General features: G+C 36.0%; 1 protein-coding gene across 2 annotated transcripts; it reads left to right on the plus strand.

Annotated features, from left to right (window-relative positions):
* Positions 1 to 16,553: 16,553 nt before the first annotated feature.
* Positions 16,554 to 33,536, plus strand: Osi6 (DUF1676 domain-containing protein Osi6). 2 transcript variants are annotated; one of them, XM_081734469.1, is made up of 3 exons: positions 16,554 to 17,271; positions 26,693 to 27,061; positions 31,382 to 33,536. In XM_081734469.1, exons 1-2 carry the CDS (start codon positions 16,815 to 16,817, stop codon positions 27,049 to 27,051), a joined length of 816 nt encoding a protein of 271 aa, XP_081590595.1. In that variant the 5' UTR covers positions 16,554 to 16,814; the 3' UTR covers positions 27,052 to 27,061; positions 31,382 to 33,536. The 2 variants fall into 2 exon arrangements, with proteins under 2 accessions (XP_081590595.1, XP_081590594.1); XM_081734468.1 differs by having other exon boundaries at positions 16,565 to 17,271; positions 26,693 to 27,047.
* Positions 33,537 to 72,089: the final 38,553 nt, after the last annotated feature.

Raw genomic sequence — 72,089 nt, forward strand, 5'->3', positions numbered from 1 at the left:
AACATACTATGTATATGTATGAAATATACGAAGGACTGTTAGATGTCAAACATCCTGCAATGACATGATGTAATATCTAAGCGGGAAAATTGAAAAATGAACCTTCTGTTTGTACTTACTCTTTAGAAGATCGGAATCAATTATTCGTAAATTTCGATCTGCTATCATTATAACATAATTTATGAACAAATGTTTTTCTTAAAAAAAAAAAGTATAGTTTGTTGTCACAAATGCAGTGTCCATACGTATCACGACGCCGTGACATCAAATTTTGCTCTGAGTAACGACACCTCGTTCTCTACATATTTTGTAAGGAACGTCTTCAAAAAGTTGTTTGTTCTCGTTTAGTAATTTACTTTTTTTTTCTTTCATTCATTTATTCATTATTTTATATTATTTTTCTTTCTTAAATATCCAAGTAGAAATTATGTTTCTCTGTACTTGGTTTTTGAGCATTGGATATGATTTACCCGCAGTGTTCGAAGTGGAAAGAAAGCAGAAGCGGTATGTTTTATTACGATTTTGACTCGACATACCGGCTATTTAAATGTTGAAATGCAGTGAGGGTATGTTGCCTAACAATCGCATTTCTATTTACACAACGACTCAAAACCATGGGAGGGGGGCGCGGTGGCTCAGTGGTAGAGCGTTCACCTCTGGTGCTTGGGGTCCCGGGTTCGATCCCTGCCCCCGCCAAGTGAACTTTGTGGTGGACAAACACCGTGCTCGTGGGTTTTCTCGGGGTTCTCCCGTTTCCTCCCACTTTCTTCATTCCACCATTTTCACTCATCTCTCATCATCACCGTCTCCTTTAGCCTAAACGGCATAACCGTGGGACGTAAAACTCAAAGATTTCATTTCATTTCATTTCATTTTCAAAACCATGGGAGAACTTTTCCGTGGTTACGAGGGGGAAGCATTGAGAGCCTTTATCCTCTACCAAGACTTTCTGGAGAAATAAAAAAAAAAATATCCCCTTATGTTGTATTATAGAGAATTATTCACGAAAATGCTCGAAAACCGAGTTTTCACCTTAACAATTTCCTGCGAGAAAACTCCCGGATCTCCATTCGACTGAGGGGTATTCCAAATCCGCGGAAGATCCGCCCCACAGCAGACAATCCCTAAATCCGCCCATGCTCGAAACACGACATTTGTATGCATTAAGGTAAGAAGAGACACGCATACATAAGAAAGAAACAATTCAATAAGGGACAACAAAATATAAACTAGATGAAATTCTTTGAAAGCGCCTCATTTTGAAAAAGATAGGAAAAGAGTAGCAAAAATATCGGTGTTGTCAACTTAGAAATTATTTATACGTAAGAAATGAGAAATCTTTTTACGTGAAAAGCTATTCGTTAATTACTGTATATAAATGGATTTATGGAATCTACTCTCCAGTGACGGTATGTTATGGCGGTATGCCTTCATTACTGAAAAACCAGAGGCAGTATGACATGCCACCGCATACCGTCTCAATTCGACCACTGATTTACCCACTTCATTAACTACTTTCGCACTACCATGAATATTCCCCAAACAAAGAAAATAGCCTACTTCGTACAAAACCTTCAAATTTGACGATGAATTTTAATGCCGATTTCGCTTTCATAAACTACTTATGTCTACCTTCCACCCGTAGAGAATTTTTTGACTTGAAGTTGATATACCACCAGCAGCGGCTAATGTTAGTATTGCAGGGTTGCGCAACGACTAAAGCATTTCAAGAAAAAAATATTATTATCAATAGTAGTAAAGAACAGAAAAAATACTTTTAAATACTTGCATATATATATATTTTTTACTTTTGTAACTGTTCGTTCCGTTAATCCGTTTTAAAAAGCGAAAAATAATCCGTCACAGACTCTCTAATTTATATTGTGTTGCAGCGAGCATACAACGACCAGATTCCTTCAGCGCGGCAATTGGAGCACATGTTAAGTCTTCTTTCCCCTATGTCAGAAGTTAAAGGGACTGGTCGTTGCAGTGTTTCTGCAACACAGCACGGTTTCCAGTGAACGAGAAGGTTTTTCACGCTAAATAAGATTTCTGAATTTTCTTTCACTAGTAATTAACAAATGGCATTTGTTTTTATGCATTCATATTTTTAAATTACGGGACCATACTGAAGCAAATCAATATAATGACAATTGAAAATGTGATTGCAGAATTACAAAATAAGAAAAAAATATCTAGTAGAGGAGAAAACAAATGAAAGTAGACCCCCATTTACAAGTTAATTCTTAGCTTATATTGATAATGAAGGCTTCTTCTACAGTAATTTGTGAATCAAATATTAATAAGTCAGTATGTAGAACCGCTCCCCCCCTTCTGTGGATAGTATTTTAATATAAACATATTTCTTTTATAAAATAAGTATATTTTATACTCTTGATAATTTCCACATAAAGCTGTATGATGGGGAACGCCACATTCAATTTGGGAGTAGTAAGCAATGCTCAGGGGCGTAGCCACGAGGGGGGTCCACCAGGTCCGGACCTCCCAAAAATTTCGAAACTTGACTAACATTTGTAGACTTTCTTAACGAACTATACTTGTTTAACAGAGAAATGATTGACGTAGGCTAAATATTTTATTTTATGCCTCATCATGTACTCTTTCTTTTCTTATAAAAATAATCGTTCTATCATTTTTTCTAAAATTATAGATGACAGTAAGTAAGAATTACTTGTCGTCTTTTTGGGTGCAGTATAAGACAGGTTCCATATTATGTAGACGTATTGGACCTTCCTCAAATACTTTGGACCCTCCCAGTTAACATTTCTGGGTGTAGAACTGGCAGTGCTGTTTGTTTTGATGTTCTTTGATTTTTGGCTTCTGTTACATGCTGATCCTTCATCTTGCGGGTTTCGAAGTTTCCTTTCCAGAACATATCACATTGGTAAGCATTGTTTTGCCTCATATGGAAGTATATTGTGTTCATCGTGCAAACCAAGACGGATGATTTGGAATGTAGTTTTTTTCTTTTACGCACATGTGTGTGTGTGTCGATGTATGAATATGTGACATTCGGAACTCATATACCAGTACCTATTTTGTATCAGCTGTTTTCGTTTTTAATTATTAGGTTTAATTTTATTGCGTGTGCTTTACTTCTGTAAATAACCTACAAATTCTGAATGAATTGTATACCATGGCTTCTGTAAATAACTTACAAAAAACATTGACCAGCTTTCAACTGAGGAAAAATTTGCGATTAAGGGTTAGACAAAACAAGCAAAGGGCAATTCAGGAGAGTGTTCGAAAAAAAAATCCAGTTTAAATTTATAGGATATCTTATGGCAGTAGTATTGTTTGCACCAGATACATTTCCTCAATTTATTTTAAATTTACCTGGATATACAGTAGAGCGTCGATTATCCGAAGTAATTGGGAGACATGGGTGTTCGGAAAACTTTATTGTTCGGATAATCGAACTGTACATGTTTATTTGCCAAAAAGAAGTACAGTACAGTAAATTTATTCATAAAAAGAAGTGTGCTGATTGTTGAAACACAGCGTCTGGCGGCTTGGCCGGTCAGCAGCGCCTTATGAAATCCCCATTAGAAGCAATGTTCCGCCAGCGGTGGCTCAGTGCGGCGACTACTGTGGGAAACTTGGTTTGGGAGTGAGGGGGATGATGGACGGTAGGGTGGGAGAGTAACAGGTGCGAGCGAGTACACAGTTTGGTTAAGCGGTCGTTCGGTTGACCGACGTTCGGATAATCGACGCTCTACTGTACTGTGAATAAAGTGTGTTCAATGTACATTTTTTAAAACACTAATCTCTGCTACGAACTCTCTTCAGTCAACGCTGAAGAGGAATTCGGATCACTGTCAGGGACTGAGTTTGCTAGAATGAATCGTTTGCAACAATCTAGAAAAAATATTTAGTGAATCTACAAAGTTTCTGAAATTATTATTAACTGTACCTATGGCGTCAGCAAAAGACGAAAAGAAAAGTTTTTTTTTACATGAGAAAGAATCAACACTTTCAAGGAATTGAATGTCCCAAAAAAGGTTATCACCATTGGTTATGCTTTTCATCGAAAAAGAACTGACAATAAGAATACCAGAGTTCAACCACCATGTATTAGACAGATTTGCTCCAATCAAAGAGAGGAGAATGAACTTACTAATTAATTAAGGTGATTAATCGGATAAAATGTTCTACATTTTTTATTTTTAAAAAACAGAATTTTATTTAATTTAACATGGCACATAGCATTTGCATCTAAAGTTATGCTGATTAGTCGATGAGTCAACTTTATATTTTCTGTCTCTTATCGTTCGTACTGCAACACCCGAAACCACAATCCACCGGCCGCCACTGTATACCACATATGTATGTATATGAAAATCATTTTTTATTTTTTTTAGAAAGGGGAGTATATATGGGATTTTTTTTCTTCTTTTCAAAAAACTAACGTCACAAAAATTCTCCTCTTCAAAAAAATTAACGCCAAAAAATATCATAACTGTTCTTCCACACAGGTTGGCACCACTAACAAAACTTTGTCAATCAGAAAATATTTATACAACCGAAGTACAATCATTTGTACGTGCATAGTAAGTTGGTCTAAATATAACATTTTCACCTAAGTTCTGTCAGTAAGAAGGCTTTGTTGAAAACGAAAATGAAATTGTTTTGTGATGTTAAAACAATTATAATCCACATATTGATTTCTGGAATTTCAGTACAATTACACGAGTTTAACTTATACTGTTATGTCTCATAGGATGAGTGTATAAGGAGTAAAACGTTTATAGTCATGCAGCGCTAGCACCTATTGAGCAAAATCGTTCCGATATCAAAGATGATATTTAATTATTCAATTTGCAATACTGTACGGTATTGTGGCATACTGCTATTGAATCAGATAAACAGAAGACTACTTGTGCTAGCGCACACTCATTACATTTGCTATTGCACCACCGTAATAATTTTGTCTCTCTGCATTTGAAACAATCTAAAAGCATTACGTGTCTAGTTGTCACAATCAACGTAATCTGAATCTATTTCCTGTCCTCAGAGCTTCCTCGTTGCTAAGCGATTAACGTACGAGCTTGAGATGAACGAGACACGGGTTCGAATCCCATAGGGAGCTCATGTGGTTCGGATTCCACGTTAAGCTGCAGGTCCAAGTCTCATATAGCCTCACTGCTCAAAGTGACGCTAATCTAAAAAATCAACTCAAATCGAGAATCTTCCCTGTTCTCGCACGATTTCATTTGCTGTCACTTTTTGTTCGATTACACATTCACTCAATGGTGTCACAGTTCGTAGCTCATACCCCTTTCAGTAATTTTAGGACGGTGTGCATTTCCCTCAATCAACCTATAATATTGCACAGAAATGAGATTTTGAGAAAATTTGATTTTTTTCTGAAAACCTAAGATTTGATACTATACGAACCGTGGCGTATCAAACCCATGGCCGAGAGGGCGTACATCCGCAGTATTTTGAGTGATAAACATAATTTAAGCTATTATATATATTTAAAAGTTTATAGTGAATTCAAGATATTCGTACCTATCATAGACTGAGAGACTGAGAGACTTATTAACATGAAACTGATACAGAAGTATAGACCCCTACGATTACAAAGCTTTTCATTATGAGACTAACAAGACGACAGTCTCACGTTGTGATTAACTTGTAAACTTTAATTTTTGGATTGTTTAAAAATAAGATATATTCATTGGTATATCACACCAAATTGAACAAAATGACACACTTGAGGCTAAAATCCCATGCGTAACTTTCGAGGATAGGAAGAAAAACTATTTTGCTTAGCGCTAAAAAAGGGACGTTGTTCTTTACTAATAATAGTAATCGATTATCTTCTTTCTCTGCTGCCGTCACAGATTGGTTATTTATGAATGTAATGTTAGCATGTAGCAGATTCAATCTATTGCTTATTCATTTTCAACATGGTGACTGACACAAATGCTCCTAATCGTAACGCAATCCTAGTAGTAACGCAGATATTACTTGTAAAAAAAAAAAAAATGAAAATATTTAATTTAACGTCCCACAATTATGCGCGTTAGGCTATGGAAGACGATCATTAAAGCAAAAGAATGATGATGGAATAATTGGTAGAATGAAAGTGGGAGGAAACGGGAGTACTCCGAGAAATCCGGGCATGATGTTGTCCACCAAAAACTTACTTGGCCGCAAGGACTCCCCGCACCAGAGCTAAACGCTCTACCACTGAGTCACCGTGCCCCCTTACTTGTAATATATATATATATATATATATATATATATATATATATATATATATATATATATATATACAGGGGTAGACAAAAAATCTAAAAACACATCATACAGGACACGCAACTCTGGCCCTCCACTGTACAACACATGCTGCGGTTGCCGATCGTTTTTGTTTTCAATGTGTCATGTGGACCTTCCTCTTCCGTCAGCAATAACCAGTTCACTTGTGAGTGTCGTGATGTGAAAGTGGTGCTGTAAAATGGGCGATCTGACAGACTTCCAAAGAGGCATGATCGTTGGTGCCCTTCTGGTTGGAGCTTCAGTGGCAACAGTGGCGTACATTGTGAGGGTATCAAAATGCACTGTGTCCAATGTCACGAGGACATAGTATACACAATTCAGGGGGAAACGACATCTGCAAAACACAACAATGGTCGAAAGACAATCCTGTCAGATAGGGAACGGAGGGCATTAAAACGGATTGTAGCAGCTAAAAGGAAGACCACTGCAATGAAAATTACGTCTGAACTCAACTCCGGTCTACAGAACCCGGTGTCATCGAAAAGAGTGCGATGGGATAAAATGAGAATTCATGACAGGGCCGCTATCGCCAAACCCCTGGTCACAGCAGTAAATGCGAAGAGGCGTATCCAGTGGTACAAGGACCACAAGGCGTGGACTCATGAGCAATGGAAACAAGTAATGTGGTCCGATGAATCGATTTTCACCTTGTTTTCAACAACCGGTCGTGTTTACGTATGGAGAACACCGTCGCAAGCCTATGATACAGACTGTCTGCTCCCAACTGTAAAGCATTGGGGGTGGTTCTGTTACAGTATGGGCAGTGATATCGTGGTTTTCTGCAGGTCCCATCATAGCCCTGCATAAAATGATGAATGCTAAGACGTATGAGGCCATTTTGGGGTACCAGGTTCTACCCATGTCCCAAATATTGTTCCCTGATGGTGATGGCATCTACCAAGATGATTTGGCACCCTATCATACTGCAAAAACGGTGAAACCATGGTTTGAGGAGCATGACCAGGAGCTATCACACCTCCCCTGGGATAACAATCACCAGATCTGAACATCATTGATTTTGATTTTTTTTTTTTTATTTATTGACATATAACACAACAGGCACAGGCCTAATTACAGTGTTACATAGTATATCGTTATACAGATTATATAGGTTAATAAAGCTATTGGTCATAATTACATTTGTCTTACAAAATTAATAGACTTCTTAAAACTACTTACATCCATTGCCAGTACATCCAGGTTGAAATTTTCTTTAACAAACGTGTTGTAGGTTGCACTAACTCTCCATATAGGAGATCTGCTTAAAACGTTTGTTTTCGCTGTCATACAAAAAAATGTATTTTTCGAAGCAGTGCGCAATTTAATAGATGGTACTTGGATACATATTTTTTCGTTAAGATCAGGACAGTCTATTTTGCCATGAAAGAGTTTGTGTAAAAACAATAAATCAATATTTCTTCTCCTGAGTTCTAATGTTTCAAAATTAAAATTTTCAACAAGGTTAATGTAGTTTTCAAATTTTTGATAGAATTTTGTTTTCTTAAGGGTAAGAAGCCTTAAAAACTTATTTTGAGTACGCTCAATCAAAAAATGAAATGAAATCTTTAAGTTTTACGTCCCACGGTTATGCCGGTTAGGCTAAAGGAGACGGTGATGATGAGAGATGAGTGAAATGGTGGAATGAAGAAAGTGGGAGGAAACGGGAGTACCCCGAGAAAACCCACGAGCACGATGTTTGTCCACCACAAAGTTCACTTGGCGGGGGCTGGGATCGAACCCGGGACCCCAAGCACCAGAGGTGAACGCTCTACCACTGAGCCACCGCGCCCCCCTACGCTCAATCAAGAATGAGTATTTCTGTATATTGGGGTTCCATATATTACTACAATATTCTAATTTTGACCTGACGTATGCATAATACAGCACAATTAAAGTTTGATCATTTTGAAAATCTTTACTGACTCGATAAATATATCCAAGATTTTTGTAGGCTTCTTTGCAAATAGTTTCAATATGTTGAATAAAGGATAATTTTGAGTCAAAAATAACTCCCAAATCCCTTATAAAATCAAGCTTTTTCAGTTTTTCACCTAATATTGAATAATTATATTGAATATATTTTTATTTTCTAGTGAATGTTAAATAACTGCATTTACGAACATTTAACTTAAATTTATTGTTTTTACACCAAATTTCAAGATTTTGTAAGTCACTCTGAAGTTCTAAACAGTCCTGAATTGTTTCAATTCTGTTCAATGTTCAATATTTTAAGGTCATCAGCAGCGTGACCCATTGTGGTCTGAGTTAGAAAGGCGTGTTCGGTCCCATTACCCTCCACCAGCATCCCTTAAGGAACTGGAGCATGTTTTGGAGGAACAATAGTACAAAACTCCACACGCCACGATTCAGGAGCTGTATACGCCCATTCCACGTCGGATCCAAGCTGTTTTGGACACAAAAGAAGGCCCCACACTATACTAGGTATGATTTTCACACCTTTTTAAACGTTTTAGAATTGTTTGTCCTCCCATATATATATATATATATGCACGGACGGAGTAACTACTCTTCTCGCTCCTCGCTGCGAGCGGCTATACTTAAGCATAACTTCTATCTTACGAATCAGGCCTAGGGAGCACAATACTATCAGCTAATAATTACACTCGTGCTCATAAATTAAGGATAATGCGGATACATGGTGAAACAACGCTCTGGTGGGCGGTTTTCGGTTGGAAATCACCTCGGGGTATGACTATGCGGTGCATTTGCCCATTCGGTGCAGTGCATGCGGTGTGGTCGTCGCACGGTGGCGCTGGCAACAGTTCAAATACGCAGAGGTGTGTTGGCGAAAGTCAAAGTACGGTGCAGCATGTAAGTGCTCAGATGTTGTCAGACGTACTAATGATGCCTGTGTGTTGAAAATGGCTCAAAGAACACATATTGATGACGTTATGAGGGTTAGAATAATAGGGCGGCTGGAGGCTGGTCAAACACAGCAGGTCGTAGCAAGGACCCTCCGTGTACCACAAAGTGTGATCTCAAGATTATGACAACGATTCCAGCAGACAGGAAACGTGTCCAGGTGCTAGAGTACGGGACGTCCACAGTTTACAACACCACAAGGAGACCAATATCTCACCATCAGTGCCCGCAGACGGCCACGGAGTACAGCAGGTAGCCTTGCTCGGGACCTTGCCACAGCACTGGAACAGTTGTCTTCCGACACACAGTCTACAGACGACTGAACAGACATGGTTTATTCGCCCGGAGACCTGCAAGGTGCATTTCACTGACCCCTGTTCACAGGAGAACCCGTAAAGCCTGGTGTCAAGAACACAGTACATGCTCAATGGAACAGTGGTCCCAGGTTATATTCACGGACTAGTCCAGGTATAGTCTGAACAGTTATTCTCGACAGGTTCTCATCTGGCGTGAACCAGGAACCAGATACCAACCCCATAATGCCCTATAAAGGGACCTGTATGGAGGTAGTGGTTTGATGGTGTGGGGTGGGATTGTGATTGGTTCACGTACACCCCTGCATGTCTTTGACAGAGGAATTGTAACAGGTCAGGTGTATTGGTACGTCATTTTGCATCAGTATGTTCGCCTTTTCAGGGGTGCAGTGGGTCCCACCTTCCTCCTGATGGATGATAACGCACGGCCCCACTGAACTGCTATTGTGGAGGAGTGCTGTGAAAGAGAAGATATCAGGCGAATGGAGTGGCCTGCATGTTCTCCAGATCTAAACTCCATCGAGCATGTCTGGGATGCTCTCGGTCGACGTATCGCTGTACGTTTTCAAACCCCTAGGACACTTCAGGAACTCCGACAGGCACTGGTGCAAGAATGGGAGGATATACCCCAGCAGCTGCTCCACCACCTGATCCAGAGTATGTCAACCCGTTGTGCGGCCTGTGTACGTGTGCATGATGATCATATCCCATATTAATGTCGGGGTACATGCGCAGGAAACAGTGGCGTTGTGTAGCACATGTGTTTCTCAACTTATCACCAATACCGTAGATACCGTGGATATCACTAATACCGTGGTACCGATATGTTTCGTTTGTTCGTATGTTGTGTTCACTAGGTGCCTATGCTATTAGCGCCAGTTTTGTGTAGTGCCACGTTGTGTAGTACCACAATCTGCGATTATCCTTAATTTTTGAGCATGAGTGTAGTTACAATATTTATACCAGAAATAATTGAGGAGTTCTATGTAATAGGGGCTCATACCAGTATAGGCCCTTTTTTAGGGAGATTACATTTTTAAATTCGTTGTTATTAATTCTATAAACCTGCAAAATTTCATTGCGATATCGTAAGTCTCGTTGCCACAGTGAAGGATTAGAGGTCATAGTGAGACGAAAATGAGTATCTGCTGCAGTTATATTGGTAGGGTAGTAGTTTCAACAGCGTTGAACACGTCGCAGTGTGCTAGCATGAGTTCACATGAGTTCTAATATAGTACCGAAGAATCAGAAGAGACAGCCAGAAAGCGATCGTAAGGAAAGGAAACGAAAGGAACTCTGGGTTAGAGCTATGCAACAAGTAATGGCAAAGATTTTCAAAAAAGCAATTTGCATTAGTGGACAGGTGCTGTGAAGGTAAATTTTGCAAGAACTTAAATGCTGGGGAACAAGAAGAGTTGTTTGCTTAATTTCACGGAAGTGGTTCAGAGGGACAACAAAATGCCCTACTCTCAGGCCTACTACAGATTAGAAGTACTCAGCCAAAGAAGGAGATGTACTGAGTTTGTTCCGTTTCCTGGACCTAGATGATGTTGCTCGGTACGAGGAAGTCTTCCGTCAAGCCCAACCGTAAACCAAGAAGCAGAAAGCGGGGTTGCAAAAGATGATTTTCATGAGTATATGTTTTACTAGCTCTACATAATGCATAGACTGTTTCCAGCGTCCAGGACTGTTACATGCTACATAATACATGGTCTACTTTAATGTGTTATTATTACTCATACAGTGTTCTGTTTACTTTATACTGTGTTCTTTACTTTGCAGTCACGCTTCTTAATTCATTTTCACAAAGTGTATCACACAACTCCTGCGATAGGTATACGCGAGAATCCTGCAAAGTTGTTCTCATTAAAAAGGTTTACATTGGCCCTTTTTAATGAGAACGACTTTGCAAACCTTAGGGTCTATGTAAACCTTTTTAAAAACCTTCATATTTATGTTATATTGAAACAAACAGTTAGTATTTTGTAGAAGAAAAAGAATAAATCTGTTTCTCTTGTAGGGCGCACATGCACAAACGTTAAATAAAAAATATATCTATGTTTGAAATGTTTACACGCAATTTCCCCAAAACATGGTTTCCCGTTATGGACCCTTATTACATAGAACTCATCAATTACACTTCAATAATATCGACAATGATTGATAAACAATTTAGTTAAATAAACTCTGGTAAATACAGTAACTGAATCACGTAAAACTTATATTTATGAATGAATCTATGCCGGTGATTGAAGTCGTCAGTACTATACACTCTCTCACATTCCACTGTGAAGTGCAGAATGAAAACTCTGTCCATTTGCATACGAATATGTAAAGTAGACTATTTACATACGAATATTTAAATTTATATTTCATTTGTTTACCAATATTTAAATATGGTATATCCCGACCACCGAACGATGGCCGGTTTTGAAACTAAAATATAAATATCAGTGTTACCAACTGATTAACTTGTAATCAATCTATCACAGTACTTATTGTCCTGCTTGTAATAAACCATTTTTCACGCATGTCTTCAAGTTAAGATGAATACAGTTCAAAAGTTTCGGAAGTTTCTTCCAGAACATTTTTAGTCACTGCAAAAAGTATACAATCCTTGGTAATTATTTGGTAATAACTTGCGGATAAATTGACCGCTGTTGCTCATACAAGAAATCAGATTCTCTCTTTGGTTGGTCGGTTGGTGACATCTTTTAAGTAACGTTAATTGGACCAATATGTATTTAGAACCTTCAATTGATTTTAAAATTACGTTTTTGTTAAATTCATTGATTTACGCAGCTGAGACTGCATTTCCCTTAAAGCCATTAAAAGACAAATCGACGATGCCTAAACCTAACAAAGTTAAAAGCATAGAACTAGATCGAGTTAAAGATCTATGTAACACGTATTATGATTTCTACATAAGCACTGGCGATAAGTCATTTAAAGAACTTCATATAAAATATAAAAAGCAATTTAGGAAGTTATTGAAAGAGACCAGGATAAAAAATAATGACTCACTAATAAATAATGCTGGAAACAAAAGTAAGGCCATGTGGAATATTGTAAGAAGGGAATGCAATTTGACTAGGAAAAATTAAAATGAACCTACTTCAATTACCGCTACAGATTTGAATGATTTTTTCATTAATAAAATAAATGAAATAGTAAAGAAGATTAAGGCAAAAACTCCTAGTAGAAATTTTTATAATTATCTGAATTCTATTCCTCAACCATCTTGTACTTTTAGCTTCAAATTAGTAACTGTTAAGGACGTTGAAAAAGCAATTTTGAAGATGAAAAATAGTAGTACCTGTGATGTATATGGTCTTAATTCTATTATACTTAAAAGTGACATACATTTTATTGCTGAACCCTTAACACACATTGTCAACAGTTGCATATTAGAGTCGATATTTCCTGATATGTTAAAATATGTTAAAGTAATTCCAGTACACAAAAAGGGCAATAATTCAGAATGTGACAACTATAGACCTATATCCATAATCCCTGTAGTAGCCAAGCTTGTTGAAATATTACTCAATGATCAAATAGTTAAATATTTTGAGAGTAATTCATTGTTTAGTAGCTCCCAATTTGGGTATAGAGAAGGATTAGGTACAATTAAAGCAACAACTTCTTTAGTTAAAGATCTTTTAGACAGTTTAGAAAGTAAATACTTTACTAAAGTTAGATTTTATGACTTGTCAAAAGCGTTCGACACGGTATCTCATAAGATTATTTTAAGTAAATTAAAATATATAAGGTTTAACGCATCATATTCTTTCTTTCTTTCTTTTCTGTATCCATATTTGTAAATATTATGTATCCAATTTTTTCCTTTTGTAAATATTGTATATGCATTTTAATCTGTAACTTTAAGATCTGACGATTGTAATGCTTTAGATGTCCTCTGAAGTTTCTGCAATAAAGACGATATGAATATGAATAATATGAATATGAATATTTCCGAAGTTATGGACGAGAGGACGTGTAAGGTGTGTGTTACCTCAATCTTCAAAGATAGCAGTGATTAAATAATTGATCGGAAATCACGCGATCGTTTGTTACACTAATTCATGAAGAAGATGGTTGCTAATGTTATATACGTAAGTTCCACATTATAAAATAAATAATAATGATAGTTAAAAAAACTAGTTACCCACTTCTTTTGCAACCGTATATAGCTCATTTTAATTCCAGACTTCAAATAAAGATCACAGCTGGTTAAAAACGATTTGCTTCTGATTGGATTCTACCTCTGAATAACAATACAGGGCTTTTCAGAGAGGCAAGAGGATGCAGATTTTGTTAAGCAAGACCGCACATCTGATACGTCTAAGCTATAGACAACTTGTGCTTCCATTTCAATCTCAGTCCTTTCAATTAAATCGACAAATACCATTAGAAAGATGTTCAACGCTATTATGCCTGTAAAGACAGATACGAAGAAATCATTAAGCTTCCAAATTTGAAAATTACTCTGTGAGGCTGAAATGAGAAGAAAATTTGTGTCAACCGATAAACATACATTTCAAAACATACACTAAATCATCGTAAAGTGTTTTAAGCCTTAACCTTACCTTAATTTATACTTACAAAATATTCCGCAATTCTCTAAACCAACGCTCTGTAATCTTTGCCTTATGGTGACATCCTATTAGTACACACAAGTTTACAGTTTACACGTCACCAGGCACACACCTATAGAAATTTTTGTTAGGGGGATCCAAAGTCGAAAGATTGGAGAGGTCCGGGCAAGATGTATTCATCGTGAGTGCGCTTCTGACGCAGATAAATTTATTAAAATATATCAATATATTAAAATACTAGGTTTATATGTTTGTGGTCAAGAAAAGTTTATATTTTTGTGGCCAATCCTTTCGACAGTGAGTTCTCGGGAATCATAGGCTCTAGAAAGATGTCGTTTTCACTGATCGATTACAAATATTGTGAATATTGTTCAGTTCTAATGGAATGCTTAAAAAAAGTGACCGTTATTTCCATATTACATTTTTTAGGAATCACTGGAAGTGTTGAAATTTTAAAACAGTAAAGCATCATATTATATGAGTTATACATTTCAACACCACACATTTGTATATGGGGTTAGTATATCTCTCTGGCGTTTTTTTCATGGCCAAATGATAATGAGAAACAAAGGATAACCATTTCTCCAGTCTAAGATGAATCTTTATTGTTTGCAATGTTTTACCCTATGAACACCATATATCACTGACATTATGATTAATTGTGTGTGTAATGTATTTGCTTATTACATACTGCAAGCAACAAGAAAGAAAACACTGATCATACATGAGTTAGAAACACCAACCTGAAGTACGCTCAAATCTTACAAACGGTGCGAAATATTGAAAAAGTAATCGACAAAAAATCTTCCCTTTATGATACCCTTTGTCGAGATTTATCAAGACGTCTTTCACTTGTGTCTGTAAAGGGACATGTACAGATGTTGGGAGGAATATCAAGGAGATTCATGCTCATATGTGAATGAGGTGCTGTATAGAGAGCGCAGGTTCAGCTAGTATTAATTGAAAAGTTAGTAAGTGGACCCAGTGGAATCCTTTGTGGATGCACCCTTGTACGACACCCTTACAGCATATGAAGCCCATTTTTAAATACTTCTCGGTATTCAGTCTGAATTTAGTATTCCTACCACATTGATGTTGTTAATGTGGCCCGCAATATTTAACGAGTCAAAGTCTAAAAAGGAAAGGGGCCGCGGTGGCTCAGCGATACAGCGTTCACCTCTGGTGCTTGAAGTCCCGGGTTTGATCCCAGCCCCGCCAAGTGAACTTTGTGGTGGACAAACACAGTGTGTGTTTGTTTCCTCGCGGTTCTCCCTCTTTCTTCATTTTATTCATTACTCATCATCACCGTCTCCTTTAGCCTAACCGGCATAACCGTGGGACGTAAAACTCAAAAATTTAATTTCCTTTTTTTTTCTAAAAAGGAAAATTACGAGATTATAATTTTTAAAAGCATACCTCTAAGAAAAAGAATGTGAGCTCAACGCTACCTATAAAATAACTCCACTCTCCCTTAATTTGAGGAAAGTTATGGGTTCTAGAAGTAATAAGGACACATTACAGTGCCTAGAATGGTAATAACTCAAACAGTAGTAAAAAAGATAAATAAATGCGTCCTTGAAAACATCTCATAAATTACAGAGGTAGCGAAGCAGAAACAATAATAATATTTAAGTACTTTTTTTTAACTCTTTCAAAAAGTAAATATAAGTTGTCAACACTGTATTTGTAAGTTGCTAGTAAATGACATGATGATGATGACGCAACCAAAAAAACACGCGGATTAAAAAAGTTGGTCAGATTTTTAAAATGTTAAATTTATTTTCTTTTTGTTTAAATTTTTATCATAACATGGATACTTTTGCTAGAGCATAGTTGTGGTAGGTTAAATAACCAGGTACGATATTCTTCAAACAGGACAACGGTGTCTTGTCTTCCTAAACGGCTACAGGTGAGGCAAGGGTCAGCGTTACAAGGTCAGTAACACGATCATGGAAGAAGACACACACACACACACATGCATACAAACTGAGAAATCCTGCCAATTCGATGATGATCAGGTACTTAGACAAAACACGTGTGTTTCAGGAAAGAAAGAAAAAAAAGTATTTAAAAAAACAAAACAACACTGGTCGTCTTGTCCCTGCAGCTAAAACAAGTGTCCTCATTCTCCACAAGAAGTGAAGGAAATACTCGGGGAAGAGGCGTGCAGAAGAGGAAAAGACACAGAGGCCATTAGAATACAAGGAGTTAAAAAAAGCTTTATCTCTCTTTCTACATATTCCCCTCCCCCTCCTCAGCATATTCAGCATACTACACTCACTCACCGGCTTTTGGAATATTACACCTACCTTCCCCGAACGCTTATTTTGCCGTTTCGAACGTAAGAGAGCTCCTTTTCGTCCTCCACCTCTTCCCGCGTTTTCGGAGCAGAAGTATCACTGAGCGAGTTTTCTAGGTGGGTTTCACCAAAGATAGTAGTTATCCGGATCTTTCGAAGTAGGCAGACTGGATCATGAGCTTATAAGCGCGTAGCCCCCTCCAAACTACTTCAGTCGGTGTTCTAACACGCCGTCGGTAAGACACCGATAATTTTTTTTTACTTATAAATCTGGGGGAAAAAAGGGTTCAAAAAGGGAGTAATTAAATACGAGTGCTTTTTTATCTTTTTTGCACAAAAAGAACAAAAAAAAAGTTAATTAATAAGTGATAATTGAAAAGAACAAAAACAAGAACAATTTTTTAATCAACAACAATGGCTACTAAATACATGTTATTAGTTTTTGTAATTGCTGTTTCTTCATCAAGAACTTTAGCTTCAGAAACCAAAGACAATGTGAATTCATATAAACAATGTTTCGAGAAGGACTCGATTTCGTGTGTTCAAGGTTTAGTTTATCGGCAAATCAGGGACTTTTTCAATAGAGATTCTGTTGAACTGTTTGGTGGATTTTCGTTGGTTCGCGACAAGGAGTTGGAAACAGGAAGAGCTGCATCTTTAGATTTGTCCGACGCGGAAGTGGAAAATGGTTTGCCAAAAGATGTTGAGAAGCGAGAGATGGCTGTGGAATCCTATGCGTTGGACAAAGTTACGCAGTTTTTGCAAGGCAGAAGTATTAATTTCAATTTTCCTATCACTGGTGTATCGACGGCGGCCAGAGCTTTGGTAGATAATCTTCCGAAAGAGCTTACGTCTACATTGATCGAAGAAGGTAAGACGGTACCGGAAATATATATAATAGTGTGACTAAGTGATGTGTTGAGTGTCTCTGCTAATTTTCTGTTTATAATCCATTGATTTTTTTCTGTTTTCTTTGAAATCTATTAAGATTTTAGTATTTTCGTCAGTGGCGGATCTAGAAGGTGAAAACTGGGGGGCACAACCTAGACTATGATAGGTATACCATGAATTTATTATAAACTTTTAAAAATATACAAATAATAGCTTAAATTACTTTTATCACTCACAAAACTGGGGGAGCCTAGGCTCCCGTCCCCAGGCATGATTCGCCACTGATTTTCGTTTTCAAGGGTAATTCATTGTCCTTTATTTTCTGGAATGAATTTGCATTATGGCCTATATAAATTTAATACCACTTATATTTAATGTGATTATTCAATACGATATTTAAATTACATATTACGAAATTTAATTTTCATGAAGGGACATTGGAAACGTAAATTTAAAAGAATAAAACAGTAAAAGCAGATTATTTCAAAAGAAAACAGTAAAAATCATTCTCCACCTAAATAATCAGGCTAAAAAAAGTAAAATAAAGATGGCGCATGGTTATTAATAATCATTAAATCTAGTAATTAATAACACATTCTCAAGTGTTATCTCAATAGCTTAATTTGTGATTACGTTATTAAAAATTAGTCTTCGGTGACAAAATTTTTTTCTATGATAAGAACAAAGTTAATCTTAAATTTTTAAAATAACTTATAGTTGAAAAGGTGAGAAACAAAAAGAACAATCTTAATTTTGTGGGATTTAGTCAATGGTTCATGTAGTATTGTTTTTGTCTTTTCATGAACATTTCATATTTATATCTTTAGGTAACATTTCCAGAGCAATTTACTCGTTATAAAAAAAATTTATATGCATTTTTTCATGCAAAGAATGAAATAAGCTTCACAATTAATATGTAGTACAGTCTTGTGTTCAGATAAACATCGTGGTCAGCGTCATCCATGGGAGACCGAAGGAAGTTTTCTAGGGGGAGCATCTAAATGGTTGCTATATTCCGTCTGGTTTTTAATATTCGTTGTTTGTTATATTGCGTATACATTTTCGTGAGCCACGTCCCCTGCCCCTCCTCGGGCATCCATGAGAAAAAAATAAACACTGTCTTCTCGTCTATAGATTTGAATTAACTCAAATTTATTATTATTATTATTATTATTATTATTTTTTGTTTTTGTTTTGTTTTGCCACTTGAGTACTTCATAGAATTCAAATTATTAAAAAGTTTCGTATGTTCGGGTGAGAGATTTATTATCTTATAAAGAAAGATGGGTCACCAGTTTATTCTCCTGAATACAACTGTACATATTGTCTTAAGCAGACTCGTAGCCAGCGCCAGGCAATAGGAGAAAATATATTCAGTAATGTAATACATTTCCATTGTCCCCTCGTGACTCATGGAAAGGCATATGACACTGAAACTTTGCTGAAAATAAAATTACTCTAAAATACTTTTAATTAAGAACCATGCAAATTAATTTCAAGAATTCACAATACGGAATGTTGGTTTGATGCCAACGAGGGACGAATTTATGTGGGGGATCCACCAAGTCTGAACTCCCTCCCTAACACCGTAACTTGACATATATGTGTACACTTTTTGAATAAAACTATACTTGTTAGGAGAGAAATGGTTGGTGTAGATTAAAGATTTTATTTTGATCCTTATGAACACAATCAAGTTCTTTGTATTTTTTTAATTATATAGGTGACAGCACTTAACAAATAGTTATCATCTTTTCGAATGCAGAATAGGAAGGATTCAGTACTACATAGGAAGCGTTGTATTTTAGCCCTGTCAACAAAAAAATTTCAGGTTGTGCATTACTAACTAGGATAGACTATCGTTTACATGAGTTTAAAGTAGAAAATGCGTAGAAACTAAGGATTCAAAGTGTTTAAGTCCGTAGTTGGCCAGAAGATGAAAGTATTAAATACATAAGTTGCCATGAGAAATATTGGGTAATTGCATACCTAGATTTTTGATTTGCATCTGTGATCCGTGATTTTTGTTTTTTATCTTGCTCCTCCATTGTTGCCGGTACATACAAATATATTCATAATAAATCGAATCAGTAACCCACATTCCCAGGACTGTAAACATGGTTGTAAGGGATATTCGTATAAATAATAATATACCATGAAAAAAGAGAACGTACACGTGTTAGATGCGGTTCAATATACCATAACGTTACCAGACAGTTTCAGTTAATAATTTGCATTATATATATTGATTTAATGTAATCACAGTAACAAGTGCTAATTAATATGCTTTGATATTTTTTACCTGCGTAGTGTTTTCCTGTAAGCAGAACTAATTTTAATTTTAATGATGATGCTGTCTTATTCTGTTTATATTTTTAGCATTTTTCATAGTGGGTAATTATTTCTTAATTAAAATTAAATAGCTGTTATTATTTCTACTGACTCCTCCCTTTTAATAAAATACCGGTAAGTTTCAATATATGAGTAAGTATTACTCATAGCGTTACTAATGATTCTTTAAATGAAGGTTGTGTATTCGTTCCCCCTATAGAGCATAAAATAAACTTTAAATACCTATAGACAACAATAAATCGATTTGATTACCAAAATCACGGGTGTCATTAGCGGGGTCGGGGGGACGCGTCCCCCAGATTTTAGTCAAATATATTTTAAAGAAATTATACTACTTTGTATATATAACTTTTGTTGGAAAGAGGATTTTGATTTTGATTCATCCAACCTTCCCAGATTTAAAAAGCTAACGACGCCAGTGCCAAAATCAATGAATTTTGGTTATCATGTAAAGAGAAATTATTGTTATGCTAAATGCCAGGCACGTACACACAAATTTATTTCGGTGCTCCAAAGTTTTTCGAACGGGGTTAAAATTCAATATAAGGATAAATTATATTAAAAATTTTAAAGTCAATCCTAAAATGAGACCCAATTTACAGAAAAGTAAATTTTGGGGTGTCTGGACCCCTAGGACCCACCCCGTGCGTATATATCTGTTAAGTATTGTTACCGCTCACCATTACTTGTAAGCATATTTATCTTAACATTGACGGTTTAGTCTTTTGCCAACAGCGGGACTATCTAGGACCAGACTTTTATAGTTCAAAGTGATACCTAAACCAATGTAATGCTTTCCCAAAGGGAATCGAACCTTGCTCACCAGACACTCGTTCTGGCTTCTTGGCTAGGAATGCTGCTTTTTCAACAATTTTTAACATTTGAAAGGTCGTTAGTTAAGTAATGGTCAAAATCGGTGAAACAGAAAATTAATATAAGATGTTTCAGTATGGGATGTCCCACATTTTTAAATAGCTATATTGATGGATTGAATAATAATATATTAACTTACTAGCCAAGTATAAATGAGAGGCTAGGTCTGGAGAAAAAAATTAAAGTTACAAGATGTACTGGAAGTATCATCCATTTTTCTGGAGACACAACCTTGCCCGTTTCGTCACCCACCCCTTTTTACATGTCTACGTCAACATTGTTTATTTGGACTGTTATGTTTGTCCGGAGATCCTAGATGATATGTGATTTGTTTCTGTAGACTTTGTTGCTAAAGTGGCTCCACAGAAAATAATCTGCTACGGAAAGTCTGGTGACCTTGGAGGCCACAGATCTTTAGATGACAGCAGAACAACGAAGAACAATGATCGATCTACACGAAAACACATGATTGATATGTTTCGAAATCGAAACTCCTAATTTTGCGCATTGTTTTAATGGATTCATATCCTACATGACAAGTATGGACCGCAGAGTTATAATGGTTTTAAAATAGTGGGATATTCTACTGAAAGGTCCTGTAGTATCTTTTATATTATTGAATTTTTATTACTGTTATAATTTTTAAAATATATATGTGTGTGTAATATGTCTTTCTTTATTAAAGTTAATGTGTTATCTTCAGTTACAAATCAAATTTATTACTTTCCCAGTTCCTAAACGGGATTAAATAGGTAGACTCATAGTTTCTTGTTGCAGAATTCTTATATTTGTTAATTAGAGATACAGGATTAGACATACAGGATACAGGATTAGAGATACAGGATTAGGATTAGACAAAATTAGACGTTAGATATACAGGATATTATTATTATTATTATTTGTCCAAGACTGATCTTTAATTGCTGTTGAAACAATATTTCTTAAACTTTTATTATGCCCAATGAAATGATCTAGAACTTTGATTGTTTATAATCTATACTACGTTTTATTATGCCCAATAAAATGACGTAGAACTTTGATTGTGCGTAACTTATGTTTTTATTATGCCGAATGAAATAATATGTAACTTTGATGTGTATAACTTACAAACTTTAATATTTCACACGCTTATGTAGCAGATCAAGGTTTACCACAATATCAAGTTTGCTGCCGATCGGAAAGTTCGGTCAAATTTTCGTTCTCGAAACTGTGACCCAGAATTTGATCGCCGATGGGTTCGATGAAATAAATATATGAGAAACCCTATATATGCCTCAAATTTTGACGAAAATTCCCTTAATCTCTATTCGAAAAATTGTCAAAAATCTTACAAAATGAGATTTTCCCCATGAGTTGCCATCACTGTATTACTGCGCTTGATTTTCTAAAATAAAAAGAAGAAATGAAAAAATTAAGCACAAAATGTGGTATGGCTCATTTTAAATTGAAGCTCATAATACATGCTAGCCGTACCAACACCTGTCATCTCTGAAGTTTCGTTCGTGTAAACTGAGTGAATATTACAAAATTTATGGATCGTAATCTTTTTCCTGCAGTGGTTGTTGTAATAAATTTTCAAGTAAAATTAGAGACCATTTTGGGCGCTAGAGGAACATAGATATTAAAATACCATATTATCCTGCATTTTTCTTGATATATTTAAACCATATCTTCACTGGATATTTTTTGTTTATAAGAGCCATCTATCGACGAAAGATATACGGTATAAAACTAGAACAAACTTTTTTTAACAGTTTTTTTTCACAGTTTATACTTGTTTCGGAGAACTTCCTGTAGGTCACTGTGTGGTGACAGTGTGGCCACATTTTTTCATATTTCCTTAAAGGATACTTCAAACTTGTTTTTTAAATGTTATTTAGTTCATTAGAACTGTACCGGAGGTTCAAATTATATATTCTAGGCATGACAAGGCGAACAGTCACAGCCCGTCCAAGGAATACATTCGTATATACTGGTTGGGATATAGAATTAAAAGAACTTGATTATTTGTCAAAAACATTAACATGTTAGATCATAGCTTTGATTATTACGGTCAATTATAATAAATTACAGTTATCAGTCTAATAATTGTCGATTACTGCATATATAGAAGTTTTTAGTAATTAATTTACTGTAGGTCTACATCACACAAGCGATAGCTATTACAAGAACCAAATAAAGAAAATATTAAGGATGTTTGAATATCAACGAAATTCTTTGTTTTTCTTTAGTCCATTGACTTACATGTGAGCAGTGGCGTATTTAGGGAGGGGCTTCCGGGCTTAAGCCCCTCCGAAATCTTACTATAGTAAAATATATGAAATATCTTGCAGAATTTTCACATTTTCAGGCAAAGCCCTCCCGAAACAAAATCGTAAATACGCCACTGCATGTGAGAGTTATAATATTCTGTTTTCTTGAAAACGAGAGACTCCGGTGGCTCAGTAGTACAGCGTTAACCTTTGGTACGTGCGGGTCCCTGGTTTGATCCAAGTTCGCGCCAAGGGGGCTTCGTGGTGGATAAACAAAGTATGGGTTGATTTTCTTGTAGTTCTCTCATTTTTTCCCACTTTGTTTATTCCTTCATTTCATTCATTCGCATCATCACGCTATCGTTCAGCCTACACGACGTAATCGTTGGAAGTAAAACGGAAATATTTCATTTCATTTCATTTTCTTTGAAATAAACTGGACTTTCTTTTTACTATTGTGATTTCACTGATTTCTTCTTCTTACTTTTTCAAAATGAATTTGCATGATATGAATATGTAGGTTTTTAACTGTCTGAAACAACCCGTTTTCGAACGCGGGAATTAGGTTTATTTAAAATATTTGATCTCTCTTAGGATAGCATACGCATTACAATGCAATTGTAATAACAATAGTTCTTACTGTCACTCCCTGTTCACAGCACCCTTCATCCCCATGCCGATTGGGGCATTGTTTTGGACTTAATCTGTGTTAAGAGTGTCCCGGCTCCGAAAACTATGAACTAGATACTAACATCGGTCGTTTTCGATTAATTTTACACGTCACCACTCCATTTATCCGCTTAAATTATGATCCCCCAATCTCCTTCAAGATGTTCATTTTAATCAATTTAATATTATAAAATCCTTTGGAGGCACAAAGTTGATAGTTATAGCAAGCTTCATTTTAATCGGTTCAGTAATTATTGCCTGATTCAATTCTCCACATTAATTATGACCCCGGCTCCTCCCTTAGGATATGCATCTTAAGATATTTAATGTTATAATCTTTGGAAAACATAAGATTGATAATTATATCCAAGTTTCATTTTAATTGGTTCGGTAAATAGTTATTGCGTGATGTGATCAGACGGAAACTCACATCCACTTTTATATGAAATAAGTTCCAATATTACTTAAACTAAATTCAACTCAATTATTAAGTATTAAATCTATATCAGAAAATTTAATTTTCAGGAAGTGAGCATTTAAATAGGTTTTAAAATAGTAAAAGTACATAATTAAAATTCAAGTTCATTTCCAAGAAAACGGGCGAAAATTCCCTCATATAAATCAATGGCCTTATAAAACAAACATGGTGCTGGTATCCAACGCTGTTAACTTAAGCTTGTGTATCAATGTCTTTCTATAGATTTCTTTTAAATAATAGAACTCGTTTTGCAGGCTGTGTTCATAGAGGTCCCGTAAAAATCACAAAACAACGTCAGAAAATAAACAAACTCAAATATTCGGAAACAAAACCAGATATTCCAATAAAATAATACTAATAAAATAATAATACTAGTTTTGCTTCCTTCCTTGAGCAAATCTAATCAATGGTACACGAAGAAAACTGATTTGCCAATATCTCTTGTTAATAGTAGATTTAAAACCGAAAGGCATCAACCACAGTGCTGAAGGAATTATCAATTTCGCTTGACTCTAACTATCTACTACAGAATTATACATAATATGTATTGAGTTTATAGATGTCTCCATAACTAATTATACATATTCCGTAACGTTTTTCAGGTATAAATGTCCTTTACAAATGCCTTCGCATACACCATATTAACAGAATACTATTGTACAGATATTTGTCTTGGAATGGCCTACAAATTGACAGTAATGTCTAATGTTCTACACAGGTCCGTATCCGCGAGGGGCAAGGCCCCCTCTAAATTTTGGCTGGCCCCAATAAAATTTCACGGTAGGCTTGCAAATGAACTATAATTTGGTGATGAAGTATAATATGATTGGGTCCGGCCCTCCCTAACTTCTACCGGCCCCCCTAAATTTTTGGGCTGGCTACGGGCCTGGTTCTACAAGACAAAATCTTCATACATATTGAATATTTTAATATAAAATAGAAATACCTTATTATGTTACTTTGTTACATACATATTGTTAATAATCTTGAGCCCTGCTCTTTTATCTTCACGGTTAACTACTGAATTTTAGTGAATAACTTCAACTGCTTCCAAGTCTCTTGTGGACCATAAAATTTGAGTGTGCGTTGGGCAGTTAAATTTCTATATTATATGAAAGGGCTTGAAAACAATTATTTGAGTTAGTGCAATTGTGTAATGTCCACTAATGTGTACAACTTTCAAAAGGCAATAAATACATAGATGGTTAAAAGTAAAAAAACTCAAACCTACAAATCGGAGTTCTCCCATTTCCTCCCAGAATCTAATTTACTTTCACTAACAATCCGTTTCCTTTAGCCCAAACAGTATCTGGGAGACATTAAATTAGAAGATTGTATTAATTCATTCAATTTTGATAATTAATAAGTCAATTCAAGCCAGTGCCGTGCTGTAGAAATCAGCGTCCAGCACGAGAGTATACGACGGCGCTCCTGTACATATGAGTGAGGTCAACAGGCCAGCCGCGAAGCGCCACCTACCATGGTTGGCACGAATCATATAAGAAACTTTTCAAAAATAAACCGTGCTTTTCCTTGATTTTGAGCACTTTTTATTTCTTTTTCCCTTTCATTTTATATATGTGCACATGCAGTTTCCTTACAAGAATAGCATTATAGGACCACTTCCTAAAGCAGGGAGAAGATTTAAGTGCATACTAGTTTGTACTGATATATTGCCTAAAATATTCCAAGTAAATTTTCCTCTCTCTTTTTTCTTTTCTTTTTTCCTCCCGAATTTTGCGCCCTCTTACTTAGACGTCCGGAGCTGTCGCCCCGCTCGCTCCCCCGCTCCCTCACGGCACGGTACTGATTCAAGCCAAACTTGAAGAATTACATTCATTTTTCACATTGCAATATCAAAAAGTTCCTGGAATGTTGTTCTAGTGTTGGCATTTGTGATGCAGTGACAGTGAATCTTGCACAGTGCAGTCCTTACGTTACCTAGTTATGAATATGACAAGTGTGAACAGGTCATAACAGTCAATTTTACGAGAAGTATAGCTAAATGGAGAAGAATGTGGTAATCAGTTGATGCAATGTCACGGTTCAACCAATGCACAAATATCAAGTTCATGTGCAAATTGGGGAAATCTGTTTAAGATACTTACTTTCCTAGCCTTAAAATCAGTTTACGGTGTCAGAGCTTTAAGGGAAGCAGCACCAATACCCGTTTTGCCACCGTAGAAGACATCAAAACCAACACGATGGCTGAAATTCAGAAGATACCAAAAGATTACTTTCGTTAGTATTTTCAGCAATGGAACGAGCGGTGGAGGACTGTGTATGCTCCGAAGATGACTACTTTGAAGACGATTAAGTTAATATGTACTTATATTGCGGTAATAAGGAGCCACAATAAAATTCTTAGAACTTTTTGACAACCCCTCATATGTATGTCTTGTTCAAAAATCTTGGTCACTCACTTTATCATATTCTGACAACCCTTTGTAGAAACGCTAATAGTTTGATCTAAATAGAAATCTCAGTTACTCCAAAAAAAGTTTCATGTTTGATTTAATTTGAACTTTGGGTGAAAGGGTACAGCAAGGTTTTCAAAGAGAAATAGGTAACCATGTTTTATTAAATAATACTGTACAATACTCAAGTATTAGAATATATACAAATAGCAATAATTTGAGAATCACAATGGATGGTACCTCAATAAGTTGAAGGTAAATTCCCCAAATCTTGGGTTCTTCGATGTTGTTCAATTGCACAGTTTTTTTTACACTATATAATTATAGATACATAACTTATGATCTGTTGTTTCTTCATAGGACGTGGCAAGAAGATATTGAAGCACCTGTTGCCCCTGCTGTTGGGTATCAAGGTCAAGTTGGGCATCCTGATCCCAATCGCCCTCGTTGCCATCGCAGTAATTGCCAAGAAAGCCATCTTGGCTAGCTTGCTGTCTCTTCTTATCTCTATTATCATCGGCCTGAAGAAACTCGTCGCCTCCAAGCACCATGGATGGGAGCCACATCACGTGAGCCATGGCTACAGTGGTGGCGGTGGTAGCAGCTTTGGTGGAAGCAGCTATGGTGGAGATACCAGCGGTTATGGAGAACATGGAGCGTACTCACAACAAGTTTCACACACCCTCGCATACAGCGGACAGAAACCAAAATCTCGGTAAATTTAGTCAGGTATCATTTAATGGCTTTCCTCATGAAATCACGATCCTTTCTTTTCTTTCCTGAAATGTATATATTACTTACCCAACAACCTTGCGCTTGTATAAGTTTATTAATAATTTTTCATTATTCTTCATTCCTTCACTGACTTCCCTATTTTTTAAAAAAATAAGGACACTATACCGAGTGTATGAAAATTACAGGGCTTGATAGGCTAACTCTGTTATCAGAATAGATACGGAAAAAATGGAAAGAGACAAAAGCTATTGAAAAGAGTTGTCTTTTAGTCTAAAATAGTGAGAAATTTTCAATCGCAACAGTCGTTTGGGCTCCGCACTGATAAGGCGCCTTACGCTAAATGAAAAGGTAACGTTTCAGTTCAGCTGACTGCTTGAACGGAACGTTTAGGGAGCACAAAAAAATGACACGCTTGATGTGCACATTGTTATGTGAGATAATCTAGAAAATCCCGAACTCATTTCCCAACAATACTGTATTGTTGGTGTAGTGAGGGTCCAACCTCCTGAACTCACAACGTTGCATTTTATTATTATTATTATTATTATTTAACGTAGGTTGTCTTACCAGTGTCGAGTTCAAACGGGTTGGTGCGATTAAGAAAATATTTCATCATGTTAGGTTGAAAATCACCTATTTCCAACAAAATTCTTTCTTTTTTCATTTTTTGGTATCTTTACTCATAACACAATTGGCCCATGATACCAGAGTTTTGACACGCATGAGTTCAACCCGATCTGCATCAAACTTGGTATTGTGGTCGGCCTTGACTTGCTATAGCAGAGTTGGGATCATCCAATGTAGTGTTTGGACCTAGTAAAATTTTCAATAAAGTTCAACCAAACAATTTTAAGTTTTGCTTTAAAAGAAGTCAATGAAGGATACATTTTTCAGTAATAGGGAAATTTACATTTATTTATAAATACATTTTTATCATTAATCGTATTTCACAATCCTTTTTTTTTTTAAAAAAAAAAAGAAATCTATGAAAACTCATTTTGATAAATGATAGAGGATTGCGAAAACTAAAATAGCGATAGTGCTTATTTTATATTCAATTTGCTAGTGTTTGTTGCCTTCTGTACACTTAGTTCCAGGGTTCGATACCCAAACAGGGTGTTTAACTCGGATACAAACATGAGGAATGATTCAAAAATCCAAATTAAGCAATACATTTTGTCTCATGTACTATAGTTACCAAGGGACCTTAATTTTGAATCAATCAACCAATAAAATGCTGATAGTATTTAAAAAAAAAAACAGGAATTTTCCAGGTGACTTTTCCAAAATTCGAAATATGGAAGATTTCTCATTTAAATAGCTTTATACAATATTTAGTTCTTTACTAAACGAATATTCTGAGAGATTTTTTCTCAGTATTGGGAAGGTTCAAGATAAAGTTGCCCAGGAGACAAGAAATAAGGTTTTCTTTTGTCTTGTATTTTTTGTTAAATTCTCGTCTCGTCTCGAAGAATTCTTCCTTGTCTCGTCTCTATTCTGGAAGAATTCTTTTTCGTCTCGTTTCGTTCTTGAAGAATTCTTTCTCGTTTCGTTTCATTTTCGAAGAATTCATTCTCATCTCGTTTCGTTCTCGAAGAATTGTTTCTCATCTCGTTTCGTTCTCGAAAAATTCTTTCTCGTCCTGTTTCGTTCTGGAAAAAATTCTTTCTCATCTCGTTTCATTCTCGAAGAATTCTTTCTCGTCTTGTTTCGTTCTCGAAAAATTCTTTCTCATCTCGTTTCGTTCTCGAAGAATTCTTTCTCATCTCGTTTCGTTCTTGAAGAATTCTTTCTCGTCATGTTTCGTTCTCGAAAAATTCTTTCTCGTCTCGCTCCGTTCTCGAAGAATTCGTTCTTATCTCGTTTCGTTCCCAAAAAATTCCTTCTTGACTTGTTTCGTTGTCCCAGAATTCTCTCTATTCTCGTCTCGATTCTCGGAAAGTTTTCTCGTCTCGTTATGGACATGTATAAAATTTATGACCTGATATTCATCTAAAATTTTACTTTCATCGCGGAATCCTTCCTCGTCAAGAGATAGATCCCACTTAAAAGGTTCTTGGCAATGAAACACTAAAAAAGTGTTTTTGAAACCTAAGACTTGGGTGAACAAGTGTTCCTCACGAAACTCGAGAAAATTTCGCATGTCATCTCGAAATCGAGACAAAAAAAAATTGTCATGTGTCTTGTCTGACTTCGAATTTGAAAATTCACTTCTTGTCTTGTGGGCGACACTAATTCAAGATTTCTAGTTTTTTTTAATGTGATTATCCGGGGAATTTTTACCGAAATTGAAAAAAAAAACTGTATATAAAGCATGAATTCTCTATGAAATTTTTTTTTCCAAAATTATGAATATTTCAGGTTTCTGTTTTAAAGACTAAGATAAAAAGAATATTCTAACAACAGAAACATTAAACGTTCTTCATTTTCAGAATAGCGTGAAAACATTTTTTTTCTTTAATTAAATTTATATAAATAAAAATGAAAGTGATCATGCTTGTGACTTAATAACTCTTGAATCACCTGACAGATCTCGATCAAATTTTCAACATAGATGAGTTTCAAGTCTGGGACGGTTTTGGTTATTTCAATTTGACGGTGCAACTTAGGGCAAAGGGGAGGGGAAGATATATAAAAATGATCAAAAACTACTTATATTAGTGCCGAATCCATAGTTTTCAAGATCACTGAGATAAACAGTGACAGTTCCGATGCCGTTTAAATCAAAATTCAACCCCGTAACTTGGGTAACGAGGAGCAGGAGATACATAAAAATGATCGGACATGACTGATATCAGACAGCACTTCAGTAATAGTAAAAAGTAGCTGAGTAATGGAACATGGAACATATTTCTAAGTTTTCTTATTTTAATACAAGGAAGCAGGTAATTGATGCTAGGATTATATAAAAAATATTAAAATAAGAAAAGTCAATATTCCCAATCTTAGGGAAATCCTCTGGAAAATTCCTGGCTAATTCTTCCAAGAACTATCGGTATTTTAATGACTAATTAATCCATAGTTATCCATGTCTTTTCAGAACCAATACTTTATGAAAAAGCCACCTACTGCTAACCCCACCGCAACTTTTTTTAATTTTTAGTGATTGGGTTAAAAACAACGAAGAAAAACAAAAAGAAAATAGGAAAGAGCCAAGTAATGTTTAGAAAATTTTTCTAGACAAACTTATAACAGTTTTCTAACTTCTATTAGAGACCAGCAGTTTGGGTGCGCAGTTTATATCATCATCTTTGGACAATCAAATTTCTACACTGTACAAAATGTACTGCTACTAGTTCATGTGTTAGTATTTTGCGAGATTCGGTTTCTAAGTTTCTTGCTTACAAGTAGTTCTCTAATATTCAAAGAAAGTAGGGATGAGCCTTTAAGTGAGATGGAAAATAATTAAAATTTAGCAGGACTAAAATTTTGTTATAACTAGGGACCGGATTTTAAGGTGCAAAAATGTTGTAGATAAAAAAAGAATAAAAGGTGCTGAAAAATCATTCAAAAAGGTGCAAACAAGGTGCTAATAGGATATCTTTATTAAGTGCTATAGTATACAGTTACGAGAACATTCTTTATTCATTACACCAGCAAATATTGTTAACAACTTGGCTTAAAATATTTGACATAAATTGCAAAATTGTTTTATTTATTCTCATAAACTTGTACAACATTCAACATTCCTGTAATAAAATTGTGGTTAAAACCAACTAGGTATTAAAAGAAACTAATTTAGCAATATTGTGGCTTGAGAAACCGTTCTATACTACTGGATTTTCAGAAACTGGTTATGCTTGCTTATGCACAACATTTCTATGGTTTTGAATGTAAATTTCTGTCGCTTCGAGTTCAGGTGATCTTTAAACATTGCTCGACATTAATGGAAACCAGTGCTACATATCTTGTAAGCACATGGACAGAAAGTTCAGATGACGTTGCAAAGGTTTCTACTTCCGGATTGTTTCGCAAATTTAATTCAAATTTGTCCCTGCTCGGAAATACATATTTTGAACTTTGGTTGTTATAACAACTACATTTTTTTAGAAAAGGTGCTGCACCTTAAAATCCGCTCTCTACTTATCACTGAGCCACCTGACTCCTCTTATATAATTTGTTTTGCATATTAGTGACCTACATCTCAAAGCAACGATAATTAAAATTTAGAGTGCAATAATTACAATTTTGGCATTAAATTGTAAACCGCAATAAATCAAGGTATTCCTGTATCTCCATTTCTTATAGTCTATTGAAGTTATGAAAAATAAGTTAAGTCTATATACTAAACAAACTTATTTTCTTCTGTTACAGAACAGCTGAAGTCAACTATTCAGCCGGCAGCTCAAACTCCCAGAACACATGGAAGTATCCAAGATCTTTTTAAATGAATGAAATCAGGGACTAATGGAAAATATTTTTGTGGAGCGCAACTCTGAGATGAATGTAAAGTTTTCTTGGGGGTAGAAGATAAAACTGTCTGAAAATAATTTATAGAAAGTAACTTATTGCTATATTATTATTATTATTATTGTAATATTTTTCACAGATCGGCAATGTATCTAAATTTTCTTTTAACAATTTGTTTATATAAATGATTTGGCAACATGGTGCCGGTCTTAAATATTCCATAAAGTACAAAATATTCGAACGTGCCAAATAAGTTAATTATTTGTTGTGTTTGGTCCTTAACGATTGCTAACTAACATTATATCAGTCTAAAATATAAATAATACATTGTCAAGGGTGAAAAGCAGTCATTATTAATACGGTGAATACATGTCTGTTTTTACACTTTAATATCTTCAATTCTATTGCTTATCATGTTAGATTTGGTTGTGTGTTAAAGTTTATTAAGTACTGTAATTTTTTGAACAAATCCAACTTTTGACTTGTGTATATTGTAATATATTGTTGACTGTTTATTGTAGAAACTTGACTTAAGACCTGTGGACCATAATAATAATAACTTTGCATAACCATTGGGACATACGTAGAACATTTTTCTATAGTATTACGTATTACGTTTCTTCTTAACGTAAATTACTTATCTAAATAAAAAAATCTTTACTGCCGTAATAAACTTTCAACGGAGAATCAGTCTCCAAATGTGCAATATAACGTATAATTTTCCTTTGATTCCTGTGTTTATATTTAATCCTTTACTGCTTTTCTTGTTCACCTAAAAGCCTAATAACTGCTATGTCATTTTCGAATACTATGTCTTATAAAGCCACTTTCTGTCCTGCGGTAAAAGAATCCCAACTAACTCTTACGTCATTTTACGTACGTAATTCAGGCTTACTTGCTACATTGAAATTAATTATGGAAGTATTCCTTTAAAAAAAAAAAAAAAAAAAAAACTTTTTTACAAGAATTCCTTTGAAAAGTCTCAACATTGGGTGGAAATTGATTAAATTAAATTTTCTTATGAAAATGTTTGGTTCATAACTATTGAATTCTGTAGTTCGTAAGGTATGCTCAATATTTGAGAATTCTCTGGGTCCTGTTTGTATTTATTTTAATTTCTGTATAACTTCTATTAAAACTTGCAAACACAAACTGTAGCACACACCATTATATTATTTTGAACATAGAACATTGGACTTAAAACTCAAATTATTCATAGTTTTCTTTTTCTTTCTTCCGTAAGTTTAATCCATTGTGTTTGTTGGAGTTTGTAATAATAAAAAATAGTTAATTTTTCCGAATTAACTTACGGTATATATATATATATATAACCAAAGATATGTTTTCTTTAACATTTCAAATCTATACTTTAACTATTACATTTAAAATAATAGTTTTGTGAATGTTATTATTTTTTTTTACCAAAAGAAACACGAAAATGCATATACTATGATTGTATCAGAACTCAGTTTTCTAGGAAAAGCATATTTTGTAAATATTATACAATTCTATTGGTGGCATGAAAAATTGAACCATAGGGGTATATGGTGCTGTTGGGTATTACAATGATACATTGAAGAAAAATACGATAATGCACTTATTTTGAAATGTACACTGTTAATAAACTTGTTGTGGGTATTTGATAACATTTCATACATTTTTTATAGAACCAGAGAAAATCAATATTTTTATACGTATTATTAAATTGTCTTCGCTTACATTTTAAGCTCTGGTGTTTCTAGTCTTTCCCACATGCTCAAAACCATTCCCATGTAGAGTTATCTATCGAAATAGTAAGACGATACAATACATTTACATTTATGAGACGTGACATGTTAACGGTTTTACTTACATGACGGTTGTATTATAAGTGTATGATAATGATAATATTTATGTCAGGAATAATTATTTTTTAAAAACTGATAATGTGTTATTATTGTATTTAAAAATTATGTTATAAAGTGTCTGGCATACACATGGTTTGTTGTTGTTTGTTTGTTTGTAAGATTTTATATAAAGAAAACTTGTGCAGTTGTTACAGTAAATAAATATTTGTTAATATACTTGTTTTATTTAATAGTAGCACAATACCTTTCTTTTCACGGAAATAATAATGATTGAAGAAAATATTACCACAATTCGTCCTATAGATTTTTAATCGACTTCAAATAAGGGAGGAGATTATCTACTCTATTTGTTTATATATTATGGTATGTTCACGTATAACTTCGACGTAGGTGCGCCAATACATTGGGATATGTGCACGTATAACTTTGACATAGTTGCACCAACATGTTGTGTTGTGTTCATTTTTAACTTCCACATAGGTGCACTAAGTTTGGTGATATTTTAAAAAAGAATATACTTTCCCAGTGGTATCATATAAATTTTGTGAGAATACAATTTTAGTCTTCGGTGCTAGACTATAATCTACCTCACCAGACACAATGTGAAATACCATAATTGTGCGTATGGTTAAAAGCACACATAATTTCTATAGGAGCACCAATTTTGTTGATTTGAAGCCATTTAATATTGTTTTCTGGCTCAGTTCTATTCTGGTTTCAAAATACTTGTTTCATGTAAGTTCCGCATCGTTGCAGTTACGTAAACGCTAACCCTTGTGAGCTCCTTTCTGGGCATATAATTAGTGTATGCATCTTTGGCGCGGGAAACTCGGTTCGATTCCATGTGGTTAAGATCCAACGTTAAGCTGTAGATCCACCCCTTCTATAGCCTCGCTACTGAAAGGAATGCTAAACTCTAGTCGGCTACCGCAAACACCCATTACAATCCCTCACCCTTAGGGGTCATGCTACATTTTATCGAGTGGCCCTGCGTAGCGTATTCGCTAACTCTCTCGTCTTTGGTGTGAGCGGTTCCGGGATCGATTCCCGGTGGGGACACGGTCGAAAAATATAAAAGCTCTTTCCGGACAACCATCCTGAATGAGGTTTTCTTGGATTTTCCTCATTCACACAAGGCAAATACTATAATGGTATCTAACATACTGGTCCCAAGCCACTTCCTTCCTTTCCTCTCCTCTGATAATGTGATCGCCGTGGGACGTCTCTCTCATGTATGACGGACTAACATGACCATTGATACCGGAAGTCCAGAAATCTAATTCCTAATCCTAATCCATTTTATCGACATTCTAGAATACGTGGAAAATATTTATGCATAATTTCAAGACTCTACGAATACCAGCCAGGCAGAATACTAGCCAGAACACTGAGACAGAGGAGCCAAGGTAATTCTGGGGGCTAACTCGTTTTCACCTTATATTCATATGTACATGCCAACAAACAACTTTAAAAACTTCCCTGGTAAGACTAATAGTTTCAGAATGCTAGAAAACGGGATAAAGAAACAAAATGAAAGAGAGAGAAAGAAATAATTTCAAGTTCCTTTCCCCTAAGGGGTCTTATTTCACAATATCTCGTCTTATTTACACTGTAAGGTGCAAGGATTATATTTATACAAAATTTCAAAGTTCTACGCTTAATACTTTTGCAGATATGGGAATGAGAGAATCAGCGAGTATACTGGGTGAGTCAGAAACGTACTGGGAAGTTACAGTAAAATTGTTACAAAGGAACATGTAAAGTTGTTACAATTACGTCGTCAATGGATTGCTTAAATTATTGTTAAACTAAAAACATCCTAATTCTTCGCTAAATTTAATTTAATTTAGGTTGGAATTTATTTCGGGAGAGGTCCAAAGTTTTTAGGAGTTCCAGTTAAATATAAGAATAAATCACCCCTGAAATTAGACGAAAGTTACAGGAGAATCCGGATCCCGAGGAACTATCTTCCGGCGCAAGGCCCTGGAGTAAGCCATAAGTCACTTGACACCAGGGCTGGATTAGGGGAGGGGCTTAGGGAGGCTATAGTCCCAGGCCTCCAGGTGAAGAGGGGTCTCCACTCTGATCAAAATCTCAACTAGACATCTAAAAAGTATCATAAAGATACAATCATCATCATCATCACCATAAAATAAAATGTGACCAGAAATATAAAACATCTTCCCTGACTTGCCTACTGTACTTGCACAGAAATGTATTAGGTGAAGTCAGCAGGGACTACATATTTCTTTTTTTGTTCTTTATCCTCGGGCCCCTAGATGAACTAATCCTGCCCTGCTTGACACAAATATATTTGAAATGAATTATTTTATCAGTTTCGAAACTTTGAAATTATTTTAAGTTTTATCATAACGTTAAGTTATATTATAACCTAAATCATATGTTCAAATTTTCCTCCTTCATTTTCATTGCTCACGAATTACATCTTTTAAGCAAAGAAGATCATTATATCGTTAATGTTGTTAAATTATAATTTATCAAATTTAGAAATAATACATTGAGAGAAAAGAAAGCTGATTTCTAGTCTAGAAAATACCGAATAGAAAATCCAAAGTACATAATCAGAACACAGAAAATCATGGTTAGGTTCTTTGGGTAAACGTGCCGAATAGAAAATACCAAAATACACAATCAGAATACAGACTATCATGGTTAGGTCTTTGGGTAAACGTTATCTGGTTGTGTACGGAAATTTCGTCCAAAAAGTATGTACGTAGCCTACGAGGAAACGAACTGAGTACGTAGCAGAAAAATCTGTACGATTCATACGTACAAAGATAAGAAGTACGTATGCATAATCTAGACTGACTTATGCTCTGCTCCTTCGACGTAGTACAGAAAATCTACTTTACAAGACATTGCAGTTCTCCTGCCGTGCCAGGAAAACCGATTGGAGCAGGAATCTACTGATTTTTCTCCTAAATGGGTTCGATATTTCCCTCCATGTACGTTCTTTTAAATGTTCTACGTCTGTAGTTTTCTTTTTCTTCAGATAGATTGGAATTGGTCCAGATCGTCTGATCGTCACTTGATCGTGTTTGATCGTAAACAATCAAAGTTTGGTCGCCACGCGTAATGACGTAATATTCATAATTTGTAGAAAGGTAACAAGTTATCCTTTTCAGTCCTCTGGAAGAAAAATTAATTTAAAGTGATCCAGACGGTATAGTTTGCTCGCACTTGATTGGCACACAACTATCATATGATTGCCACTCCATGCGCAGTGATGTAATACGCATATTATATAGGGGTATTTAACAAGTCAATGTGTTCACACCATGAAAGCCAAATTGACCGGATTTGAGTCAGATTAATGATTGATCGGTTGATCTCCTTTGATCGCCAACAATCAGATTGGATCGCCACGTGTCCGAATGAAGTAATCCGTATAATTTGCAGAGAGTTAACAAATTGAACTATTAGCCTTCCGTAAGTGTTATTGATCGGAATTGTGACAGATTTTTTTAAAATTATTGCTTGATCGCGTTTGATCGCCAACAATCTGTATTGGGATGTCACGTATGGTGATTGTAAATCGTGAGATACGGTGTGATAAATGATGATAGGGAAATAGAATGGTGGTGATTTATGTAAAAATGAGATGCAAAATAAGCTAATTTGAATATTAATAAGTTAATTTGAATACTATGCAAAGTGCTTTAGCAAAGTCGGTAGAGCAAATGTTATTCAAAATGAGAAATCTATTAAGTGAACAAAATGAATTACCCTGAATTTAACTTTTAAGATGAGATTCTAATTTACAAGGTCCTCCTGTGGTTTTAACTTCAGGTTGAAAGAGACAATACTATCGCTCACTCACACACAACAACATGAGTGTTATGGTTAACCATGTCTTTCTGGTTTGAGACAACTTCAAGACAGCTGAAAGAGGTACATTATAGTCTATCACGAATCTCTTAACTTGTAACATTAAATTAGTTCAAGCACAGAGTACAAAGATTGTACTTTTCAGCTCAATGACTTAACCGCCAATCTCTCGAGTATAATATCAGAGCACGACAAAGACTACTTTGCTCTTCGAAGAACCAACCGCGAATCTCCTAGTTTCTCAGTCTCAGTCTTGTTCTTGCCGGTTTTGTTGTGTTAGAAGTTTCGGGCTGTTGCCCATGCCTTCAATGTGTGATGTTGCTTCTCTTTGGTGTAGCTAACCTATTTGAGCTGAGGAATCGCAACTGTCGCAGATCCCTTGTTCTTCATCGTGGTACAGATTTCACTCTTGACTTCTGGGCATCCTGTACATATGTCGTGGCGGTTCTCTCGTCCCTAAGCTGTTGACTGTAAGGTTTGGTGCATCTCTGACGGTCCTCCAGAATTTTGGGTAACCTGGATGGGAAGATCCGTAAAGTCGCAAGGAACAGTGGTGCCCTGACGACGTGCCTCCGCAAAATCCATGAGGCAGGCTCTGGTCCTTCATGTGTTGTTCCGCTTCAGAGCTGTTTTGTTATGAGTAGAATGTAATTTATTTAGCCTTTTGAACACCTAAAGCTCAGACCGGATAGAGGAGGAGCAAGGATGTGGAAAGGCAGCGTTCCCCTCGTAGGACTGAGGTTCGTAGCAATTAACATTGTCACGTGTCACCAACGTAAATATTAAAATAAATATTCATAAGAGAAGCATAATTTGCAAAAATTTTAATAACAAATAAATATTTATATAAATACATACAACGCTAAATGTGAAGTTTGTTTTTTAACAAGGATAGTTAATCTTGCAGGTGGATGTGTCGAAAACCATGTGCTTCATGTTCCTTGTAATGCTTTCTAACGGTGACGGCTGAAGATTTAAAAAAAAAAAAAAAAAAAAACTTTACGCGTGCTAAATTTTACCAAAAAAAAGTTTTGTTCATCTGCTAGGGAACAAAGTCCATCTTACGTTGTAATCCCTCCCCCTATTCAATACACACAGTGGGAGATTTAACCTGTATACCACAGTGAGTTACAAGAAAGATCATCTTATTTTTAAAAAGTAACGTTATCAAATTAGAATTTAACATTATCACAATATATTGAAGATGGAAAAATTCATTCACCATTCTCCGTACTTAGTTGTATTAAAACCAAGCCGTAGGCTAGAAAATATTTTTCATAGTAATAATCTTTCGGTACTTGGAACACAAAACCAGTGTCGGATTTTGCCATATCAAGTTCTCTAGGGATTCTTCTCTGCAGTGGTAAGGTAGGACTCAGAGTTAAATTTTCTGAGTTCTCCAAAACTTTATCATAAAATTCACCGAAGTCGTTTAATTCCGACTGAAAGGGATGTTTCGTTACTAGGGATGGGCAAAACCGGTTTTTATAAAAACCGAAAACCAGTTTCTATAAAACCAAAAACCGAAAAACCGACATTTCGGTTTTCTCCAAAACCGGTTCGGTTTTCACCGAAACTAGTTTCGCTGAAAACTTTTCGGAAACACATAAAACTATTTCTGTGGAAATGGATTCGGTTTCTGGAGAACAACGAAACACCATTCTGGTCAGAAATAGAACAAATTTGGAACAAATGAAGAAAACCGAAACAAGACCAGGTAAAAACCGAACCGGTTTTAAAGAAAACCGAAACCGGTTTCGGTGAAAAACCGAAAACCTAAAAACCAGTTTTTGTGCCCATCTCTGCTCATTCTGCACTGAGAAAAAAAATTGTAGGTGGCGTACTTAAAAAGATAGGTTACATGCGTAATTCCTGTAGTTTTTGGACTTAACGTACAGCAGACGTATAACTGAAAACGCATGTTTTACAATACTTTCTGTATAAGTGTTCCATCTATACGCACTTTACGTATGAAATAATGTAGGCGGTCAGGATCTCACATACAAATGGACGTATATAACATATAGCCGACCAAGGTAACATAAGTATATGTAAGTGATATACGGAAAACTGTTAGATGTTAGACATCCTGCAACGACATGATGTAACATCTAAGGGCAGTGCCTATGTAGCATACGGATAACGTATGCTCCGTACTGATTTCTATAGTAAGCAAGAGGATACCGTATATTTGAAGAATATACCGCTGTCCGGAGAACGGATTTTTCTCAGTGTGAAGTTATCGGCGAAACACTGAAATCGGCGGCCATTTTCCAATATGGCGGCCGAAGCTCAAGATCAATCTTAGGGAACTTTTAGTATGTTCATAAAAGGTCAAATTCTACAATTGTGCAAAGTTTCTTGCTTGTATGAATCTTTTTTTTTATTTTTAATTTTTTTTTACAAAATTCACACTAAAAGGTTTGTTATTTTTTATGCGTATAATTCCGGCTTCTTGTTACATAGTCTGACATTAATTACAACCATATTTAATAATAAAAGTGAATAGACTTTATTTTAAATGTCTTTGTGTATACTGCAAAGTGATTAAATTACATTTTCGTAAGAAAATATTTTCTATTATAAATATTGAATTATGTAGTTGGTATTATAATTTGATATTTAAGAAATATTTAAGTTTTGCCTGTATTTTTTTACTTTATGTATATAACTTCCGTTCAAACTCACGTTTTAGTAATTGAGTACAGTATAATATTTGAACTCAGAAAATTAAAAACGAACTAAAAATTATTCATACCTTTTTCTCTAAATGTTAATCCTCGGTGAAGTTTGCAACAGCAAAAAATGTTTGTTCATTTTTAGAAATAAAATAATATACAGGATGTAACAAAAAATGTAAGGCAAAATTTCAGAGGTGGACTCCTTATGGAAAGACAAGTTAAAAAGTTCATATGATCATCTTTCGAGAAATGCATCGTTACAGAGTTACGACCATTGAGCCGCCTGACGGGTGTCTAATTAGGGACAGAGTTTTTGAGATTTAAATTGAGTTACATTAAGGAGCGACCAGAATGTGACTATTTCACACCGTCAAGCGGTTCAATGACCTTACTCTGTAATGATGTATTTCCAGACATATGATCGTATGAATTTTTTACTTATCTACCCACTTCTGAAATTTTGTGTACCTTTGTTACACCCCGTATAATCAAAAACGTTTTACAACCTAGTGTTTTAAGATAACATCTTAGCAATTTCAGAACTTTAACAGAATTCTGAATATCATTTTTTCAACAAGAAGATCTCAAAATTTTATTTTACATAAGCAAATGCATTATTATATTGCTATATCAAAACTCATACGTATTTGTATATAGAAAAGTATGTTTTGTAAATATTTAATTAAATGAGTGCCAGGAATTGGACCTACAAGATATGATACTATTAATTATTACAATGTTACATTAAAGAACAAGGTAATGGTCTCATTTTAAAGTGTGTACTATTAATATACTTGTGGGCATTTTTCTTCGAAATGCTAGTTTAGACCAACCACCGAAAAAATAGATTACTATATATTTTCTGTTTTATTGTTTTACATTAGTTTCTAATTTAATCTCCAGTGTTTCTGGCCTTTCCATTTGATCAAAACCATTCTCATGTGTGCCATCTGTTGAAATAGTAGGACGATACATGTCCTACAATATGGTAATAATATTACATATGTAAGACGTTATATCGGGCACGTAGCCAGGATTTCGTGAAGGGGGGGGGGGGGTCCGTGACATAAAATACTGTGCTCATCACAAAAGGGGCTCGATCACTCTAAACTATTTTACTGGAACATATATTGGTTCGTTTAGCCAGGATTTCGTAACGGGGGCGGGGGGAGGGTGACATGAAATTCTGAAGGCTCAGGAGCTCGATCAATCTAAACTACTTTACTATCAACATATATTGGTTTGTTAGGACAATAAAATGAGGATATGTTGGCAAGTATTTTAATAACAAACTATGAAGAAATTTCTAGCAAAATAATAAAAAAAAAAAAGTATTGAAAAAGATTTTGCAATATTTACTTCCTTCTCCTGTTTATTCAAATATAACAATTTTCCTTTCGTTATGACCTGAATTATTATAAAAAGTACATATTGAATACTGTCTTGTAAACTATCTTCTAATATAAATAAAATAAAGAGTTTGTGTATTTGTCTGTTGTCTGACTGTGTGCGCAGGCACGTAGCCAGGATTTCGTAATAGGGGGGGTCCGAGACATGAAATACTGTGGTTATCACACCAGAGTTCGATTATTCTAAACTATTTTACTGGTAATATATATTGGTTCGTTTAGTCAGGATTTCGTGATGGGGGGGGGGGCGGAGATTTTGATGTGAAATATTGTGGTTATCACACCAGGGGCTTGATCAATTTAAACTATTTTACGAGCAACATATATTGGTTTGTTAAGACGTTAAAATTAGGATATGTTAGCAACGGCGCTGATTTCTCTGTAAATTTGGGGAGGTTCATTCAGATGCAGAAGGCATATATGAGGATTTTAAGACAAATTGCATTCAAATTATGCCGATGTGTTGTATATTCATAAATACAGCAAGGGGGCCCAAATGACCTTTGGAGGGACCGGGCCCCCCAGGATCGGTGCCCATGCATGTTAGTAAGTATTTTAGTAACAAACTATGAAGAAATCTCAAATAAAAGAACATTTATAAAAATATTTTTTAAAAAATTTACAATATCTACGTTCCTTCTTCTGTTCATCCAAATATAACAATTTTCCTTTCATTAAGACCTCAACTATTTAAAAAAAAGTACGTATGCAATAATGCCTTTTATATCTGAGTTCCTTTCTCTGTTGAATCAAATGTTAACAGGACTTGCTTTCCACATAACTTTTGTTTTTATTATTCCGTCAATTACTGTCTATTCCAAATGACAAGTTAAAGGAGCAGTAGAATACCGTTTCTGAAATAACATGTTTGATACTACAGGAAAACGATGATTAAAAAAAAAAATTTATTTTTAACTTTATTTTTATCTTTATATTTTTATCTTTATATTTTATCTTTATTTTTAACGCTGATTCTTCCGATTTCTTGTTTCTTTTTGTTTCGTCCTTCCTTAATTTTTTATTTCTGGTCTCGAAGGGGGGGTCCGGACCCCCCGGACCCACCCCTTGGCTACGTGCCTGGTGTGCGGCATGGGGACCAGAGGAGTGGACGGAAGTTACCAAAAGTTTGGTCAGGAGTACCTTGGCCCAGGCCCCAGATCAAGACGAAGCGTTTTTTTTTCAAATTTCGAAACAGTGAGGTCTCAGGAGGGCGTTTACCGGAACCGGCTTGGGAACCAGACAAATTGACCGAGAGTTACCAAATTTTAGTCACGAATACCTTGGTCCAGGCTCCAGACTAGAGTTAAACGTTTTTGTCGAAATTCGAACCAGGGGTCTCAGGGGGGCGTTTGCCGGGACATGTAAAAGTAATAGAAAATGACCGATATTTATTTATTTATTTATTTATTTAACAATCACCAGATACAGCTCAGAGGCCATTTTACATTGAATATCCAACAACATTAACGATGGAAAGGATTTGGGAAGATATTTGGCCAGGGCCTGTTTAGTAGGTGCCATCCCGGCATTTGCCCGGTACACTGAGAAAAATCCATTATCCGGACAGCGGTATATTGTACAAATACAAGGATTCGTTATGTTTACTAAGGAAATCTGTACGGAGCGTACTTTATCCATATGCTACACAGGTATTGCCTTTTACCCGCTTAGATGTTACATTATGCTGCTGCAGGATATCTGACATCTAACAATCTTCTGTATATTACATACGTATACGTATGTTTCATACGTCAGCTATATATTATATACGTCCATCTGTGTGTGAGATCCTGACCGCCTATAGACACTCTTTCTTTCGCCATGGCTGACGTCATTGAACTACCGTCTTTTGCTTGCGAAACGAGGTTGTTTACAAACGGAAAAGAAGAGAGGAAGGAAACAAAAGCCTGGGTAAGTACAATAGTTAACTATTATTTTAGTTAAATATTCCATTAATTATATATTCTTTTAGTGTAACTTGCTTTAATATAGTACTAAGTAATGTAGTTTATGACAATTCATACTATTGTAACTCGTTAATGATTGAGGAGAATGGAATGGGTGAATCTGAATTTTGAGAAATCTTTGAATATTAATTTTTTGAAACATTTTACGTTTCAAGGTAGCAAAATGAATGTTATGTGTTTATTCATTCCGTTTTATATGTGACGATTTATTACTTGGTGCAGATTTACTACAGGACTGCTTAACATAATTGCTAATAAACCGTTTTCAGCGCGAAAATTTCCTTGTGTAGTGAAAATTTAGGATTTAGATTTCTGGGTTTTCGACATCAATGGCCTTGTTATTCCGTCACATATGAGGAATGACTTTCCTCGGTGAGTACACTATCCGGGGAAAGGAAGGGAAGAAAGGATTGGGGAAGGAAGAAAACGGCCTGGGACCTATATGTTAGGTACCACTCCGGCATTTTCCTGCTGTGAATGAGGAAAACCCAAGGAAACCTCATTCAGGATGGCTGGACTTAAAATCTTTTGATACTTTTTCGACCGAGTTCTCCCCCGGGATCGAACCCGGGACCGTTCGCACCGAAGACGAGAGCGCTAGCGACTACCCTACGCGGGGCCACTTGTGTAGTCTAGAAAACTCATTTTTACTAGGATATTTGCAAGATTTTTTTTCTTTTAGTTTAACGCCCCATGATTGTACATCAATGTAAGAGAGAAGGTGACGATGAGATACATGATAATGGTGGAATCAAGAAAATGTAAGGAAACTGGAAAGTGTTAAAAATAACCACACCTACAGTGTTCACCAAAAGCCTATTTGTTGGGAGCAGGAATCGAACCAGGGACCTAACGCGTCAGAGGTAAGCGCTCTACTACAAAGCTTTCTTTTGTTTAAAGAACTTGTTTACATTGAAACATATATATTTTACGAAGATATTGACATATTTTACAGCCTCACTGAAATTAAAAAAAAGTAGTCAGGGAGAGTTTACTTGTCAGTTTTTTATTTTTTAATTTAATTTATTTTTATTTTTATTTATTTTTGCTTTGTTATGTTCCCTAGTTAATTAATGTTTGTTTTACTGAAAATTAAAACCTTTTTAGTATTATTGTTATGTCAATCACTTTGGAACCAAAAAAGTTAGATTTTTTTCTTGTGTTTTCATATAGGAAGTTGGTAAGTTTGTGCCTTAGCATTGGTTTGGTTTCTAGAACGTAATTGAAGGTCATGTTGAGTTGAGTCTTGGCGGGTTTGAGTTCGTGAAGTGTCAGGCACTGCTTGTGCTCCTGTCTTCTGTCCGTGATGTTTCCTGGCTTTGGGCTGTGAGGTACTTATGTTGAGGAGTACCAACGCAGGCCGCGTGATATACAGGTAGCTACAACACAGCTTCAACAGCTACGAGTGCCAGGTGTTTGAATTTCAGCTTTCGTTACGGCGTGACTAATGCAGTATAGTACTAGGTTCAAATTCTATTTGTGGTAAAAATGGTATATTACTTTCGTGGTGTGGTAAGAAATACAACGTAATTGTTATTAGTTTATTAGTGTTTCTTCTTAGTATAGTTTCACTATTTCTAGAAGGAATTAAGTATTAACGAAGTAATGAATAAGCAAAAGCACACTTTGATTGACGTTAACTATTTCTCATACTCCATTGAGAATGTTTTGATCCTCAGTTGCGCAAACATCCAGTGTGCGTTTTTTTGTTTGCTTACACTGCCTTACAGATGAGCTCCCTCGTGGCTAAGTGGTTAGTGAACACGCCTTTGGCGTGGGATACGCGGGTTCGATTCCCGGCTGGGGGCCGCGGTGGCTCAGTGGTAGAAGGTTCACCTCTGGTGCTTGGGGTCCCGGGTTCGATCCCAGCCCCGCCAAGTGAACCTTGTGGTGGACAAACACCGTGCGCGTGGGTTTTCTCGGGGTTCTCCCGTTTCCTACCACTTTCTTCATTCCACCATTTAATTCATTACTCATCACCGTCTCCATTAGCCTAACCGGCATAACCGTGGGACATAAAACTCAAAGATTTCAATTCATTTTTTCGATTCCCGGCCGGGGCTTATGTGGTTCGGATTCCACGTTAATCTGTAGGTCCACGTCTCATACAGCCTTGCTGCTGAAAGGAACGTTAAAATCAAGTCAGCACTGTTTTACAGATGCAATTGTTCGATTCCGAGTTCGAATGAAGCTTTTTACGGGCAGGGGGCGACTTTTATATATAGACTACAATCCAAGCATTTTAGTTATCAGTCAGTGATGCAATATATAGACCTATATATATTACAAAATTGAAAGTGACTATGTTTGTGACTCTTAATCTCTTAAGAGCTGCGGTGGCTCAGTGGTAGAGCGTTCACCTCCGATACTTGGGGTCCCGGGTTCGATCCCAGCCCCCGTCAAATGAACTTTGTGATGGACAAACACCGTGTGCGTGGGTTTCCTCGGGGTTCTCCCGTTTCCTTCCACTTTCTTCATTCCACCATTCAAAGGTTTCATTTCATTTTTTCTTAATCTCTTTGGAATCTTGTACTTAGGTTCACAGCGGAAGCGACGAAATAACTCGACTCATCCATTGTAGCTCTCTTCGCAACCAGTTTCCAAAATGTTGGCAATAAGTTTGCGAAACGAGAGGTGACGACTCCAATTTTGGGTGAAAAGTCGCTATAAAAAATAATCGAGAAATTCATTGTCTATAAGCATTGTTTTAAAGTTGTAGATGTAAACTAAACAATATGTTCTACTCACTGGCGCAAATCCGGGGGGGATGACGGATACATGTCCCCTCCAATCCTGGAACTGAGGGGGACTTCTCCCCAATAATCCGATTTGAAATGTGTTTTTTGGGAAAAATTTGATTATTTTTGTCCGATTGCTACAAAGGAACGTGAGATAAAATAGATGTCCCCCAGAATAAGCCTCAAATCTGCAGCCTCCCAACGCTGAAGACAACTCTGATCCTCCACAACATTGTTTTTCAACTTCATAAGTATTTCGGACATCGCCAAAAAAAAGTATGGTGACGGTCTTACCCCCCCCCCCAATGTTGAAGTCAGATTTGCGCCGCTGGTTCTACTCACATCTTTGTAAACAGGGCGCAACCAATCCTTTAATTCAGGGATCATTTCAGGTTGTTTCGGGTACTTTTGTTCATATTGTGGTCAAAATAGTTCCGAAATAATTAACACTACAGTACTTACGTTAAGCAATTTTTTTTGTAAAAGAAAAAGTGCAGAATAATTAAAAGACCCCAAAGGGCAAATATAACAAACATCTTCTTCGCCTTTATTCACGCATCTATAGCTAATCTTGTTGCTATCGGTAATGATGTATTACGTGTGTCTCTCAACGGAAACTCTGCGAACTAAAGGACATCAAGTTTGTAGTTGTTCTTCGTTAGAGGGCAAGGGTAACATAACAATGCAGGATTGTGGGGCAGTGAGTATGCTGTATTTCCAAACTCTTCATCAGTTGCGCTGATTAAAACAAACAAACAGAAAAAAAGAACGTAAAAACTGTTTTGAACTAATAATGCTTCTCTACAGATGAACATTTTGTTTGCAGCAAAAAGTCGCTAAATGTGTAAGTAGGTAAATCGTCATTTAAAAATCACCCAAAAAAAGTCTTCAATCGGAAAAAATATTTTTTGTCGCTATCGTAGGGCGACCATACGTCCCGTTTTGACCGGGACAGTCCCGTTTTAGGGGCGTGTTCCGGCCGTCCCGTCAGTAGATGGAAAAAACTAGTATTCGCCCCGTTTTATGTAAATGAAAGAAGTAAATAACAAACCCAGTACCTTTACTCCTTTTAAAAGTATTAATAATTAATAATAACAAAGAGGCAAAAATTGAACTGAAATTCCCTATATTAAACATACTCTATAGTTCGCAGTACTGCTCGAAAGGCAGCAGAGGTTTTAGCAGTTGGTTGTGTGTTGAACAAATTTCAAGGTGTCTTTCCTTTTTGATAAGTACCCGCTCTGTAACAAAGAGAGAGAGGAGGAAATCTGATATCAAGGCACTGATAAGAACAAAGGTAGATCTAAAAGTCTAGGGTTGCAAGAACCTGTCCCGTTTTTAACTGAAAATTTTATGGTCAACCTACGCTATCGTTGAGGTCGAATTCCCCTTATTTAGCGACTTTACCCAAAATTGGCAACATTGACCCCCACCGAACAACACCCCGTTATCTTTAGCCTAGCCAGTATAATAGTGGGACGTAAAACTTAAAGATTTCATTTCGAACAACACTCCCAGAAACCTATTGTTACACCATTCCCAAAACACCCTTTTGTACAGTTCTTCCTATTCGAAAAAAATTGTAAATAGCAGTGTTCATAGATAAATATGGAACTCAGTTTCCCTGAATTTTCCAGGTTTTCCAGGTATTAATTTTGCAATTTCCAGGTCTAGTGGAAGAAACTAATAGTACGAGAACACATAAATTTTAAGAATACTATATTTATATATTTGAGAATGGCCACCCTTCTACCCAATGAACGATTGCAATTAAATATTGAGTCACAAGAAAATAAATAATTAAAATAAATAAAATTTAAGTTGAAAAATATTAAGTTGAGAAGGCTACTAAGGGAATTATATAATACTTTTGTTCCATACTTGAATACATTCAAAATATATTTGGTCTAGGAATTAATTCGTGCGGTTGATACGCACACATTGAAGCTGTAGTACAAACACAAAATACATAAATACCTTAAGAAAAATATTGTCCATCGCTAGCCACTACTTTCGCCCATCTGTCAGGCAATGTACGGATTCCGTGGCGAAAGAAGTCCTCATCCTTGGAAGCGATCCAGTCAGAGACCCATGTTTCGATATCTTCTGAAGAAGTAAGCCGCTGTCCAATCAAATCGTAGTTCATGCAATCGAACAAGTAGTAGTCCGAAGGAGCAACGTCTGGTGAATACGGCGGGTGGGGTAAAACTTCCCATCCGACATTTTCTAAATAGGTTTTGACCGGTTTTGCGACATGTGGGCGAGCGTTATCATGTTGAACAATAAGTTTATCATGTCTGTTCTCCCATTCTGGTCGTGTTCTGGCCAGAGCTTGCTTCAAACGCATTAATTGTCGTCGATAACGTTCTTCATTCATAGTTTCACCCGGTTGCAGCAGCTCATAGTACACCACACCTTTCATATCCCACCATATGCACAGCATAACCTTTGCACAGTGAATATCTCGTTTTGGTTGTGATGGACCTGGTTCACCTGGTTTCAACCAGGCCTTTTTTCGTTTAGGGTTCTCGTAATGGATCCACTTCTCATCACCCGTAATAATTCGATGCAGAAACCCCTTTCTGCTCTGTCGTTGAAGCAGCAATTCGCAAATGGTTTTTCGTCTTTCAACGTCTCTGTCTTTCAATTCATGTGGAACCCAATGTGACATCTTTTGAATCATTCCCATGGCTTTCAAGCGTTTGGAGACTGTTGTTTGATCAACGCCTAATGCTGCTGCGAGTTGTTCCTGCGTTTGACACGAATCCTGCTCGAGCAATGCTGTCAATTCTTCGTCTTGAAATTTTTTTGGCTGTCCAGCTCGCTCTTGGTCTGCCAAGCCGAAATCAGCACTTCTAAACCGTGCAAACCACTTCTGACACGTTCGCTCAGCTAGAGCATGGTCACCATACACTTCCACTAAAATACGATGACTTTCAGTCGCACTTTTCTGCATGTTAAAGTAATGCAGCAGGACACCCCGCAAAAACTCTTTATCAGGCACAAATAGCGCCATGTTCACTTAACTACAAACTGGTGTTGTTGACGCTTTAATCCACTGCCCTATACTACGAACGATACGCGATGACAGGGGTTTGCAACACATGTGTGGATACACGGAACTGTGGGACCCTCCGTTTGTTGCGCCATCTCTTGTCCACCCGCACGAATTAATTCCTAGACCAAATACAAAAATATTGGCTTGGGGAAGAAAAAAGGGCCCGCGAGATTTTAACTGATTCTTATAGTACTCGACGACAGAAATAAATTACTGAAAGAATTTTCAAAATCGGCGCAGGTAAACATGCAGAAAATCATATTTTCATGTACCAGTTCAAAATGGGGAAGAAAAGACGACCGCGAGATTTTAACTGATTCTTGTAGTACTCGTTGAGGGAAATCGACTAGTGAAGGAATTTTCAAAATGGACGCAGGCAAGCATGAAAAAAATCGCATTTTCATGTACCGGTTCAAAATGGGGAAGAATAAGGGGCCCGCGAGATTTTAACTGATTCTTGTAGTACTCGTCGAGAGAAATCGATTAGTGAAGGAATTTTCAAAATCGGCGCAGGCAAACATAGAGAAAATCTCATTTTCATGTTCCGGTTCAAAATGGGGAAGAAAAAAGGACCGCAAGATTTTAACTGATTCTTGTAATACTCGACGAGAGAAATCGACTAGTGAAGGAATTGTCAAAATCGGCGCAGGCAAGCATGAAGAAAATCGCATTTTCATGTACCAGTTCAAAATGGGGAAGAAAAAAGGGTCCGCGAGATTTTAACTGATTCTTGTAGTACTCGACGAGAGAAATCGACTAGTGAAGGAATGTTCAAAATCGGCGCAGGCAAACATGGAGAAAATCTTATTTTTATGTTCCGGTTCAAAATGGGGAATGAAAAAGAACCGCGAGATTTTAACTGATTCTTGTAATACTCGACGAGAGAAATCGACTAGTGAAGAATTGTCAAAATCGGCGCAGGCAAGCATGAAGAAAATCGCATTTTCATGTATCACTTCAAAATGGGGAAGAAAAAAGGGCCCGCGAGATTTTAACTGATTCTTGTAGTACTCGACGAGAGAAATCGACTAGTGAAGAATTGTCAAAATCGGCGCAGGCAAGCATGAAGAAAATGGCATTTTCATGTATCAGTTCAAAATGGGGAAGAAAAAAAAGGCCCGCTAGATTTTAACTGATTCTTGTAGTACTCGACGAGAGAAATCGATTAGTGAAGGAATTATCAAAATCGGCGCAGGCAAACATGGAGAAAATGGCATTTTCATGTACCGGTTCAAAATGGGGAAGGAAAAAGGTTCCGCGAGTTTGAACCGCTACGATGTATGTTCACGAATGTGCCCGTCTTCTCAAATTTAGTTAATTACTGTGACACTGAAACATGTGACACAGAGTCACATTGTGGATGACTCTGCAATCGGCAACCACTGCACATATACTCCTCCCGCCCCACAGTTTGATTATTTCGATCCATTCCTCACGTGCTAACGGCATGGTTCAACATCTGCAAGAAAGAGGTAAATGTAACGTTCAATTGGCAATAGCTTTTCACCAAATTAAGCTGCATGAAATCTGATTGCATATTTGACATACTGAGAAAATTCTAGCCCGTGGCCATATGTATCACATATCCCATCAGTTCATAAAAATTTTGAACACAAAATTACGGTCGTCCGTGTGACGTACTCCCAAAAGGCCTAATGTGTATCACCCACCTCACATTCAATGAAACCACATCCGTGTAGAATTTAGAAAGGAACTTCTTATGATGTATACAGGATGTCTCAAACGTTCCCTGATATAGGGTAACTCTGTTATTATCAGAGTTACAACAAAATGTATACTCTTTATGCACCCAATTTTAAATGAAAATGCAACGTTGTCATTTACCTGGACCCACAACATAAGTGAATGAAGTTACTGTTTGAAACGGGGGCTGGCCATCGACATGTTAGCGTAAAAGACAGTAACTTCACTCACTTATGTTGTGGGTCCAGGTAAATGGCAATGTTGCATTTTCATTTCACATTGGGCGCATAGTGTACAGCGCAAACGGGTCATCCGATTTTAAAAATTCCTTCACTTTAAAATGAAAACATTATATTTGGAGACGTTTTCCAAAGTAGTATAATTTAGTTTGTTTAAATTTACAATTTAATACAAGTAGATTCGGATTTACATGCGTAGGATTTTGTATGCATCTAACTAATGAATTCTTTATTTTCATGCTTAACTTAGTGACTTGGCTTTGGACTGCAACTGATTATTGTAACCCATTATTGCTTGAGAAGAAACAAGATATCCGAATCTTCATTTGGAGAAATCAAACGTCTATTGGAAAGCTGGGGATTACAATCATTAATTTCTACATTTCAAGGTGCGTAAATTATATATTCTGTGTTTATTGTTAAATTACTATTACTATTATTGGGTTTAGAATCAATCAAGTACTTCATGATATTTTATGGGGATCAAGATGGGTGCCGGATAGATAAGTATTTGAGCGTCAGGCTCTTATTTCTTTTCAATTTAATATTTAATCAATGATTATTTTTCTCCCTCATTATTCCACCAAATCGTATTCCAAGATCATATATCCATTTTTGATCGATATATCCATATTTTTGATCTCTTTCATATTTCTATATTTTCGATTTTTGATATTGTTTATATTTCGATCCCAACTCGCGCCGTGTGGACTTTGTAGTGGACAAACACCGTGCTCGTGGGTTTTCTCGGGGTTCTCCCGTTTCCTCCCACTTTCTTCATTCCACCATTTCACTCATTTCTCATTATCACCGTCTCCTTTAGCCTAACCGGCATAACTGTGGGACGTTAAACTTAAAGATTTCATTTTTTATTAATCTCTGTATTTTATAGTGTATTCTCAAGCTTAAGGTGATGTATAATTAAATTTTGAATTCAGTTAACTTATTTTGTTTCTCAGATTGTTTTTAAAATGTATGTACAAACGTTTATTTTCATTCTTGAGAGTTTAAAGTGACGTATAGTTATTAAACATAGTATTTAATATTGTACTCTTAACGTGGAAGTGATATACAGTTAACTTTTGAATTCAGTTAACATTTTTCTCTCTGAAATTGCTTTAAAACGTATGTTAAAACGTTTTTATTTTATTTCTTGAGTGTTAAAAGTGATGCAAAGTTATTAAGCTTACTACTTTATATTGTATTCTTAACCCTAAACTGATACACAGTGCGTTTTTGAATAAATTATGTCAAGTTATTTGAGTGACGAACACTGGTAGAAAATACTGACTACTACTGGAACATTTTGATTTTAAGGTGACGACTACTGGTGCAAGGATTTTAAAATATTGTTTTTCCTCCAACGGCTACTCCTTTTTTTAATTCTAACTACATGGTCATTATAGGAAGGATCAGTGAGTCTTTCCAACTATGGTACAGCTCCGACAGATTCACGATGCTCAGAGAAGAGACAAAATAGAGTTTTCAACCTTAAAGTGAGAACCACTGGCGTTTTTACCCTGCTATGCAAAAGTAAGTGAGTACTCCAATGGGGTTCCAATGAGGTACTTAATTTCTGCGTTTTAGATATATGGAAATACATGTCTCTAAAATGTAAAGAACTGATTTTTTTTTTACTGAAAACTGCAACTCGGTAAGCCTTATGGATACCGAGGTATGGGAAAATAAACTATAGGTATGTGGGTCTTGCATACTTGACGCTACAATTCGGAAATTGAATTAAAATATGACTAACGGCTATCAAGATGTTGTCAAATAAAGGGAGGACCAACACAGTTAAGGGGTTTTCGTGTTAGATGCTAAAATTTCCGAAATCGGTCATGGAAAGTTAATAAACACCAGTAGCAATTTCATCTTAAAGTAATTAGATATCTTCATGGAGTGTTAGAACATCATGGAGTCTACCAAAATTAAATTTTAAAAGCTTTTGAAAATATAATCTGACATTTGTAAACAGTATTTGAAATATGTGTTTACCCAAAACTTCCAGCTAGTACATCGAACATCTGGAGAAACACTGTGAAATAAAAGCGTACGAGATCTTGAAATTTCGGAAACAATTATTGGTGGCAACAAAATTAAATAAGATGGTACTTCTTTGGGTAAATGAGTACCTCAGTACAATTTCGATCGAAAGATTAGTTCAGTCCTAGGTTTTCTTCAGGCAATTCCAAGGGTTCATCAAGCTGTGCAAAAGAATGAAAATTCGCTCTCAATATCTAAGATAGTAATCAAGATATAAGGAATTATATATTTTATGACGTAAAAATAGAGATCTTTACGGATTTGTACTTTTCGGTCTTTCCTGTAAGAAAAAAATTCAGAAAACTACTGTATATACCTTAATAGACAATTCAGTGGACGGGGACACAGTAGCTTAGTGGTAGGGTATTTAACTAATCTTTTTTGCAGAAACTATTAAAGTATTCACTTAAGCCGTTGAGATACGATCATACTTAACTCCCTATTTAATTTTAAAATTAAATAAAAGGAAATATTTCAGTGTAGCGACCCACGATTACGCATTTTAGTCTCAGGGAGATTATGATTAAAGCAAGTGAATGTTGTTGACAGAATTGATGGAATGCAAAGGTGGAAGGAAAGAGAGTACCCCGAGAAAACCCACGAATACGATGTGCACTACAAACTGACTTGACCGTGGATCGAACCAAGAACCCAATACACCAGAAGTAAGCACTCTACCACTAAGCCCCCGTGCCCCCGCCCATTTAATTGTCTATTAAGGTATATACGGTTATTTTCTGAAATTTCTTCTTCTTACAGCAAATACTCAAAAGTACAAATCCATGTGGGTCTCTATTTTTACGACGTCATAAAATGCATAATTCCTTATATCTCGCTTGCTATATTAGATATTGACAAAAAATGTTCACTTTATTTCAGAGCCCGATGAACGCTTGGAATTGTCCAAAGAAAATTTAGAGCTGAATTAATCTTTCGATCGAAATTGTACTGACGAGTCTGAGGTACTCACTTAACCCATATAAGTACCATCTTATTTAAATTTTGTTAGGATCAATAATTGTTTTCTGAAATTTCAAGATCTAATACGCTTTTATTGTCTCTGTAGCTGCTAGATGTACTAGCTGGAAGTTTTAGGTAAATACATATTTCTAATACTCTTTACAAATGTCAAAATATATTTTACAAAGCTTTTAAAATTTAATCTTGGTAGACCCCATGATCTTCTTAAACTCCATGGAAATGCCTAATTATTTTAAGATGAAATTGCTACTGATGCTTATTAACTTTCCATGACCGGTTTCGGAAATTTTACCACCTAACACGAAAACCCCATAACTAGATGGATCCCCCCTTTATTTGACAATATCTTGATAGTCATATTTTAATTAAATTTCTAAATTGTACTGTCTAATATGCAAGCTCCACGTACCTATGGTGTCGCTTTTTATTTCACCATATTTCGGTAACTGTTAGGCGTACCGACTTGCGGTTTCGGTAAACACACACCTCTAACGTTCTTTAAAACGTTATTAAGACATATTTTAGAATATTTAGAAATGAGAGTTCTGCGAATGTCATGGTACCCGAAAACCCCCATGAGGGCGTGTGTAGTGTATTTAATTGAAACTACTTTTGAGGTTGTTGTAAGCCCTCGTAATTACGTTTCCGAAACTGCACCACCTAGTACGCAAACCCCACACTTCTATGGTGTCGCTCTTTATTTTCCCATATCTCAATATCCCTAAGGCTTACCGAGTTGAGGTTTTAGGTAAACAAATGTCAGTTCCTTACATTTTAGAGACATACATTTCCACATATCTAAAAAATACAGACATTAGGTACCCCATGGTACCCCAAACACCATTGGGGTACCCACTTACTTTTGAATAGTAATACATTTTGAGTTGTTCAGCATCATTAAACACTTTAGTTTTTCTACGTGCAACCCAAAAGTCCATACCTGACCGAATAGATTTTGTCCATTTAATCTCAAAAATGTTAAGATACTTTGTATTGTTAAGTACAACCAAGTTAAGCACACTGAATTTAATATTTTAAATATTTTCTGATTTTTGTTTCAGGTATTTCGTGCATCAAAACAAAACCAGGATTCTGCTTGGAAGACAGTGAAAAGAAGCAGTGTAGGTAGTGGCTAAAAGTACGTCCTTTCTGAAGACAGACCCAATTGGATTTACATTCTTTTGTACGAATATATAACCCTAATAAAGATACTGTACTACAAATTATTTCTTTCTCCCATAAATTAGAATAAAATATTATCTCTGTTTAAAGAAAATGTTTGTTAGTGTTAAGTCATTTCAACTCTTTTTCTCTGTAATAAGAACATTATCCCTCGCAATATTTTTTATCTTTGTGCTATTACGATTGGATGAAGTAAAATTCTATACGAAGCACTATTATTTCAGACATGCATTAATAACTAATGTATTGTTCTGTATGTAAGGCAATGTGTATACTGAACATGTCTAGCGAAGGTGTTGTTTTATTGGGAATCCGAAGAAAGAAAGAAAAAAAGTTGGACTTACCAACGTATACGTCTTCGAATTCTGGACTAATCCAAATTATCCAGAGAAAACATTATATATTTCTTTGTTGCTATTTCAGATGTATCCTTTATCCAAGTCATATGAAACGGAGACTTCATACATCGCTAAACTTTGTATGAACTATGTTCCGTATTTACTTGATCACTTTGTAACTTTATCTAGTGTTGACAAGGCCGCAGGTGTTAATCGAATAGTTTAGTGTATCACTCATGTCACCTTGTGACTAAGGTAGGTCCTGTCGGTATATATATGGTACTGGGTTGAATTAGCGATAAAATACATTTTTAGCGTTGAACAGATGCAAAAATCTACACGAAATGAGATACCGTGATCTCTGACTTACGGATAACACCAAGCAACTAATGGTACTGAGTGTGATTGAGTTTACTAATTACTATTTGGCTAAAATCAGTGTTCCTTTATGTATAGTTCTTTTCTTGCTTTGAATTGCAAAGTTTGAAATAACCGTTTTAAATTATTGTGTATATATATCTTCCGAGTAATTCTGAGAATCATTGCTCTTTCTTTAAGAAATGTATGAGACTTAAACTGCTCGTTGCTTAAAATGTTGCACTAAGAAGGATGCATCCAGGAAAGTCCAAATTTTGCAGAATGTCCAGAGCAGAGAAGAATAAATATGTTTAGTCGATGGCTGCACAACGCCTCCGCTGTCACCACGTTGTCACACAGCGAATACAGCGGACGTTTAAGAATATTCTGCACTTACTATTAGGTATCTGCCTGGGAACTTTGGTGCAGCTACCCAGTCTCCTTCTTGGTGTTGCATTTTTAATGGCGAGTACTGAGTAGGAATCATCTTGTGAGCGAACACGTTTTCGGCTGTCAGCATACTTTTAATTATTGCGACATTAAAAAAAAAACATACCTGTTAATTAAAATGTACACAGAAGTTATTTCTGGAAAATTCTATTCAAGCCTCTTGTGGTAACAACTGCACTTTAGAAGAAGATACTATTAAGGAAATGAATGAGGTAAAATAATCTTTATATCGTACAAGCAATGGATGATAACAGCTTAATAAATGATTGTACGTAAATCTTGTTTGAGTTTGAATATAGGATTGTATATGACTGTGCATTTTGCATTATTATTGAAGTGCTGCAACTAACTGCAAACCATATGATAAATTCTTACAGTAATATATCACATATTGATTTACTCTGTATGAAAACGAAAATAGTTTAACATATGGTTAACCTTCTTTGTGCCCATAATTTTAAAATTAACGCTTGTGCCACTTTTCAGCACTTGGCTTTGCAGTAGCTTTCCAACGAATTAGCAGGAAGCCCAAACTTACAGGACACCCTGCAGGTAAATACATTTCTTTGGACAGTTTCACTGCTCTAAACTAAGATTTGAAAAGTGTAGCATTGTTAATTTTATTATTATTGGCACAATGGAGATCAACCATATTTTAAGCTATTTTTGTTTCCATACAGAGAAAAACAATATGTGACAACATTACAGTAAGAATGTGTCATGCATTTCTCAGTATGTTGCAGCACTTCAATAATGGTGCACTATACGTACAATCTAGATCCTGAATATGTCCAATCCATATATTACAACAAGGGCAATACGTATGCGATACAGGTAAAATCCGTATATTTCATATGGACAATCTATAAGCTACATACATCCAATCCATACATTACATATGGCCAACCTGTACGCGACATACGTATAATCTATATGCTGCATGCAGACAGTCTGTAAGCTACATATGTGCACTCTGTATGGTGCATACGGATATTCTGTATGCTGTATCGGGACAAGCTGTGTGCGACATAAGGAAAATCTGTATAATACATACGTACAATACGTATACTGTATCTAGTCGTACGTACGGGGCACAAGTACAATATAGATGCTGTCTCGGGGTTGAACGCAAGAAACACACGTACAGAACGTATATTGCATACTTCTTGAAATTATGCTCCGTCCTGATAGTCAGTGTGTGTCGTCATTATTAACTCACATGCTACATACGATCCTGACGTCACAAAGCTAGATATCACCTCCGTATATACTTGTTATTGAAGATTACGTCATACGAATGACGTCATTGCACTTATGCAGACAGTTTGTATAATACATACTTCTTCAGCTATACGTTTGCTGCAGGATGTTATATACGGTTGTACGTTAAGTCCAGAAACTACAGGAATTACGAATGTAACCTACGTTTTTAAGTATGCTTCCTACATTTTTTTTTCTCAGTGTAGGACTGACGGAAACTCTGGAAAACCTCAGTCAGGATGGTAGGAAGCGGGATTCGAAGCCACGACCTCCCGAATGTGAAGCCAACGCTCTACCACTTGAGCTATTAGTGTCGAATTCATATTTTCGCGGTCGCTGAAATCAATGGTGAAACTCCAGTCTCATTAACTTCCAAATTCACGCTATTCGGCTCCGGGCCGGGGGTCACCGGAGAGGGGGTGATATACCACGACATATAAAAGTAATCCAAAATGACCGATATTAGTGTCAAATCCATAGTTTTTGCGGTCGCTGAAATCAATGGTGACACTTCCATTAGCGAGACTTGCAAGAATGCGGACCGGGAGTCAGCGGAGGGTGAATACCGAGACATGTAAAAAAAAAAAAAAAAAAAAAAAGCCCAAAATGACTGATATTGCTATCAAATCCATAGTTTTGGCGGTCGCTGAGATCAATGGTGATACTCCCATAGGCGTTGACTTCCAAATACAGCCCGTGTGCGAAGCATGTGTATATTCAACTAGTTTTACAATATATGCGTTCCTTTCTCTGTTAAATCAAATGCTAACAGAACTTTCTTTCAACATTTTTTTTATTATTATTCCGTCAACTACTGTCGGTTCCAAATGACAGGTTAAAGGAGCAAAAGAAAATTGTCCTTGAAATAACATGTTTGATACTGCAAGGATGCGATGACGAAAAGTTATGATTAAAAATGTCCACGCTGTTACACAACGGCACTTATGCTTTCGAAAGCTTGAAATCTCCGTGACTAGTAGCAGGAATACTGAGAATTTCATAACTTTTCTTGAAATTTCAAATTCCCTTATTCTTTCAGAATACCTCGCTTACCTCGCCACCATATTGCAAGTAATACAAATCTCCTCATAAGAAAGAGTAAGCAAAAGGTTCCTGTAGTTTTCTTTTTAATTTTTAACGCTGACCCTTCTTTTTGTCATTTCATTTTGTTTTATCCTTCCTTAATTTTTTTCATTTCTGGTCTCGAAGGGGGGTTCCGGACCCCCTGGACCCCCCCTTGGCTACGTGCCTGGTTATATATATGTATTTATTAATGTTTGCTTATATGATGATTGCATTATAAATAGAGAGGTGGAGTTTAAGCACAATCAAACAATAAATTAGTATGCAAATCTGCACGATAAATTGAATAGGGGAAAGTCGGACAAAACCGGGACCCAAAATGTTTTTGCTTGTTCCTCAGCATCTATGTGGATAGTATAGATTGAATTACTTTTCAAATGCTAAATAGATTTGTTATTGACACAAGAATGTTTATTTCAGTGATAAAAGCTGGTAAATTTCGAAAGCAAAAACATTTTTAAAGGGTATGCAAAAAACCGATTATGTCCGACCAGGTCGGACAAAACCGGATACATATAAAATAATTATAAAAATATTCTCTTTTATAAGAAAAATATGTAATTACTCCAAGAACTAGTACAGTAAGAATCAATACAACTGAAAAAATATGTGAACTTAAAAAAGTACGGAAAATATAGAGGGCTAAACTATATTCGACCAATAACATAAAAAATAACTTTAGGTAGCGATTTTGTTAAATCTAAAGTAAGAATAAAAATCACAAATGAAAGTTTCATCATATTCGTCCACGTTGCCGCAAGCTTTGTGTACCCATCCTTTACAGTTAAGACACTGTATCTAAACATCTCAGATTTACACTGTACTATCCGGTTCTGCCCGACTGTTTATGTCCCGGATTTATCCTATTACGCCATTATTCATCTCTCAAAGAGCACAAAAATCCTGATTCAAGGCATGAAATAACAGCAGGAAGAGTTATTATTATATGTTGTATACTTACATAAGTCAATCTTCCAGAGGTAGGAACAGCAGTATATTGTCAATGGGAGAAAAATCAAAACTTTTCTACACAAATTCTTCAACACATCACCAACAACAAAGGGGTCAGCTTTCTCTTAAACTAAGAATGACATGGCGACTGTTTGCAACTAATTCCATGCTTTGGCCGACAGATAGTGGTAGTAATATAGCAATAAAGCCCAGGTACCGGTTTTATCCACCTACCCGGTTTTATCCGACTTTCCCCTATGCATCAAAATAAGTTTTAAAAATAAATACAAAATATTGAAATAAAATGTTTGTTTTTGTCAAACCCAATCTTATTCGATGGTGTTTCATTATATAATAATGGTCATCTTAAGATTTTCTTGTGTGAAGCTCTTGCGTCTGTCACAGAAATGCTTTTACAGAGAAAATGTTCTTCCCACATCGTATGACGTCACAGGAGCATGTGAAATATAACACGGGTTTCTTCAGTGAATTCGTCTTTAATATCTTTTTCTCGTTTGAAAGCTTTCCAGAAATTTTACAGTTTTTTGTAGCCAGGATTATTTTTTAGTAATACCTGACTAAGTTTCTCCAATGCAATTTTAGTAGCGACTTGAGTCTCTGAAGACAATGTTACTCAAAATTTTCCTATCAGAGGAAATAAATATTGTAATGAATTATTTCGAATTTCCAACTTTTTATATAAAGTCAGGTAATTTGGAGAAGTAGTTATGGATGTTCTGTGAAAAAATATGGAATCAGTGATAATAACAACAGTGCATATGAATGCAACATGCACTTTTAATGTGAAAGTTTTAGTAAAATATGCAATTTTAACTGAAAATCAAAACATAAGTATTCAAAATCTGATTTTTGTTTTAAACCAGAATAAGGATTTTAAGGAGACTTTCACTCTTTGTAATTTTACTCAAAATGTTATTATTAAGCTCTTCAAGCTTTCTTCAAGTACGAAGATATATTTATCCTTTATTTATTTATTTATTTCTCCATGAAAATCAATATTTACAAATATATATATATATATATATATTAAAAAATCAACATTTACCTGTCTTATTTTTATTTTGTATGATTGAGGAAGCAAGACTCAAAAATTAGTTTTAGTTCAAATAATTTTCTTCTTCATCATCATCATCATCATCATCACCATCATCATTATCATAATCTTCAAAGTTCAATCTGTAAAATTCCTTTATCATGAGTTTGTACTCAAGCACTTAGTCCACTCTACATAAGGAATAGCTTATAGTTGATCAACAGGCGATTTGTAGACACTAGAGTTGAATTGAGTTGATTTTCAGTTTAACGTCCCTTTCAACAGCGAGGCTATATGAGACGGGACCTACTGATTAACGAGGACTCCGAAGTACATGAGCTAACGCAGAGGGAGCACGGTTGCTCAGTGGTAGAGCACTTACCTCTGATGGGTGGGGTTTCTGGTTCGATCCCGTGCCAAACAAGTTTGTGGTGGACAACATCATCTCCGTAAGTTTTCTTGTGGTACTCCCGTTTCCTTCCACTTTCTAATTCCACCAATTCTTCCATCATCATTTACTTGCGCTAATCATCCATCTGTCTTAGACTAAAGAACATAATTATGGGATGTTAAACTGAAATCTTTCATTTCATTTCATTTTTCCTAGTTACTAGAGGTATTTCGAAGCCAAAATCAATCAGAAGTTACTAGAGGTATTTCGAAGCCAAAATCAATCAGAAGTTACTTAAGGTACGAGTATTTCCTAGTTACTAGAGGCAGTGGTGCCCACCCCCCCTTATGTCCATGACGCACCCCCCCCCCCGCAATTGTCTATCCATAGGTGTTCTTCCATGAAAAAAAATCTTTCCGATTAATTTTTACACCCTCTCAAACATATTTATGTAGATTTTAACCCCCCCCAAATATTTCAATGACGCAGTTTGCGTCATATCCCCCCCTTGTGGGCACCCCTGCTAGAGGTATTTCGAAGCCAAAATCAATCAAAAGTTACTAGAGGTATTCCCTAGTTAGTAGAGATATTTCGAAGCCAAAATCAATCAGAAGTTACTACAGGTATTTCCTAGTTACTAGAGGTACTTCGAAGCCAAAATCAATCAGAAGTTACTAGAGGTATTTCCTAGTTACTAGAGGTATTTCGAAGCCAAAATCAATCAGAAGTTACTAGAGGTATTTCCTAGTTACTAGAGGTATTTCGAAGCCAAAATCAATCACAAGTTGCCATTGCGATGATGATTTGTGTGGAGAAAAGTACGAATATGTCAATTTCTAAGTAAAAATTAGACAGCAGTCTTATGTGTACATGTATTCTCTTATTATATCAATTCATGCATTGCTCATTATTTCTTGATAGCACGTAATATATTGGGTTATCTGAAAAATCTAAGATCGGGGCTGATAGATAAATTAATGTTGGTAACTAAAGGTCTATGAAATCATAAAATACTCCATTTTAGCGCAGAATCAATGCTTCCATTTTTTTCTTTTTAAATTGTTCCAAATTATTGAAAGTTCGCTCTTCTGTTATGAGTTGCGTCTTGTATAAGAGAAACCTTCATTTTGTGGAGGTGGGAGATACTTTGAAGAGAACTATTAAGTTTGCCTGAGGAGAATATTATCCGAAGTTGCTAGTAAGTAAGAATAATATATAATTTAAAGAATTAAGCGGTGCGTTTTCTTCATTTAAGTATGACGATGATTGTAGTTAAAGTTTTCAGTTTGATGTTATTTATTTTATGTTAGAAGTTAGCAGTGACAAGGTTATGGCTATTCAGGACAGATGCTGCTTTGGTGACGTGCCGAGTAATGATTTTGTATATACATTGAGTTATAAAGTAAGTTATGATAGAGGCGAGAAAGTTATTAATGTACATTATATAGGGTTACCAGATCTTTCAGAGAAGAAAGGGGCGATTTTATGATTTCATGCAGATAGAAATGACGATATATATAAAATTCCCAGTGGTGCTCATGTTGAACGGGTCCCACGTTTAGTTTCTCATATGTTCTCAGTGCACAAAGGGACGCTAAACACAAATCCAACCTACCAAGTATATTATATAAATCTTTGTTACCTTTTAATTGTATTTTAATGAAGACTTTGTATCTCTTCCAACCCAGTACATTTAACAAATCTTTGTTGCCTTTTAAATGTATTTAAATGAAGATATTCTCCTAACAGTCACGCATTCCTTTCGTTGCTGCGTCTTCGAAAACCGCTATGTGCAGTTTTTGCTCATGATATTTTTACAGATATAGGAGTAGTTTAGTGTAGATCAAATACTTACAAAGTTTCTTATGTGATATCGTTCATTTAAGTGGTAATTACGTCATGATACATAACCTGCCATATGATACTGCATTAAATTCCTCCCATCATTTGTTCCCAAAGATACATAGCTGATTTTATGTTAATATTGTAACAAAAATGCGTGTCTAGCAACAACATATATATCAAATTTTCTTCCTGCCGTTTAACAATCAATGACAAACAGTGCATGCATTTTTCTCTCTCTCCTATAAAAATTGAATTTTGGACATAAACGTTTTTGAAGACGCAGTGACGTTTTTCAAATTTTAAAGATGGCCAAATCATTACGCAATATACTACAATAATAAATATGGTTTTAAATATTGTTATATCACATTATTGATGGATCTCTGATGATGCGGAAGGATTTCGGTAATTTCTATATGAAATTAATTCATTGTCATATATGTTTTCTGGAAATTAAAATACGTTCATTGAGTACCACGGTGGCTCAGTGGTAAAGCGTTCACCTATGGTTCGCGAAATCCTTACTTCGATCCCAGTTTGCGTTAAGTGAGCTTTATGGTAGATAAACAGCGTCGTGGGTTTTGTGGTGGTTTTACCCGTTTCCTCCCACTTTATTCAATCATCATCGTCTCCTATAGCTTACACGACATGACTTGGAACGTAAAACTGAAAAAAGTTTATTTCATTTCATTTCAAAATGCCTTCAGACACGTTTTATTAGTTATTTTACAGAAAAATTGACACATTATGCGTTATATTCTGTAATCGTTTAGAACTAGTAGGGAAGTCCTGCATAGTTATATAATCTATTAATGAACAATCAAACTACATAGTAATGAAGCATTCAACGTACACACTAAATTTGAGTAGGTAGGAAAATGGGAATTGAGGGTTGTGAAACGGAAAATTTCCAGAAGTCTACCTTTTGCTTATTTACAGACAGGAACTTTCTCGTAAGGAACTTTCTCGGTTATGGATTAAGAAAAGGAAATCCGCACAATAAATTATGAACATAAATTTAAAAAACGAAATTAGAAAAATTTTGAGATGTGACTCGATAAGGAATTTTAGAAGAAATGAGACCAGACGAAACTTGTACAAATTTTACGAGACGATAAAATCTTATATCTCGTTTCATCTCGTCTCATGGGAAACACTAATCATTGAGAAAGATGGAAATAAACATTAAATTAAATGATTAGTTTCTTTAAAGCGTTTATTTGCTGTTATTGATTTGCCACAAAATGTTATCCACGTTTGTGGATATGGCTACACCACAGAGAATCCTATCTGTGGTAACAACACACAATGGTTTCATTCTCACAGAACTATAAGAACGTAGTTGCAGCTTCTACCGTAGGGAGGCGCCAAACACCAGAAGTACTTGTACAATGCGCCATCTGCAAGGCCTTCTTGTAATGTATTTTTCAAGTGAGCTTCAAATACTTATGAACACCAGGAAAACGTCGAAATATATGATAATATTTATCAGTTGTCTTAATTTTGCTAATAACTTTTAAATCAGTCATTACAAGCAAAATATCTTTAATTAGCTTTTTAAGCAACATTTTATTACAACTATACACAACATCTTCTGACACAGGTATCAACCAACATTTACTGACTCAAAGTTTAATACAGGTACCGGTAACAATCTTGTTCCATGTATTGTTTGTTCTGAATAGCAATTAGAGATTGTTTTATTTGATGTTTGAAACTACTTTTACTAAATCTGAGTTCAAACTTTACAAATTTCATGTCTGGTAACATGGAAAACCAAAATCCTGTACGGTAGAATATTTCATATTTCGTTACTATAAGCACGTGAATGTCTAATAAAATGCCAAGTGCATTCAAAATCGGATGAATTTCAACGATTGCGTACACTATAATACTAGGTATCAGTGGCGTATTTACGATTTTGTTTCGGGGTTGGGGCTTTGCTAACTTTCGGCTTGGGCTTTGCCTGGAAATGTGAAAATTCTGCAAGATATTTCATTTACTTTACTATAGTAAGTAAGATTTCGGGGGAGGGCTTTAGCCCGGAAGTCCCCCCATAAATACGCCACTGCTAGGTATATACTATTTTCGTGATCGATTTTGTTTTCATAGAATAATTAAACGAAGTATGAAAATTGACGAGCTTCAAGATAGTTGGAAAATTTCATTCGTCTTTTGGCATTAGCTATCTTGATTTTGAAAATTATTTCAGTTTAACGTCAAACGATTATGCCCTATAGGCTAAGGGAGACAATGATTAAGGCAAGTGAATGATGATGGAAGAATTGATGGAATGATAATGTAAGAGGAAGTGGCAGTACCCCCGAGAAAAACCCACGGACACAATATTTTCCACCACAAACCTACTTGACCGGAGATTGAGGGACTCCATACCAGAAGTAAGCACTCCACCACTAAGCCACCATGGCCCCTCTTCATTTGGAAGATTTGTCTATTTATTTGGTCAGTAGATAGTTTACTTTTTTTTTTCGTCATTTATTTGATTCTCTAAACAAAATCGAAATTGGTCAAGATCATGAAAAATTGTATGCTGATGGTGCAAGTTGGAGCCTTAAAGAAAACTACAGTAACCCCCAAAAATAGGACATGTGTAATTCTGTTTCCTACGAATTTGTCATTCTGAATGATGCAATTTACAGTTTAGATTCTAGAGGATAAACTTCTTTTCTGCATCAATTTGTAGTGAGCATGATTGTTTGGTTTTTCCTAATGATTTATAATAATTTTGTGTCTGTAGCCGAAGTACATTGTTATAAACACTAAAAAAAAAAAAAAAAAAAGTCAAAAACCTGCCTTTTTGTTGGTAGCAAGCTGATTAATTTCTGAAATGAGACTCATTCAAATATTTTCCTTAAGGTATGAACTCTATTGGCTTACTTGAATCTATATTTACACGAGAGTTATTCGTTTGTACTGGAACAAATTAACCCTCAAAATGATGTCTTTTTTTTTTTTTTTTTTTGGTAACACAAAATGATGAGGTGAATCCATTGGACTCAACTTGTTTTTCTTCACTATTTTGAATTTTAGGCATGTTTTTGCGTAATAAATCTTCCACATGCATCAGGGCTGCTTGTTTATTCGTCGGTGATAGTAAACAGAGGGATCATATATTGACGGTGGCATCTATAATGCTTATAGTAAACTACTGAAATTGATTTATTTTCCGAGATGAGTCCAATGAACTCACCTTATTCTTTTAAGGGTTAAAGTTGTTTACCACCTTTCCTGGAATTTTCTAGACCACCACCATCAATTTGTGCTTGATGTGATAGCCACTAGAATGGACCATTGTTCGATATCGCAGTTTCCACTGCGGTGGTCTTCTTTTCAGCTACAACAGGAGGGGGCTTATTGTCCCACTCCTGCTTGCAAGCTTTTCAGAGATAATGAAAGGCGCCATTTGAGAGGCCCATTTGAATTTCTCGATTCTCGTGAAGAACACTAGTTTACTCAAGTCTTAGATCCTAAACACTGTTTTAATGTTATAGAATTCATAGTAAAAAAACTTTATATTGGTAAAGTATGAAGATAATGAAGGGCATTTATTAACATTTAAAGAAATTCAAGTCGTTATACAATACACACCAAAAACAAATATGGATTATATGTATTTCATCTATCTGAGAGTTGTTATTCTTTTGTTGAAGCCAGAAGAGTAAAAATGTACTTCAACTTACGGTTTCTATATATTTGTAGTCAGGGGCGCCGGAACCGGGGGGGCAAGGGGGGCAGTTGCCCCTCCTGAAATTTTCAAAGGGGGCAAGATACTCGTTTTGCCCCCTCACTCTCAGACTGTAAAAACATCACACAGCACTGATTATATGAACTAAGTTTTGCTTTTTATAGTAATGTGAAAAAAAGATATCTATTCCAGATTCACCTTTCTCTTTGAAACAAGGGACCGGGCGCTTTTTCTGCCCCCATGTTAGACAGAAAGATTAGGAAAAAGAATTGAAAATTCTCTTTATTTCCATTGGTGTACATTCTCAAAACACTGTAAATTCTTTTAAAATTGTTGTTTAAGTAATCGTAAGTCTGCAATATGAAACGAGTCGTCGAGCGAGATTTTAAAGTTTAAAAAATATAACAGTTTAAATGAGTAACAGGACATTTAGGGCCTAAATACATTTTCCATAAAGTTAAATTAATGTTCTTACAAACAATATGCAGAGTGCAGTAAGTTTTATAGTGAGGAGGAAAAATGTATAAGGTAGGATTAATAATTCAGAACATATGAAAAATGCGAAATCTATTGTCGTTCCGTTCGTTTAATCCTTTCATTACCATTTTTTCGGAGTGAGAGACATTAATATATGGCTATTATAAGTTGTTTTCAAACTTATAAATGTATATAAAAAAAACATTTTCCACCGTTTCGTTTTTTGACGTGGGAAGGCTGGGACATTATGTACCCCTCTGATATTTTTACGTGGGACCTATATGTCCCAGTGGTATTGACATGAATGATCATCTTGTATTTTTAATTATGAAACGTATATTGTCAGAAAAACAATTGGGTCATATTTATGATAACAAATATTTTACATTTCGGCATCCTTTTCCAAATTACAGTACATGAAACCACTGCTTTATCACTAGCACATTGTTCCTCACTTTCATTTGTTCCATTATCACTTTCATTGTTCACGTTCACTTCCACTACTGTCTATTTGATAATGTTAATAAGAATTCTGTGAACCATTAGCAGGCTTCTCTTTACCAGTGGAACATCGATTCATAGCAATAAAATGTGGTAAATTACCAGGGGTCCTCTGAGAATGTATCGTGGGACACATATCCCAGTGGTAGTGAAAGGGTTAAGATATGAATGCAGAAACAGAACACCTGTTTCAGCTCTCCTTTCAGGCCAAGTTTGTAGACAAGAATAAGGAAGACAGTCAATGTTTATAATAACTAGTAGTGTTAGATATTTAGCTCGCAGTGGTCAAGCAATCAGTGGACATTTGCATAGTACGGATAATTTGATGTCACTTCTGGATGAAAGAAAAATGGATGTGCCTGTTCTAAACCAATGGATTAATCGACAGGATAACTGGCTTAGTGCTGATTGAAAGAATGAAATTTTAAAGATTATGGGAGATGCAATATAGAGAGACTTGGTAGTAGAAGTTAAAGAGTCTCCATTTTATGCAATCATAGCCGACTCCACGACTGATATTTCAAAGGAAGAACAGTTGTCTCTGTGTGCGCTGTATTGACTCTGATTCGTCAAACCCAACAAAATATTTATGGAAATGATCACCCCACACAGCATAAAGTCGGAAACAGAATTCAGGATCAAAGATATTCTAACGAAACCTAACCTGAATGCAGAAAATATACGCGAACAGTGTCATGATGGTGCAGCTAATACATTCATTGCAATAATCATGCATTAGATCTTCCATTGCAGGAAGTAGCACGAAAATGCGAACCTTTGTGTGACGTGCGGGCCATAGTGAAAGACGTTTGAAACATCAACCTGGATTCTGCAAAACGATGGACAACATACGCACGCCGACATTGTTCTTGAACCCTGTAAAACTATCAACGAAAGTAATCCTAACATTTGCTGCCTATTTGTCCTACACGCTGGAGTGTTAGGCGAAAATCTCTAATCAGATTTCAATCTACTACAAACGAATTCAAATCACGTTGGGAAAAAATCATCAGTAATACAAGTGGTCCAAATGATGATCAAAAAGTAATTCTAAAAGGGTATTTGAAAATAATGAACAAATTCGGAATGATAATTTTTTTTCTGATAGTATACATGCTTTTGTACCTTGCGGACAGCTGGCGAAAGTGCTTCAAAATTCTGAAGCTTCTGCTTCTGGAGCTAAAAGAGCAGCAGCGACTCTATCTAGAGGCCACTCTGAGAAACCTACGAACGGACAGTGCATTTGAAAACATCTATAAGGAAGCAAAGGAAAATGCAGACAGACTACACTTAAAATTGCCCATTTCATCAAGATCAAAGAGAACACCAATTAGGTTGGAGAAGACTGATAATCCTTCTATAGCAGCTACCCTTCTATAGAACCTGTATCAGATGTTCCAAAAATTTACTTCGAAATCATTGACTATTTGTTGAATGAAGTGCAGCGTCGTTTCAATCAGCCAGGTCTCAAACAACTCATAAACTCTAGAATATACTTTCTGAAGGAGCTATATGTGCTGGTGGGCCTCGCTCAAGAGAATATTTGAAGCAGGAATTGGGAGTTCACTCATCGTATTTTAACCTGGATAGATTATGAGCTCAGCTCAGGCTGCTTCCACCTACTTTGATGACGACTGAGTCGCTGACGACCACCAGAATATTAAAAACTATTAATGCTGAAATCCCAACTGTTCGCAGCCTTCTCGACCAAGTTGTTCGTCTAGGGACTTTCGTTCTCACTGTGCCAGCTTCTTGAGCATTTGCGAAAGATCATTCAGCTATTTGCGTCGTCTAAAGACATATTTGAGGACATCCATGACGCAGGAAAGATTGGCTTATCTGCTGTTGTTGCGTATGTGTAGCGACCAGACTTAGATTTAAACACCATTGCAAGAGAATTCACATCAAAGACAAGCGAAGAAAAAGATATTATTGGTCAATTTTGAAAAGAAATAAACGTAGAATTACGTAAGTCAAAATATTATGCGTATTATAACCAATTATTTAAATTACAAAATAGCACTTAAAATTCAATATAAACTTGAATTATTTCTTATTAATTGTGTCGTACTTTATTAGTGTGAAGTGAAGTGAATATAATGAGATTAGGAAGAGAGGTGAATGTAATGACAAACTGGATATACTGAATTAAGTGTAGTAAAAAATACAAATAACTCTGGATAATTAGTGTAATTGAATTTTCTATATAAATTTTATGAAGTCTTTAGTGGAAATTCCATTTTCCATTTCTGGTACGAAGTCAAGTACGTAGAAAGAATATTTTTTCTTATTTTTTTTTTTTTTACTTAATTATGTGGCTTGTTTTATAATGTACAAATTACTTTCTACTACAAAGTGCTACAAACTTTGTAGTTCTAAATAGCAATTTCTAGTATTACAGTGTACTGCAACATCAGAACTGGATTTTTAAAAATATAATTTATTCATTTCCAAGTGATTTAAGTAGCTTTAAGATTCTTTAATAGTGTCCGTGTGACTATGTCCAATACAGTTAAAAATACAGATGGTGATCAGAAAAATGGAAACACCTGAACGAAATTGCAACTTATCAGATTAATATGGTGTCGGGCCACCTTTCGCCTTCAGAACAGCCTTGATGCGACGTGGGATGGAGGCATAGAGGTCGTGAATGGTAGCAAGTGGAATTTTACACGATTCCTCGTGCAGGGCATCGGCCAGTTCTGTGAGAGAGGATGGAGGTGGAAATCGTCGCCGGAGTCGTGTTTCCAAGAGGACCACAGATGTTCAATTATGTTGAGATCTGGGATTGGGCGGGCCAGGGGAGGTGTTGAACTTCACCCCGATGTTCCTCAAACCACGCTGCAACAACGCCAGCTGTGTGAATGGGTGCATTATCATCCTGGAAGATGGCGTCATTGTCCGGGAACAACATCCGGACCAAAGGATGCAAGTGGTCTCCTAAAATTGCGACATAATCGTTGGCAGTGATTCGTCCGCTAAGTGTGAACACAAGACCCAATGAAAACCATGATATGGCGGCCCACAGCATCACTGAGCCGCCGCCATGTTTCACAGTTGGGCGGAGACACTGCAGATCATAAGCTTCTTTGGGCGTTCTCCACACATCAACACGGCCCGTGGTTGGGAATAGGGTGAAGGATGACTCATCCGACCATATCACACGTTTCCAGTCCTCAACGGTCCAAGTTGCATGGTCGCGGCACCATTTGCGGCGTGCGAAAGCGTTATGGCCCCTGATGAGCGGTTTGGCCCGTGCAACACGACCCCGTAAGTTCATGTCATGTAATTCGCGGCGGACTGTGATTGTCGAAACAGGGTGGGGAGGTGCTGATTAAGTTCCTCCGTCACTTGCTCCGCAGTGGCACGACGGTTCTGCGTGGCAATGCGCTTTAATACCCGGCGTGACCTGTCACTCATGATTTTCTTCGGCCCACTGTTCCGCTTCCCCGATGTGGTTTTCCCGTGTGTTGTGTAGGCCGTCATTACCTTCGACACTGTCCCACGCGACACACCTAACACAGTAGCCACTGCCGTCACACTCACTCCACATAACCGCGCACCAACAATTTGCCATCTTGGAAACTCTGAGAGGTCTCCCATTTTACACTACCTCCGTCTGCTGCAGCCAGTGGACACTGCTGTTCCACTGCGCCTGATGTAGTATGGAGACCGTCCTAACACACCGCCACCAGCGGTCCGGCGCTGCGGGCGCCACGACACCACTGCCAACCCATACATCTGACGTGTTGTCAACTACAGGTGTTTCCATTTTTCTGATCACCATCTGTATGTACCAGCATATAAAATGGTAAAAATTGTACTTACAAATAGTCATTGTGAGCAGAACAAATTTTACAATTTTATATGTTTTTAACTCTGATTTCAGTGATTGAAAATTTCTGCACCAGACCAAAATCCAGCACAGAACTGACACGGAATTAATTAATCTAAAGATGTAAACTAAGATGCCTCTAATAGATGGAAATTTCACTCTCACGAACTGTTTACAGCTTCATTATATTATTATTATTATTATTATTATTATTATTATTATTATTATTATTATTATTATTATTATTATTATTATTATTATTATTATTATTATTATTAACCAATCAAATCAAATTATTGTTACATTACAAACATATATTCGTATTATCTTACCTATGTTATATTCCCGTGTCTGTTTTCAAGACAACAGTTTGCCCCCCCAGCTGAAAAATACTTCCGACGCCACTGTTTGTAGTTACCTATAGAGCACAAACTATTGGGTGTAGCGAGAAATGATGGATCCAGCGTCCGTCCCCAAAAATAGGTTCCATTTCAAACCTAAAAAGCTATTGAAACTTCATGATTTGAAAGCCCATTTTGTCAAGTTTTCTCTTTCTAATCTGAGATACTTCCTTCTTGGAGAAAGGATTTAAATCCCTTTTATATATGCTTAGGAATATTTTGTAAAAATCTTTTCTGATGACTTGGTTTCATGAGAAGGAAG

Source organism: Thermobia domestica, chromosome 12 (assembly GCF_964235325.1).
Source record: "Thermobia domestica chromosome 12, izTheDome1.hap1.1, whole genome shotgun sequence".
Taxonomy (NCBI): Eukaryota; Metazoa; Arthropoda; class Insecta; order Zygentoma; family Lepismatidae; genus Thermobia; species Thermobia domestica.

Excerpts from the sequence above, each read along its gene's own strand:
- Osi6 (XM_081734468.1), top strand. The coding sequence starts at position 16,815 with ATGGCTACTAAATACATGTTATTAGTTTTTGTAATTGCTGTTTCTTCA. Across the intron at positions 17,272-26,692 it reads GTCTACATTGATCGAAGAAG|GACGTGGCAAGAAGATATTG; the intron begins GTAAGACGGTAC and ends GTTTCTTCATAG. Across the intron at positions 27,048-31,381 it reads GGACAGAAACCAAAATCTCG|AACAGCTGAAGTCAACTATT; the intron begins GTAAATTTAGTC and ends CTTCTGTTACAG.